Below are 69,578 nucleotides of genomic sequence, written 5' to 3'. Positions count from 1 at the left end.
ACATCAATAGATTACAGACAAAATGTAATGTTGTTGTTTAGTGTTACCTGTAATGTAGTATGCAACATTTGATCATTGATATATAGAGTATGCATGTATGTTACCAATGCCAAGCTCTCTGTGTTTTCCCTGTTAGATGAATGTGGTGGAAAAGGTTGGTTCCTCTGCTGCTCTTTTAAGGAGGGGACCAACGTCATTAGATGTCTGGGGCATGAGTTAACCATCAAGTGACTGTTATCTTTTGGAAACAAACAGCTGGAAGACATACTGCAAAAGGCAGGGGACTTAAATTTTGAAAATAGTAGGTATAAATTAATTAAATCTTTGTCTCGTTCTATCTTGTTATTGTTCAATGTGTAACGGATGTGAAACGCTAGCTTAGTTAGCGGTGGTTCACGCTAAATAGTGTTTCAATCAGTGACGTCACTTGCTCTGAGACCTTGAAGTAGTTGTTCCCCTTGCTCTGCAAGGGCCGCGGCTTTTGTGGAGCGATGGGTAACGATGCTTCGAGGGTGACTGTTGATGTGTGCAGAAGGTCCCTGGTTCGCGCCCGGGTATGGGCGAGGGGACGGTCTAAAGTTATACTGTTACATTGATGCTGTTGACCCGGATCACTGGTTGCTGCGGAAAAGGAGGAGGTCAAAAGGGGGGTGAGTGTAACGGATGTGAAACGCTAGCTTAGTTAACGGTGGTTCGCACTAAATAGTGTTTCAATCGGTGACGTCACTTGCTCTGAGATCTTGAAGTAGTGGTTCCCCTTGCTCTGCAAGGGCCGCGGATTTTGTGGAGCGATGGGTAACGATGCTTCGTGGGTGACTGTTGTTGATGTGTGCAGAGGGTCACTGGTTCGCACCCGGGTATGGGCGATGGGACGGTCTAAAGTTATACTGTTACAAATGTTCCAATTAAAATATTACTTGTGATAACTGAATAGATATTGTAGGCGCCCAGCCCCTGAAATTACTCTTAACAACTCTCTGCAAAAATAAGTTGTGTAAAAAATAAGTAAGAGAATGTCTGCACAATAATATATATTTGCAGATAGAAGTTGCTGGTTTGGTAAGGGGTTAATGTTTCCCTCTCTGATCATGTGTAGAATAATTAAGTGATAATGCCCTCGAAGCCGGTGTTCGGAGGATATATTGGCACGGGTGTTGTCAGGCCTGAGACGAAGTTGAAGGCTGGCAAACTGTGCCAATATATCCTCCAACAACTGGCTTCAAGGGCATTATCACTTTAATACAACGGATCACCAAGATATTCAAATAATGATTGATATATTTTTATAAAAAACATTATTTTGATTAATTTATTCATACTATTTCATCCTTCCACAAGATATAGTCCCGACACAAATCTAGGGTTGCTACCCAAGCTGGCTGGTTGTTCATTCTATCTGTTCATTGGCCGGAGACCTAGTTGTTCAGTCTTTTTGTTCTGTATCTATGGATGTAACCCAGTCGTTCTTTCTAAATGTTTCATTGCCATACTGGCTGGCAACGTTTTTATCCCTTGGTTGCTAGCTAGCCAACAACAGCTCACTTACAGTCAGGTCTAACAGTGCAGCCAGAATAACAACAGTAGCTGAATTTGCATTTGTTTACTCTGTTTTCTAGTGACATTCTTTTGCATATATTCATAACAATGAGCTAATAAGGCGCGATATCGCCTGGTATAGAAAATGTGCTCTTTCGACAGGGCACTGTTGTTCAGAGGAGCTATACAACAAAACAACAGCTAACACAATCACTTCAAACTGAAGATGGAAAGACTGCAAACTAGCTGTCTTTCAATCTACATTTCTTTGTATGTATCCATAAAAATTATGCCAGATGATTCATGATTTTGATTGGCTGAGAAACTCTGCCTGCCTGTCTGTCTTGTCTCGACTCCCAACAAATTCATTACTAGGGGACAGCTGGAGATTGAATTTGAATATTGAAACAATGTTGCAAATGTCGGAGAGACAGACAGCAAGGTTTACACAAATCTCTGCTGTTTATAACTAAATGTTAGTCTGAATGAAATGTGAGATAATGTCTAGATGCTTTTTATAGTGGGGATCAAGTTCATAATCTACATGGCTTGGCTGATGAGACAGTGGATTGCACAGTAAGATGGAACAGAGTAAATTGGCATTTTAACATCATAGATTTAGCCGGTTGGAACTTGTCGAATAGACACCACCTGGAATGCGGTTTTAAACAATCTGCATTCTGGATTAGAACCACCCATTGAACAAAGCCCTTTTTAAACCTGTTTCCCCCGGCAGCAGATGGGAGAGTCCGAGTTCAGATGGTCACACAGTACTCCCTTCTATCTCGGGTCCCTCAGGCACGGGGCAGTTAACTTCAAGTGAGGAAACACCTCACGGCACCATGCCTCTGACCTAAGACCTAAAACTCGTATGACCTACAACTTGTAGGCCTATGTGTCACGCCTGCTCCCGCTCCCCCTCCCTGGCGCTTGAGGGCGCCAGGCTACCAGTCTTTACATGCTCCTGTCACCATCATTACGTGCAGCAGCGCTCATTAGACTCACCTGGACTCCTTCACGTGGTAGATTGCCCCTGTATATCTGCCTGTTCCTCGGTGGTGTTCCCTGTGTCCTCATTAATTGTTGTTATGTGTTCCTGTCCAGACGTTGTTCCTGTTCTGTTTCATGTCCGTCAGCTATTAAAATGTCACTCCCTGTACATGCTTCTTATCTCCTGCGTCGATCCTTTCACTATGTATGCTGTATATGAATATGTGTAGCCTGGCCTATATGATGACTATATTCAACCCTAGCCAATGTAGTGATTCAGGCGTTCAGATAGTGAAAACTGATGCGTTTTAAGCTCTCGCTTGGCATTTGGACATAACCCCTTTGATCAATCAAACATGCTGATTCTTATCATACCCACACGCTTTTTCAGTTCTGCACACACATTTTCTATAGGATTGGGGTCAGGGCTTTGTGATGGCCACTCCGATACCTTTACTTTGTTGACCTTAAGCCATTTTGCCACAACTTTGGAAGTATGCTTGGGGTCATTGTTTATTTGGAAGACCCATTTGTGACAAAGCTTTAACTTTCTGACTGTCTTGAGATGTTGCTTCAATATATCCACATAATTTTTCTTCCTCATGAAGCCATCTATTTTGTGAAGTGCACCAGTCCCTCCTGCAGCAAAGCACCCACACAACAGGATGCTGCCACCCCCGTGCTTCACGGTTGGGATGGTGTTCTTCAGGTTGCAAGCCTCCCCCTTTTTCCTCCAAACATAACGATGGCCTGTATGGCCAAACAGTTCTATTTTTGTTTCATCAGACCAGAGGACATTTCTCCAAAAAGTAAGATCTTTTTCCCCATGTGCAGTTGCAAACTGTAGTCTGGCTTTTAATGGTGATTTTGGAGCAGTGGCTTCTTCCTTGATGAGCGGCCTTTCAGGTTATGTTGATTTTGGACTCGTTGGACTGTGGATATACATACTTTTGTACCTGTTTCCTCCAGCATCTTCACAAGGGCCTTTGCTGTTGTTCTGGGATTTACTTGCACTTTTCGCACCAAAGTACGTTCATCTCTTGGAGACAGAACGCGTCTCCTTCCTGAGCGGTATGCCAGCTGCATGGACCCATGGTGTTTATACTTTATATTGTTTGTACAGATGAACATGGTACCTTCAGGCGTTTGGAAATTGCTCCCAAGGATGAACCAGATTTGTGGGGGTCTACAATTTTTTTTCTGAGGCCTTGGCTGATTTATTTAGATTTTCCCATGATGTCAAGCAGAGGCACAGAATTTGAAGGTAGGCCTTGAAATACATCCACAGATACAATTTAATCAAATGATGTTAATTTGCCTATCAGAAGCTTCTAAAGCCATGACATCATTTTCTGGAATTTTCCAAGCTGCTTAAAGGCACAGGCAACTTAGTGTATGTACAATTCTGACCCACTTGAATTTGATACAGTGAATTATAAGAAAATAATCTGTCTGTAAACAATTGTTGAAAAAATGACTTGTGTCATGCAAAAAGTAGATGTCCTAACTGACTTGCCAAAACTATAGTTTGTTAATACAAAATTTGTGGAGTGGTTGAAAAATGAGTTTTAATGACTCCAATCTAAGGGTATGTAAACTTCCGACTTCAACTGTATATGTTACCTGCATATTTTCTCATCAGGCCACAGATAAACCTCCATTCTAGCACCAGACTGAAGGTTCCATCCAATCTGGTTTTCAATCTGTTACTCTGCAGTCTGTGGAGTGCAGTCTGGAAGCGACCGCTGGTGGGGAACCATCAATGGGGGATTCTGTTCTTCCTCTCCATCGTCTTGAGTTCTAAAGGTTCTAAACATACCAGGGAGATCAAGGATTTTCATTGATCTCCCAATTGTACTGTTAAAAACGAATTGAGGAAGTATCTCTCGATCTGCACAAGCTGACCAAAAGCTGTTCCATCTCCACTTTCCTGCTGTGCCCTGAAAAAAAATGGATTAGAGGGCATACAATAATGCATGCCAAAAAATAACAACTAGGTTTAGTAAATTTGAAATGTATTACATACACTTCAGTTGTATGTTGCTAGAGCATTGCAACATATTGCTTCTCCCAGCACAGAGCAGGTTTTTTCCTCTCAAGGATGACACTGACATTCCTGCCACAATCCCTAATGGTGTCCAGTGTTGTCCCTAAAACATAACAACAGATACAGATGTGACAACAAATTGGAATCAATTCTGAAATGCTATTCTTAGAGAATTGATTACAATGGCGTAGCTGTTAGAATTTCCCTTTCTGCCTCTGTTGCAACTTCTGTTGCTCAGGACAGCCTCTATGGCAGAGAGTCCACAAAAAAAAAAGGAAAAAAAAGAAGGAAATGTTAGGAACATCACTAGAGTCAACCAGAATCAAGTAAATATAATAGCGATTCCAAGTGTACTAAGGTTGCCTCTGGCGCATCTTTTTCCCATGGTGGAGAAAGGCATCAGTCAAGAGGTCAATACGATGGGACTCCGTCATCTCTTTGGTGGCCTTCAGCTTCTCCATCTGCTCCCCATCTGCCAGTCCAGTACCTTCGACATATCTTGATATTTTCATGTAACGTCAAACATGAAGATGAGTTTGATGTTCTTGCCTCTCGTCCTCTCCTTCATCTCTCACAGCAGGAACAACTGCATTTGACAAACTACAGAGGATATATATCATTATTTGCATACTAAATGAATCAAACACTGCAGAAAATACTAAAAACTTTTTCACGTTCAAGAAGTCAAGCGGGTCCTGTAAAGAGATGTAAAATATACTTTATACTAGAATCAGATTATAACAGTGATTACTTACTGTCCTATGAGGAAAATTGAATGACAGGCATATGGCCCTCAGTGAAACACCACTCTCAAGCTGCAGGCTGGTTATCTGCTCTTGTTGTAAAAAGACAACTGCAGTCTGAGGCTGGCGGGGTGTGCAAGACCAGAGCATATACCTGACCAATGACACTGCTTCCAGAGCATGTACCTGACCAATGACTGCTTCCGGCTTACACTGGCAGAGCTCTACTCGCACATCATGCACTCGGCCTGAAAGTGTGTCAACAACGTAGAAAATGTTGCATTTCACATAATAAAGATAATCAACAAGCTTAAGAAGTTTAGGTTTGGTGAAAAATGTGTGGGAAGTAACGTTACCTCTGGGTGCATTATAATATGCCTTGTCCCAGCCATAACAGCCCATAAGGCAAAAGCCTATTTCCTGTTTCAGTAGTGTGAAGCAACTTAATACACAAGTATACCCCCTGGACAGGAAGCTAGTCTATCACAGTGCCTTACCCCGAATCCATCTGCTTAATGCGGAGTTTCAAGCAGAGATGCATTTGGTTCCACTTTTGAGAATCTTTGGTATGAATAAACTGGGGATCGAACTCAAACTTCCAGTCTCATGGCCGACACTAACCCCAAGGCCACTGAGTGGATTGGTGCGTTATGCTTTAAATAAACAACATCCGTTGCAGATTGTCAGCTGCTGTAACTCAAAACTGAGGTTTTAGATTTTCTCTTTCAATGATTTCATCTTGAAATTAGTTGTTGGAGGACAATCTCTTACTGAAACTGTCTTGTTCACTTTTAAAGTCAGCAAAACCATGCCTTCCGAGTTGTAAAGAGGTGGCCAGCCACATAATTTGTTTTAAAAGCCTCCCATGACAACAAAAACTATCCCAACGACTATATCCAGTAATAGTTTCTTATTGCTTTAGTTATTCTAGTTATGATATCATAACACAGTGACGCTACAAGCCATAATCAAGGGGTTTACACGGAGTATACCAGACATTACACATGTGTATGGCACACATACACAATCCATGTCTCAATTGTCTCAAGGCTTAAAATTCCTTCTTTAACCTGTCTCCTCCCATTCATTGACTTTAAATGAAGTTGATTTATCAATGAGGGATCATGGATTTCACCTGATTGACCTGGTCAGTCTATGCCATGGGAAAAAGCAGGTGTTCTTAATGTTTTGTTCACTGTGTATATCATTTGAAAATGACAAAATTGCTTTGAACAGGTCACGTAATAACATTTTAAAAAACACTAAAAAGGTTATGTAGAGATCAAGTTGAAAGGTTTTTGTTTACTGTAAGATATTACAAACAAATGCCTAATTACTTCATCAAATACCCTCAGAAGTCTACTGTGGAGAGAACACTTATGGCCATCTCTCCACATCCAGTGTCATTTGAAAGCAAATGGAAGGCTCCTTTTAAATTGACCGTCCTAAAGAGGAAGATAATTGGTTTAGAGTTTGGCCTTGGTTTCAATGATTTAGTCAAGGTTAAAAAGTGTGACCTGGTGAAAATAAGTAAGTTGTGGGTGGGAATATGATTCAGAGAGACAGAGAGACAGAGAGAGAGAGAGACACCACACAGTCAGAGCAAAATATTATCTCAGCCCCACCATCTCTGGCTCGATCCCACACACGGAGCAGATTGATTTTACTGGGGAGGCCATGTTCTCCATATGGATGTTGTGTCGCTGCTCTCTAATTTTTTTCCATACGGCCACAAGCTTCAACAGGAAGAGGAACATAACATTTACTGACTCACACAGGAGAGAAACCATTTAGCTGTGGTGTCTGAGGGAAGGAAAAGCTTCGGACTCGAGGAGCCTTACGCACGTGCAGACGTACAAGTACTGGAGAGAAACCATTTAGCTGTGGTGTCTGAGGGAAGGAAAAGCTTCGGACTCGAGGAGCCTTACGCACGTGCAGACATACAAGTACTGGAGAGAAACCATTTAGCTGTGGTGACTGAGGGATATTTTCCAGACACAAATCGAACCTGCAGAGTCATATATTGAACATCCACAAATAAAGAAAACAGGATAAATTGGAAAAAAGAAGGAAAGAAAATGAAGACAGAGTTCTTCTGTCAGGAGGTTGGCATGAAAAGGCAGGATATGGACAACTCTTTTAAGAAAGCCAATGCAAATCCATGTTTGTAGATTTCAGGAAAAATAAGTGCGATTAGTTTACGTTTGTACAACGTTCTATGTAGATAAGGTTTGATTTTACGTAATGATCAAACAGTGCCGAGTATTGTTGGAGAAAACAAAAATCTACACTGTGACAACTCGCACGGCAGTTGTTCAAAGTATGTTGATGTTTTCATGTTATTTGAAACAAGAATTCCTGGTCGCTTGCATGTCTCTCAGGGCTATGAGAGAACGGTGTGAGTGGTCTTACTGCTACATTACACATTTTGTAATTTCCAGGGGGAAAAAATAAACAATCATTGATTCAAGTTCCTGATTAGAAAAAAGTTTTGTAGTGCTGGGCTTAAAACATAAATCTGCACTCCCTGGGGATCCCCCGGGAATGTATTGAGGAACACTGTTCTGTTATGTTCTCTAGAGTCCAGAGTCCTGATGGATTTGATAATGATGGAAACTCCAACCAGCCAATGCTTTCACCAACCCAATGCTTTGAAATCCATGATGGGGAGTATGCAAGTGCACACTTAGACACTGGGACAAGTGTGGCGAGTCGACACAAAGGCCTTTTCTCATCTAGAGAACTGTCCGTTATCCACCCTCTTCCTCCGTCCTATTTCCTCCTTGACCTGGAAACCGATGAGTGGTCGAGGAGATGTCAATTCGTTAGTAGGCGAAATTAAGAGTATACTCGACTCCTCGATATCCACCTTTCATTCAAGAGAGTCATTTGTACCCAACCTGAGTCCATCGCGGAAGAGTTTTGAATCAACTTTCCAGTGATTGCACTTCTTAACTTTGACCACTAAAGGGGAGGGACTATGATCAAATAATTCCCCATCAATCCACCAGTCTTTTATAACCTATTGTTTTCTACAGTATCTCTGTTGATGTTCAAATAAATAACCATGAAACAGAGCATATGATTTTAAAAAATCCTCATGCTGATGTGGTGAATTGGTGTAGTCTTTGCGTTCCCAATCTAATGAAATTGTGTTAAAAAAAAAAATGTGCATTCACTTGAGTGGGATTTTTATGCCATCGCAAGATAATCGACTCTAGTAGAGGAAGCTGGTAGGAGGAGCTAAAGGAGGACAGGGTCATTGTAATGGCTGGAATGGAATCAGTGGAATGTTACCAAATACATCAAACACATGGAAACAACATGTTTGACTCCATTCCATTGATTATTTTCCAGCCATTACATTGAGCCCATCCTTCTATATTTCATCCCACCAGCCTCCTCTGAACTCTAGTTATTATTATCTTAGTAAGTTCTCTCAGGGGATGTTAATTCTCCTTTGAACACTGAATAATAATCTGGTCTGAACTATATTTGAATTTATTTTTTTTTACCTTTATTTAACTAGGCAAGTCAGTTAAGAACAAATTATTATTTACAATGACGGCCTACCCCGGCCAAACCTGGACAATGCTGGGCCAATTGTGCCCAGAGGGTTGGGGTGGTGATGGTTTGGGTCGGGGGTCATAGTCTGCTTTCCCGGGGGGTTGGGTGGCTTTTTTTTATTTTTATATCCCTGTTTGTTGAAATATCCACGCTTTTATCTAATAATATCTGGGAATTGATTTGTAATAAAAAAAAACATAAAAAAAATAATTCCTGAAATAAAGTTAGATTTTTTTAAAGAAACCAGAATTATTCTTTGTTTTGGAATGTCTATCAGGGTGGTGAGATAATGGTGTGATTGATGTTATTTTTATATTAAAGATTGTATACTTCAGGCAAAAATAACTAAATAACCAATCATCAAGTCCTTGATTATAAACAGGTCTAGTGCTTGGCTAAAACAAAAATGTGCACTCATGTACCAGCTATCCACACTCCTTGCATATCTTTACCATAACCAGGGTGCTGTGACCAAAGGAATCTCCCAGCAATCCACCGGTCATTTTATGACTCGTGGTATCTGTTGATTTACAAAGAAATAACGATGAAAAGGCCGAGATCGATTACCTTTCCTCCTTATGATGGTGCTGTGGCAAATATGTGTAATCTTTGCGTTCATAATGTAATAAAATCATGTTTATAACATTTTTCATCAGCTTCACTTGTGTGCTTTCACAAGATGAATCTCTCGTAGACAGATCTACGTAAACAAAACTGGAAACATAGAATCTGTCGGGAAGGAATGGGATGCGTGGGATAACTAGCAACACCAGTTCCCGTGGTTGGGTTTGTCCTCACTGGTTATTTGGATAAATCACAATTTCGCGGGTGTTAGCATCTTTCGAATTTCAGCCCGTAACTTGCAAAAAAGAGAGGTTTGAAGCTCCTCTTTCCGGTTCCGCTCCTCATTCTAGAATCTTCTCATCTCTTCTCTTAACACGTATGGACCCAGAACTAAATCAAGCACAGCTGACCAATTACATTCGTCTTTAGTTCTGTGTTAAAAGAGATTATCACAACAAAATCAACTCTAGCTATTATTACCCCTAGTAAATTCTCCGAAAGGATGTTAATTATCCTCTGAACCCATCTTGTTTGTTTGATCTACAGAATGATACAGTAGCATCGTCTGTTATTACAAGTCTGTTAATGTTATGCCCAATCATTTTGCATTTGAATTGCAACTGCACTGCCTAAGAATTATTCATCTGAACTGTTACTGTATACGGGAATTATTATATTTTATTATACTGATTCCGTTAAACATTTTACACGGTCACACCCAATACCAGTGGTCACCAACCTTTTCTGAGTCAAGATCACTTTCTGAGTCAAAATACAAGCCGAGATATACCTCTCAGATTATTATTTTTTTAACACGACTTAAAAAATGTAAGCCTATGCAACATTAACCTATCAAAAACAGTACCGTAGCAATGAGGTTTGTGCAGTAGGCTATAGGACCAATACAATATCACCGCATATTGGCTTTGCTTGAATTGCCGTGCCAATACATTGTTGTTCGGACCATTTCAAAAAGATATATATACTGTATATAAAAATGGAGGTAAGCTACATGATCACACCGGTAATAAATCAGTTGTTGTACTACTTGTGAGGCACACTTGAGTGAGCATACATTTAAATCACTTGCTTTTTATTTTACTGGGCTGATTTTGCCTGCATCTGAGGGTCCGCCTCTCAACATCCCTCCACTCTCCTTTTCCCCTGCTGAGACGTTCTGCCTCATGCACAAATTCATGTCGTTACTCATATAAACATAAAAAGTGAACTATTGGCTCAATATAAAAAAAAGACACAAGCCACTAATAACACCAAGGTATTATACTTATTACACACTGTCCTACTCATTCCTTACAGCTGCAGTGCTGGTTGTAGCGTGAGGGTTGAATAAAACGTGTTGACGGTGCTGAGTACAAACTTAAACATGAACTCACTCATAGAAACAGCAGCTCTCTGCTGTATTCGTTGACAGTCTCTATCTAGTCATGGTTTTATACGTTTTGATATCTCACAGTATCAACTTTGCTTTAGATTTCTTTTACGCCTGCTATGTTACTGCAGACATGGTAATCTGAGCTGTCCGATTGGTCAGTGATAGGCCTATAGTGCATTTGATTTGCTCTCCGGACCTGCCGGGAAGGCAGAGTTTGTACCTTCAGACACATGAAATGGAAACACTTTTCCTACCCGGCGCACAGGGCAGCTGAATCGGGTGCACAGCCAACAGAGTGAGACTAATAAATAAAAATTGGAACGCAAGGCTTTATCGTTGTTGTTTTTTACAGAATGGTTTGGAGATCGACTAAGAGTGCCTTGGAGATCAACCAGTTGATTGCAATCGACCGGTTGGTGACCACTGCCCCATAGAGTACAGTATGAGTCATTGTACTCATAAAACCAAGCAGTCAAACAATGAAATAGTTTTTCCAACATACATTTTTCCCATAGTGGACTTTAGAAACACAAAATAAGGACTGTGTTTCGTGTCGGTTTACCCTGGTGTGACGTTTTGATAACTGTGTAAATCTTCCTAGGACAAGGAGACTTTTATCAATATATTCACTTGTATTTACCCCCTTAAAAATGTCATGCGAATTAGCTGAAAATGCGCTATCATAAAGAACTACAAATGCCATGATGATATGGACGAGACTGACAAATTGAGGCAAAGGTAAGAATCTCTGGATTAACTATCTAATGTTAGCTAAATTTAGTGATGAATAAATTGGCAACATTTCTTTAAATGGAATATTCTGTGAAATGTCTTGTGCAAGTTTTCAACTGACACAATAGCTGTTAGCAAAGATGTCAGCTACAGATGATGTGCAGGAGCTTGCAGGGATTTGTAGTCTTGCATAATGTCTACTTTGATGTTAATTAGGGTTTTTTCAAATCAGAGTAAATAAAGCCGAATATATTGTTAAAAGTATCCTTGTCCGAGAGAGATTTACACGGTTATCAAAACGTCACGCTAGGGTAAAGCCTACACAAAACACAGCCCTGATTTGAAGTGTTTCTAAAATTCCCTATGTGAAAAATGAATGATGGAAAACGATTAGAACCATTTCACTGTTTGATCGTTAGGTTTCATGGGTATTATAGACTTACACCGTGGGGCTCTATCCGGTTCTTGGTTCACACTCACCATATCACCTATTGCAGCTCAGAACTCCATCCAGCTGGTGGCGCTATTTTCCTTTTCTGGACTCGGCACCCACTGAAAGAATAAAAGAAGAAGAAAACACGGAAATCGATTTGGAAGCGAGTTTGTTTTGATATCGATCAGTCATTGTGTCGACCAAGGAAGACACGAAACTTAATACCGAATTCGCAGTCTTCTGAAAATGGCTAAACTCCAGTCTTTGAGTGTATTTGTTAATGAACGTTTAACAGTGGCTGCTGTGGAGATTTTTGACGTTGTAGAGAAAGTGGTAGCCAAGTACCAGGAGGAAATTTCCCGATCTAAAGAGGAGAATGACCAGCTACGGAGACTTCTGCGGATCACAACAGAGATAAAAGAGGAAGAAACCCCTGAGCAGCAGCACTGTGAGCAGGAGTGGAGCCCCAGTTTGAGTCAGGAGAAACCAGCGCTCACACAGATTAAAGAGGAACAGGAGGAAATCTGGACCAGTCAGGAGGTAGGACAGCTTCAAGGCCTGGAGACGGACACCATAGAGTTCATATTCACTCCTCCTTGTGTGAAAAGTGAATGTGATCTTCCCCAGACCGTGGAGGACAGGGGTAGTGACTTTAAACTGTTGGATCACGACCCTTTTGGCACTGTGGCTCACATAAAGGGTCTTGACAGTTCGTGTAACCCTCTAGATAATGAAGGAAATACCTCCAGCCACAGCTCGGCCATAAGCAGCGACCCATTAGGACTTGACAGCAGCCCACCATTGAGGAAACATACAAAAAGCAGCACCACGTCTAAAAAACCTCATTGCTGCCTTGACTGTGGCAAATGCTTCACTCAGGTTGGCCGACTGAAGATGCACTCGAGGATTCATTCAGAGGCGAAACCATTTAGCTGTGGAGACTGTGGGAACCGATTTCAGCTGAAGGGAGAACTAACCAAACATATAGTGATTCACACGGGAGAGAAACCATTTAACTGTGGTGACTGTGGAAAAAGTTTCAATCGCAAGCTTACTCTTAACAGGCATATACTGCTTGTCCACAAAGAAGGAACACAGTGCGAAAATGGAAAGACGAAAGGGGAGAAACCATTTTGTTGTGGTGACTGCGGGAAAAGTTTTACTCGCAGGCAGACCCTGAACAGACATAAAATGATTCACACAGGTGAAAAACCATTTCATTGTGGGTACTGTGGGAAAGGCTTCAATCGCAAGGAGACCCTCATTGACCATATCCAGAATCATACAGGAGAAAAACCATTTAGCTGTGGTGACTGTGGGAAAAGCTTCAACAGGAAAAGGAACCTAACTTCTCATTTACTGACTCACACGGAAGAGAAACCATTTACCTGTGGTGACTGTGGGAAAAGCTTCAAGCAAAAGAGTGACTTAACCAAACATATAATGATTCACATGGAAGAGAAACCATTTAAATGTGGAGAATGTGGAAAAAGCTTCAATTACAAGGTTAACCTCAACAGGCATATGCTGTTCATCCACAAAGAAAGAAAACAGGAAGATAGTGGAAAGAAGAAAGACAATTAAAACACCAAGATCTTCTGTCAGGAGATGAGAATAAGAAGCAGGATATGGACAAGACTGTTAAGAAAACAAAGCAGCTCTGGGTCATTCATCTTGTAGGTTTCAAATACATTGATATGTGATTCCATTTAATTTTGTAAAATGTTCTATGTAAATCATGTCTGCTTTTATTTGAATAATGATGAAACAGTACAGTACAGGCTGTTGTTCAAAGTATGGTGTGGATGTTTTCACGTTAGAAACAGGAGTTTCCCGGTCTCTTAAGGTGATTGAGAGAATGGTGAGACTGATGTTATTGATACGTTCAACATTTTGTACAACTTTTTTTTTTAACTACTAATGAACTAATAAAGCATTTTATTATGAACATGTATAATAGTGCTCCAATAAAACAAAAATGTGCACTCCCTGTGGGTCCCCCAGGAATGACTTTAGGACCACTGTTCTATTATGTTCTCGAGTCTAGATTTAAAGGCCCAATGTAGCCGTTTTGATCTCAATATCAAATCATTTCTGCGTAACAATTAAGTACCTTACTCTTGTTGTTTTCATTTAAAATGGTCAAAGATTAACAAAAATAGCTTAGCAAAGACCAATTTCTCAGGCAATAATTTTTGCTAAGACTGTGTGGGAGTGATCTGAGTGGGGAGGGGAAAACTGAAAACAAACTGTTAGCAGAAAGGTTTAGAAATATCTTTCTTATTGGTCTATTAACTAGTGATGTCACCAGGCAGGCCAAGACTTCATCCCACCAGCACAGGCTGAAATTTCAGCTGATGTTTTCAAACAGCTTTTATACTAAAAGGGCAATATCACTATTTTTATTTATTATTCGAACCTCATAGTGTGGCGATATATACAACACAGACAAATCACAGTTTTGACCGCACTAGGCCTTTAATAACAATGATGGAAACTCGAGACCTCGGAGTCTAGAGATGGAATCTGCAAGCAATCCACGGTATCTCTATTCACTTGAAATAACCACAAGACGTATCACTGTTAATTTGTCGCCTCATGGTGCTGTGAAGTAGCATTATCTCTGCAGCTGAGGGCTGTATGGAGTAGGATTAAATTATCCCCAGACGCTGATCTAACATATATATTTTTTAAGAGCATAAACCATTACAGACAAATGACAGCTGCTTCCCTCCCACTCCCATCAGAACACTTGTACTCCATTAACTTTGCCATTAGTAGCCAATCCTGAATTCACAAACACACACAACTGTTGCAGGTGAAATGGTTGGGGAAAGACCATTTTTTTTTAAACTGTGGCAGGAAGTGAAAGATCTGAAAACAAAACCCTTTATCTAAATTTCTCACAACGTTAAACATTTTTAAGAAGAAAAAAATAAGTTCAAGATTTTGAATTTGACCATCAGATATTAGGCTCAAAAGAAATTAAGTGTACCAAAGCCTGTTTTTATGACCTTGGCCTGGGGAGAAAGTACTAACATGATTTAATAACATTGGGAACAGGATTTTATGTAAATAAATGCTTAAGTTTGTGTATTAGAGGACCATGAACCTGTGGTTACCCTTCTACTAAAGCTCAATTAAAAATAACCTTGACACAGACACAATCTTTATATGATCCTTTTATTGCGAACGTTTCCTGATGGAAAAATATAAGAAATAAGACATATGATAAGAAATAGAGCGTCATCAACAAAGTGCAAAGGTACATAAATACAAATAATACATTGATGAATCCATCAATAAATACATAAACACCAAATAGATTAGATTAACAATTTTGTCTCGTCATTCCATTCACCTTATAACTATTATCATAATTGCTTCAAACCAAAACACAGAAAGAGTGGGAGAGTTGGTAGGTGTGTGACTGACATGCTTTTTAGTGCTCAATGCTTTGCCCTTTGCCCTCAACATCTTTAAAGGATTATATGTGAGGCTCCTTCTACGCTGATTAAGTAGCATCTGATAATTTAAGAAAAGTCTCTCTACGTGCACTGGGGTAGTGGGGAGGAACAGATGTATCGCCACAATGTGAGCTAAGGCGAGCATCCTGTCCTGCCTAGCTGCCCACTGCACTCACTTCCATAGCGTCTGCCTTGTCGATACCCATGTGTCTGTGCCACTCCTTTGCAGATACCTGGCTCAGAGCAGGGATGGCATGGACATAGTCCTTATTGTCCTTTCTTGCCCCTACCACCTGGGCTGGATATTGTGGATAGAGCTCTGGAAGGTACTCTGTGCGCAGATGGGATGGCGCTGGGATAGAACCTCCCTGCTTGCAGTGTTTCTTCAGAAATGTGTAGAACTTGGGCCTCTTCTCAAGAGGTATATCTGCTTTGATTAATGTTCCCGTGAAGTCGCAAGATGAACTCCTTTTCTGACAGCTGTGGAGGGGGTCTTTGCCAGACAGGAGGCCAGGGTCTGTGTTCTTGTTTGCACTGAAAATGTTTCTGAAAATAAAGGATGAAGTATTCTCAGGTTGAGTTCAATAGCAGCCCTACAGTGAATCTCAAGCTCTGAAGCTAAGCACTCTCTCTTGAAGCGACACACACAGACCATAAACCTGACAGTATGTCTCACACACGCAATTTAAAAACAATTATAGTTAACACATTTTTTAAACAAAAAATGTAACAAAAAATAATGTCTGCGGTTCTCAGACCCTAGTTCATTCAAACTGCCCACCTCTTAGTACGGTAAATCCTGGTCTGGGAGCAGTTAGCAACCTTAGACATCACCGTCCTCTATGTTATTGAAGAAGCGGTGGAAGCCAAACGCCTTTTGAGGTTTTGCGGCGTCACCATTTCACAGTTTTCAGTGAATTTGATGTATTACTGAAGAAAAATATAAATGCAACACGCAACAATTTCAAAGATTTTACTGAGTTACAGTTCATAGAAGGAAATCAGTCAATTGAAATAAATAAATGAGGCACTAATCTATGAATTTCACATGACTGGGAATTGGTCACAGACACCTTAAAAATAAAGTTTCTGGTGTGACCACCATTTGCCTCATGCAGAGCGACACATCTCTTTCGCATAGAGTTGATCAGGCTGTTGATTGTGGCTTTTGAAATGTTGTCCCACTCCTCTTCAATGGCTGTGTGAAGTTGCTGTATATTGGCGGGATTCGGAACACGCTGCCTACATGTCAATCCAGAGCATCCCAAACATGCTCAAATGGTGAAATGTCTGGTGAGTATGCAGGCCCTGGAAGAACTGGGATATTTTCAACTTCCAGGAATTATGTATAGATCTTTGTGACATGGGGCCGTGCATTATCATGCTGAAACATAAGGTGATGGCGGCGGATGAGTGGCACGACAGGATCTCGTCAAGGTATCTCTGTGCATTCAAATTTCCATCGATAAAATGCAATTGTGTTTGTTGTCCGTACTTTATGGCTGTCCATACCATAACCCCACTGTCACCACTTTTATTGTCCCCAGCACAAGGTGCACCTGTGTAATGATCATTCTGTTTAATCAGCTTCTTGATATGCTATACCTGTCAGATGGATTGATTATCTTGGCAAGTGAGAAATGCTCACTAACAGGGATGTTAACAAATTTGTGCACATCATTTTTGAGCAACAAGCTTTTTGTGCGTATTGGAACATTTCTGTGTTGTTTTATTTCAGCTCATGAAACATGGGACCAACACTTTACATGTTGCATTTATATTTTTGTTCACAGTAGTTGTGGGAGAACAAGTGAAGGAGATGAAGGCCGTGTCTGGGCCAGGGTCTACAGAAGCCAGATGACTGGAGGTATCCCATTTAGTTCAGTGTCTCCAGAGTTATGATTAACCCTGGAAAGGAGGGAAGGAAAGGAGGAAAAGGTGAAAAGAGGGAGAGCGAGAATGAGAGAGTGAGTTTGCTTGTCAAAAAGTAGGAGTTGAAATGCTCATACAGCAAAACGTGTATTTTTTTCTGGTCCAAGAGGAAGAGGATACACACATTTCTGTCTTTGTACCTTTATGGAGAGTTGTCTCTTACAGAGTGGTCCTCTTCTCAACACAACAAAAATACACACTAACTAAAGGTGGAATTCACCCTCATCCCTTTGGGGCGATAAAATGCCAGCGGTAGCGGGAAATATTTTGTGTATCAGATATTTCTGACAATTCTCATATAGAAACTTGAAGGGAAAAAAAGGGGGAATTTTAGGCCCCTTTTAGACCTACAGTGTACATGCCCCCTGTAAGACCTTATGATCCGTGAACCGTACATGATACAGACAACATCTTGGTGTCATCATTATACTCTTTATAGTGTGCTCTAACATATGGAATATGTACAGATTCTGAAATACAGATTTTCACATTAATTTTATTGTATTGGTCTACAAATAGCCCAAACATTTATACTTTCATCATGATTTAAAAAATAAATAAAAAAATGGTGATACAAAAATATACAGTGCCTTGCGAAAGTATTCGGCCCCCTTGAACTTTGCAACCTTTTGCCACATTTCAGGCTTCAAACATAAAGATATAAAACTGTATCTTTTTGTGAAGAATCAACAACAAGTGGGACACAATCATGAAGTGGAACGACATTTATTGGATATTTCAAACTTTTTTAACAAATCTAAAAACTGAAAAATTGGACGTGCAAAATTATTCAGCCCCCTTAAGTTAATACTTTGTAGCGCCACCTTTTGCTGCGATTACAGCTGTAAGTCGCTTGGGGTATGTCTCTATCAGTTTTGCAAATCGAGAGACTGAATTGTTTTCCCATTCCTCCTTGCAAAACAGCTCGAGCTCAGTGAGGTTGGATGGAGAGCATTTGTGAACAGCAGTTTTCAGTTCTTCCCACAGATTCTCGATTGGATTCAGGTTTGGACTTTGACTTGGCCATTCTAACACCTGGATATGTTTATTTTTGAACCATTCCATTGTAGATTTTGCTTTATGTTTTGGATCATTGTCTTGTTGGAAGACAAATCTCCGTCCCAGTCTCAGGTCTTTTGCAGACTCCATCAGGTTTTCTTCCAGAATGGTCCTGTATTTGGCTCCATCCATCTTCCCATCAATTTTAACCATCTTCCCTGTCCCTGCTGAAGAAAAGCAGGCCCAAACCATGATGCTGCCACCACCATGTTTGACAGTGGGGATGGTGTGTTCAGGGTGATGAGCTGTGTTGCTTTTACGCCAAACATAACGTTTTGCATTGTTGCCAAAAAGTTCAATTTTGGTTTCATCTGACCAGAGCACCTTCTTCCACATGTTTGGTGTGTCTCCCAGGTGGCTTGTGGCAAACTTTAAACAACACTTTTTATGGATATCTTTAAGAAATGGCTTTCTTCTTGCCACTCTTCCATAAAGGCCAGATTTGTGCAATATACGACTGGTTGTTGTCCTATGGACAGAGTCTCCCACCTCAGCTGTAGATCTCTGCAGTTCATCCAGAGTGATCATGGGCCTCTTGGCTGCATCTCTGATCAGTCTTCTCCTTGTATGAGCTGAAAGTTTAGAGGGACGGCCAGGTCTTGGTAGATTTGCAGTGGTCTCATACTCCTTCCATGTCAATATTATCGCTTGCACAGTGCTCCTTGGGATGTTTAAAGCTTGGGAAATCTTTTTGTATCCAAATCCGGCTTTAAACTTCTTCACAACAGTATCTCGGACCTGCCTGGTGTGTTCCTTGTTCTTCATGATGCTCTCTGCGCTTTTAACGGACCTCTGAGACTATCACAGTGCAGGTGCATTTATACGGAGACTTGATTACACACAGGTGGATTGTATTTATCATCATTAGTCATTTAGGTCAACATTGGATCATTCAGAGATCCTCACTGAACTTCTGGAGAGAGTTTGCTGCACTGAAAGTAAAGGGGCTGAATAATTTTGCACGCCCAATTTTTCAGTTTTTGATATGTTAAAAAAGTTTGAAATATCCAATAAATGTCGTTCCACTTCATGATTGTGTCCCACTTGTTGTTGATTCTTCACAAAAAAATACAGTTTTATATCTTTATGTTTGAAGCCTGAAATGTGGCAAAAGGTCGCAAAGTTCAAGGGGGCCGAATACTTTCGCAAGGCACTGTAATGCCTATCAAACATCCTTTCTTTCAATGAAGTTTCTATGTGAGAATTGCCAGAACAATCTGAGATACACAAAATATTTTCTGCTTCTGCTGGTGTGCAGCAATTGAGAAATGTAAGAGTATTTTCCTTTACAAAGGTTTCTAACGAGGACTCTTATTTATGTGTTTACACCCTTTGTTGTTCAGCCTCTCTGCCCTTCCATGGATGTCTTAACAATAAAAGGGCTGTAACCAAAGGTGCAGGCAATGGAAGGGCATGTAGGCAGAGCAACAAAGGGACCAGTCAAGGTGTGTCTGGACATAATACTTGAGTGGCAGCTGGTAAGCGGTGTCCTGTTTTCACTGGACGTGCTACCTTGTCCCGGACCTGCTGTTTCGACCCTGCCACTCACCCCCCACCTCGCTCTCTCTCTCCCGGACCTGATGTCTTGACCTCTGAATGCGTCTCTGAGGTGAGGTTGTGTGGCTTCCCCGGTGTGAGGGGCATCCAGGGCAGGTGGTGGACAGCAGGCCCACCGGTTCAGGGAATGGTGGGTACCCCAAGTCAGGTGGTTGGGACCCTAGTAGGACAGGAGGACTAGGGCCTGACAAGTCAGGGGACTCATAGCCAGCTACTACTAAGGCCACAAACTGCTGGAGACTTGATGCCTAACTGGGCATGAGACATACAGTAGGGCCTAGAACTAGAACAGGACACTACGGGGTCAACTGAAGCTGGCGCTGCTAACAGACTGTGGACCCATGGCACAGATAAGTGTGACAGGTCAAGATACAGGGTGAGATGTTTTTCATCACCAATAAAATCTCCGGATTGGGGTTATGGCAATCCGTAAAATTGTTTCCGTAAGGAATACACCCCCACCCACAGTGCTCCACCCAATGGCTGTATATGAAGGTTCCACCGGCGTTGAGAAATGTAAGTATTTTCCTTGACAAAGGTTTCTAACGAGGACTCTTATTTATGTGTTTACATTTTGAAGCGAAAGCACTTTGTCGTCTCTGGCGGCACACACAGGTGGTACCAGTGAGTGGGCTAGTTCGTTTTGCATGGACCGATGCCCGGTTGAGTGGATATTTCATTATAGACCAATGGAATGGTTTACAATGTGCACACCCCGCCCACGTAAAACGAACTTGCCCATCGATACAAGGTAGGTAGACATATTTGTAAAAAATAAAAAAAATAAAAAAGTAAACAAACTGAAATCAATTGTGTTCGTGACATTTAATGCTAAGGAGAAGACAACTTTGATTGGGAAAGGTTGTAGCTTGATAGCTACGTTGGCCATGTTACTTTCATTTTTTTAATGCAAAAATAAATGTCCAGTCTGATAGTCGGATGTTGAAGTTGTCAAGCCCAAGGAAATTGCGTCAGTTTTTCCTCGACATACTGATAAAGGTTGGTTGGTTGGATCATTGATTAGCTATCTATACGAGCATAATATACGTGTATTTTTATTGCAAAACTTGAGATGATTAGCTGCTCAAGGCATCGACTCTCGGTCGACGGTCGCTAGCGTCGATGTGGATCCGCCTGTCATTGTCGTGAGTCCGGTGTGTGATGCTGCACTTCAGCGCCAGGCTGTGCTGTGTTGTTAGGCCGCTAGCGAGTTTGTGTTGATTTTGCACTGACGATGCTAAATGTGTAAAGTGTACAGTCATTGCAAATTGTGTAGCTAGTATCCCTCTAGCTTTATGCCGACGTTTGGATGGTAACGTGATTGCTGTTATCGTCTTGCCCTCGACAAGACTGGTTATGCCGTTAACGTTAGCTAGCTACTATAACTAGCTTAACTACCTGCTTAGCCTATCTTATCTAGCCCGAGTTTTGTAGGCTAGCTAGCAAGCTAAGTCTTGTTAATTAACATCAGTAGCAGCAGTTGGTCTCCAACAACTTATCCAGTTTTAGCTAAGTTGCTGATATCACTTACTATATCAATTTACACAATATAAACTTAACCAAAGCGAGGTATTTGACAGATAGGCTAGTGTCACTGATGGGGAATCGGGTGTTGACTGCTGATTGGAGCCCAAAGGCCGGTAGATGGCGATGTCGAAACGACTCAATATCGCCGTCTACCGGCCTTTGGATTATGCTGATTGTAGAAACTGTTCTGACTTTACACTGACATTTTACGTGGTCTACTACTAGACCTCTACGTATCCCAAGTGTGTATGGATTAGTTAGCTGGTAAATTGTCCTGTAGATTTTCCACTGCAATTTTCAGGTTGTCTTACTGCTTTTCATGTCCCTAGGTCCCAATCTAATAGCCCACTGTGAAGGCTCAGGCTGTCATAATGTCGGAGCCCAAGGCACCCACCCCGACTCCGGCTGGAGACACATACAAAGGATGGCTATTCAAATGGACAAATTACATCAAGGGCTACCAGCGACGATGGTTCGTCTTGAGCAACGGTTTACTATCCTACTACAGGTAAGATTGGAGCGAGATGGAGTTGCATGACATAGTACCTCTTTGCACCTGCTGTAACAGATGAGACTAACAGTTACCAGAAATCTTTGCTGCCCGCAATTCAGGGCGTTCCTGCTTGTGGGCGTTCCTGCATCTGCCGGAACCCCTCTTTATACTTCTAATGGTCCATTATTAAGCTAGGACTCCGGTACATAGGCGGGAGGCAGGGTGCTCCTGTACAGTAGTTGGCGGTAATGCACCATAACGTTGGATGCCAAACTCTGATAAACCCCACACAAGAAGAGGCGGGGGGCAACAATGTCAGTAGCTAGCTAGGACAATGGTAGACGTTTTCCTTCGCCCCTGCCTGTCGGGCACTGTTTTCCTGCAGGGGAGGGCCGGTGTTCGGCAAGCGGGAGTGGAGGACACTGTTCTAGCTAGCTGGTTAGTTAGCTAGCTAGGACTCCGGTGCACAGCATGCAGGATAAGCAGCTAGCTAGCACACCAGCAGACAGTGTATTTCACCCCTGCCTGTTGGGCACTGCTTTCCAGCAATTCTGTTAACAACGGCAAGGGCAAGTGTTTGGCAGGTGGGAGTGAAGGAAACTGTGCTAGCTAGTTTGTTAGCTAGGAGAACTAACTAAACGGTTATATTATAGCTGTGATTTGCTCTGTGTCGTTCCCATTTCCCCTGCCCTACAAGATGAATACAACTTGCTCTCCTTTATATGCCTATCATGAGTTTTGACTATGGAACACGGTATCATAAAGAAATTGAAGCTAGAGGTCATTATGGATTCCCTGTGTAAGTCTTTGCCATTTAATGGTGTCACAATATTGCATGACTCCTCTCTGTTCTTCTTGCAACAAAGGGGTGTGTCTGAATACTTATTGTGTTTTCAGCCCTGTGGGAGAGTCATCGTGTCTTCACTGGGCTGTGTAATATGAGTTGTGTTTGTTTAGTGACGTAGCTGTGTACCATTCACCTCCCACTCCAAGCACGGTGTGTGTGTGTGTGTGTGTGTGTGTTAACAGTACTGTTTGCCTAACAATTTAGAGTCAGGTGATAAGCACGTCCAACAATTCACACACTTCATGTTCCTATCTCTGAGTCTTTTTCCAAGTAAGGTTGTTTTCTCTCGAAGAACTTGCCAAGAGTGCATTTAGCGAGACATTTGTACATGGTTTTTTGCAATCATGCAAAATTGCAAAACCAGAAATGGTGCAATATGAAATGTTTTTTTCAACACTAGGCTATATTGCCTCTTGAGATAGCATAACTGTATTAGACAGATTCCTTTGTTCCATATGAACAAAGAAGTTAGGCAACAATAGCCAATAGTCCACACTGGTCCATCAGTCAGCTGGTTTATATTGCCACGCTTCTGAGTATTGGGTCCATCCTCCTCTTTGCTTGTGTGATCATAATGGTTCCTGGTTAAAACTGGCTGTAATCAGAGACCTTTACTAAATGTAATGTATAATGTTTTATTGATGTGGAAGAGAGAACATTGTTGTCCAAAGTTAGGTTACTCAATTTTGCTCCAACTAGCCTAAAGCTGCCTCAGTCTGAACATATTCTCTAGCCTCTTTCCCTCTTTCTGGAGTTTGCAGAACAAAAGAAACCAGGTAGGCGTAGTTAAAGTGATGTCTATATCTTGGCTTCCAGTAGGCTTAGAGAGGCTTCTGCCATATTGCTTCCTATATGGTTCCTTCAGATGCGTAAACACTGAAGCGAACCGGGTTAGGGGGCTAGAAGTTGTTTTCGGACCAGCCGTACAAGCAGGAGTTGGAGCTGGTTACCGAGTTGACTTTTTCAGGAGTTGACCCTAGTTTAATCCACTCCACTTTCTCGCTCTGTTTCTCCCCAGGACCCAGGCGGAGATGGGCCACACGTGCCGGGGCACCATCAACCTGGCCACGGCCAACATCGCGGTGGAGGACTCGTGCAACTTTGTCATCTCCAACGGCGGGGCACAGACCTACCACCTGAAGGCCAGCTCTGAGGTGGAGCGGCAGCGCTGGATCACCGCCCTGGAGCTGGCCAAGGCCAAGGCTGTCCGTAATCAGGCCGAGTCTGGTGAGGGAGGGAAAAATGAGGCGGGAGAGGAAGGGATTTGTCTGTGTAGAACAGTCTTTAATGGGTACAGAGAGAGGGTAAGGGAAGGAGGGTGTCTGAGTGGAGTGTATACTGCATGTGTTCCTTTGAGAGAGAGAGAGAACATGTTTTAATTCTCAAGAATTACAGTTTACTGTATAACCCCCAATTAGTGAGGGGGTGGGGCTATCATTCTGACAGAATGTATATATTTTTTCTTCATATACAGTACCAGTCAAAAGTTTGGACACCTACTCATTCCAGGGTTTTTCTTTCTTTTTTTACTGTTTTCTACATTGTAGATAACACATGGGATCATGTATTAACCAAAAAAGTGTTAAACAAATCCAAATATATTTGAGATTCTTCTCCTCTTTTGCCTCTTCTCTTCTCCAGATGACTCTGGTGATGAGTGTCCGACGTCACCCCCTACCTCGGGACAGGGCGGAGGGGCACGTAACTCTAACTCAGAGGTACAGTCCACACTGCGCACGCTGGGCAGCAAGGTGGAAGACCTGAGCACCTGCAACGACCTCATCGCCAAGCACGGCTCCGCCCTCCAAAGGTCAGGGGTCAACCCATCACTCTCACAAACCTTACAATCAACAACTGGTTGATTCCCCCGTGTATAGACACACCAATATTAATAGAACAAGATAACTTTGCTCACATCCATAGAACACATCAATGGATGCAAAAAGCTATTGCTGGGTTCTATCCTTACAAGCACATAGTAACTGGTTGACCAGGTAAGGGCTAAGATTTTGTTATGGACCAGATATTTGTCTTGTTTGCAGAGTAGTCTGAGTGAATAAAGAAATTGCATGTACTACATACGAAAGGGATGGGCTGAGGGGGATGCGTTGATGGGACTGGCTGACTCTCCTTGGCTGTGCCCCATGTCCTAGGTCCCTGTCAGAGCTGGAGGGGGTGCGTCTGGGAGGCGACACGGATGGCAAGATCCGGCAGGTGACGGAGAGAGCCACGTTGTTCCGCATCACCTCCAACGCTATGATCAACGTACGTGTTGTTGTTGGTGTTATTGTTTTTACAGTGTGCAAAGGGAACTGGTTAATGAAGCGATTGTTCATAGAATACAGTGAAGGTCTAATAGTGCAGGTCTAACTGAAGCCCACAGTACGAGCCATCTGTTTCTTGAGTGTCACACAAACATTTACAAGGCTTTGTGGTGTTATATGAATGTTCTTAAAGCGGTTCTTTGAGATTTCCCTGACATTCCTCTGTTTCCCTAACATTTCTCTCCCCAGGCATGCAGAGACTTCTTAGCGCTGGCCCAGGCCCACAGTAAACGGTGGCAGAAAGCCCTGCATTCGGAGCGGGACCAGAGGATAAGGCTGGAGGAAACATTGGAGCAGCTTGCCAAGCAGCACAACCACCTGGAGAGGGCCTTCAGAGGGGCCACCGTACTGCCCCTCTCCCAGAGCAACCCTGCCCTGAACAGCAAGAGTAAGGCATCACCTCTGACCCCGAACAAACTGTTACATTAACTCCTTGACCCCCTGACCTTTAACCCCCTTTAACTCCAAACGGACTGTTAGCCTGCTAGTTAAGTCAACCAGTGAATCGACAACACACTGTCATTCATAATATTTCATTTTCTCCCTCAGGTTTGGGCTCAGCAAAGGGAGACGCAAGCGACGAGGATGATGAAAACGAGTTCTTTGACGCTATGGAGGACCCGGCAGGGTTCATCACTGTACCGGCCGACCCCAAGTATCATAGGTCAGCACGCCTCTACCTCTTTGTTTAAAATTTTTTTTTAAATTATTTTTTAAATTATTTTTTTCTTTTTCTTTTTTAAAATTCTATATATATATATAATTTTTATTATTTCCCTGTTCTCGCTCTCTTTCCTTCTCTCTCTCAACCTCATTTTTATCAATACAAATGGCATGGCATTTTATGAGGAATAAACTGAGTTTTTAGAAGGAAAACTGTAATTGGTAAATGCACTTCTTTCTTTCTATATCTGTTTCTTTCTCCTCCACTCAGAAGGTCAGGAAGTAACATCAGTGGTCTCAGTGCTGAGACTGGAATCGATGACCAATCGGTGAGTCTGTCACTGTGTTTTGAAATTTCAAATATTTGTTTAATACTGTTACTTAATACTGTTTAATACTTGCTTTACAGTACATAGGATGTCCCTTGAAATAAAACGTATGTGTTCTGCCCTCTTCATTGGCCACCCACAGCTTTGTGACGAGCAGTCGTTGGGGTCCAATCCGGAGTCGCCCCAGTCCCTGGAGGTGGAGCCAGTGAGGAAGAGGCGGACCAAAATCCCAGACAAGCCCAACTATTCGCTGAACCTCTGGAGCATCATGAAGAACTGCATTGGCAAAGAGCTCTCCAAGATCCCCATGCCTGTAAGAAACACACGTGTGTGTGTGTGTGTGTGTGTGTGTGTGACTATAGACTATTGCAGCACACCCTAACCATTGCTTTTAGCTCTGTGCATTGTATTGAAGAAGGGCAGAAGGGAGGGAACAACTTTCTGGAATGAAATGGATCTACAGGTAAGTGCCAAAATAAAGGAAACACTCTACTTGAGTAAGTGAGGAATAGAGTACATTGAAAGCAGGTGCTTCCACACAGGATGGTTCCTGAATATATTAAGCAATTAACATCCCATCATGCTTAGGGTCATGTATAAAAATGGCCAGTTTCCCAAGTATTTTGGCTACCACGGCTAGAAAAAGAGGTCTGTAACTTTGAAAGAGGGGTCTCAAAGGAGCATAGGGTTTTTTTAAAGTGTGTGTGTTTCAGACACCAGATCTCTACCCAAATGAACATTTATGAGAAATTCTGGAGAGGTGCCTGAGACGGCATTTTCCACCAAATTGTGGAACAATGGTGTCGCATCCCTCCAATAGAGTCCCAGACACTTTGTCAGTGTTTCCTTTATTTTGGCAGTTACACATATTTTTCCTCAACCCTTTCCATTTCTAAGTTTCCTTTCGTCCTCGCCCCCTTTTCTCCCCATTTATCTCAGGTGAACTTCAACGAGCCCATCTCCATGCTGCAGCGTCTGTCCGAGGACTTGGAGTACTACGAGCTCCTGGACAAGGCAGCTAAATGCCAGAGCTCTCTGGAGCAGCTGTGCTACGTGGCTGCCTTCACCGTATCATCCTACTCCACTACGGTCCACCGCACAGGGAAACCCTTCAACCCCCTACTGGGGGAGACCTACGAACTGGACCGACTGAGGGAGAGCGGCTACCGTTCACTGTGTGAACAGGTAAAGGTGGGGGGGAATGACTGGTTGGGAGAGAGGGGAATTGGAAAAACAGAAGGGGGGGGGGCTACAAATTAAAATAGTGAGGTGCTAAGTGCGGGAGGGGGCAGAGAGAGAGAGTAGGAGAGAATATTTGCATCTACAGTGGTTGTATGTGTTTAAAACCAATACACATTCATAACATTTGATACCTTCAGTTTTAACAGGTCAAAGGTAGAACATCAGTACTTGGTTACAACAGACAATTATAGACTTAACAAGTGACGACAACTTCATTAGATAAAACGTTACATGGTTGGCTCCTGTTTCCCTTCCCCAAGGGAATGCATCTGTCTGCGTCTCCCCCCGCACATACAGTCATGTTTATTACATATCAGTCCCATGTCGACAGGAAAATAATTTCCCATTACAATTCCCACAGTACGTTAACAGAGAGGGCATCTATGGGTAGTGGTACCTCTATAAACTGTCAGGCGTTCCAGCGCTGTCCATCACCTGTGGTGCTGTAACACGTTCCCTTCTGCTGTATCACGTTCCAATAGTCCGCCACGTAATACCTATAAAACCGCGGAAGTGGTTCCAGTGGTTTTTCCACCATTCATTTTTCACATTGTGAATTTTACAGATTTTTTTTACATTTATTAACTGTGTAGGCTTACCTTGGCCTGACGTTTTGATAGCCGTGCGTTTTATCAATAGATTTGCCTCAATTGACTCTCCAAATGCTATGCTTGTTATTGGTGACGTTACCGTGTCCGAGAGATTTGTGTGGTTATCAAAACGTCACGCCTACACAAAACACAACCCTTATATTAAGTAGTTCTAAAATCCCAGATTGAAAAAATTAATGGTGAAAAAAAAAAAAAAAAACGATTGGAACCATTTCTGGGTTTTATGACTCATACTGTGGTACTCAATTCTCTGGAGGATTACTGAGAGGGAAAACACCCCCTGGTGGCAGCTGTGGGAAACAACAGCTCTCTTTACTCCATCCGTATGAAACTAAGTTAGATAAATTGTTTAAATATGTTGTCTTATCCCTGCGCAACCATTTCACACTCACGAAATTGGCTAATCATCAAGCCATTGATTAGTGGATTTGGGTGTTTTAGTGCACAGTTAAAAAGAAACCTGTGGTTCCCTAGGACCGGGTTTGCAAAACACTGTGCTAAGTGACTCAATTGTAATATTGCCCTACCCAATCCTCCTTCATCCAGGTGAGTCACCACCCGCCTGCAGCTGCTCATCATGCCATCTCCGAGAGAGGCTGGACCCTCCGACAGGAGATCTCCCTCGCCAGCAAGTTCAGGGGAAAATACCTCTCCATCATGCCTCTGGGTAAGGCGGTGTGTGAGGGCTGCCAGCCAAATGTCTCCATCACGCAAATATTTTTGTTTGAATTTTCCAAGTTTTCTATGGTGTAATGGTCTTCCACAGGCTCTATCCAATGTGTGTTTGAGAAGAGCAACAATCACTACTCGTGGAAGAAAGTCACTACAACAGTACACAACATCATTGTGGGCAAATTGTGGATCGACCAGGTAAGAAATATTTCACACATGATGGCTATTTCTGTTATAGTGACATTATCACGCCACAATTTTTGGCATAGACGCACGCAGCACCTACTATGGACGTTAGGAGATTTTAGACCAATTCCAAGCATAAAAAAACAAACATTCAAGATTTATTTAGGTGAACGGACACATTTTTAAAGAATTCCATTCTCGCTCTCTCTGGTTTTCTCAGTCGGGAGAGATAGACGTGGTGAACCACCGGACCGGCGACTGCTGCCATCTCAAGTTCGCCCCGTACAGCTACTTCTCCAGAGACGTGGCCAGGAAGGTGACTGGTGTGGTGACCGACAAGGAGGGTAAGGCCCACTATGTGCTGTCAGGGACGTGGGATGAGAAGATGGAGTTCTCCAGGGTGATGCAGAGCAATAAGGGAGAGAACGGCACCGAGGGCAAACAGAAGACCGTCTACCAGACGCTCAAAGCCAAGGAGCTCTGGAAGAAGAACCCACTACCGTGAGTAGAGTGTGTGTGTGTCTGTGGGGCGGGCGGGCGGGGGGGTATCTCTCTCCATTGCTCTGTCCCTTCCACTTCCTCCTCCATTTTCTCTCTCTCTCCTCATTTCCCATCCGCTCTCTTTCTCCCATCTGCAGCGAGGGAGCGGAGACTATGTACTACTTCTCGTCACTGGCGCTGACGCTCAACGAGTCCGAGGAGGGCGTGGCGCCCACCGACAGCCGGCGACGGCCCGACCAGCAGCTGATGGAGGCGGGCCGGTGGGACGAGGCCAACGCCGAGAAGCAGCGGCTGGAGGAGAAGCAGAGGAGCGTCCGCCGCGAGAGGGAGAGAGAGGCCCAGCGTGCAGCCAACCTGCCCGAGGAGGGGGCAGAAGGGGTGGAGGTAGCGGAGGACGGTAAGGAAGAGGGGGCGACTTTCCTATACCACTTGTTGACTTTCCTATACTTATTTGAAAGGAAATGACTGGTATGAGAAACAAGGTGGAGACACCCACTAACCCATGCCTCACCAATCCAATATTTGAAGTACTTAACAAGTGCATACTTCAAATCAAACTTAATTTCACTTAACGTGAAATTAACCAACAGTCCTTAACCAACAGTGCAGTTCAAGAAGAGTTAAGAAAATATTTACCAAATAGACAAAAGTGAAAAATAATAATCAAATGTAATACAATAACGAGGCTATGTACAGGGTTTACCGGTACCGAGTCAGTGTGCAGGGGTACAGGTTGGTTGAGGTAATTTTTACATGTAGGCAGGGGTGAAATGACTATGCGTAGATAATAAACAGCGAGTCACTGCAGTGTACAAAGGGGAGGGGTCAATGTAAATAGTCTGGTGGTGATTTTATGAATTGTTCAGCTGTCTTATGGCTTGGGGGTAGAAGCTGTTGAGGAGCCTTTTGGTCCTAGACTTGGCGCTCCGGTACCGCTGAGGATATTATTGGGACATGCCCAAGATGGGAGCAAGATCCAATTCTTGTTCTTGTGAGTAAGGAAGTACTCCCCGTTAAGTTGAGCGAGGAGTCTGGTCTCTTTGGCTTCCTATTGTAGCTAGAGAGAGAGAGGACACAGAGATGGAGGCAGGTTTGAGGAAAGACCAAGTGAGTGTCGTCCCAGAGCTGTCTGTGTTCATAGTCTGTCCCTTTCTCCTCGTGTGTGTGTGTGTATATATATATATCTATCTGTCTGTCTGTCTTTCACACGTGTCTGTCTCTCTGTCCCCCAAGCTGTCATTGAGGACTCTTTCATCACTGACTCGCCTTTGAAAAGCAAGTACTCCTCCTCTTCCCCCTATTGTTTCACTTTACTCTCTCTCTCACACACACACACACACACACACACACACACACAATCCGTTCCACTTTTCACAAGGTAGGTGTATTTTAATACCTCTGACGATCCATCACCTCATCATATCCCGCTTTCTTTATTCATCCATCCATCCTTGGTTTGTGCTGTGTTCAGCCGATGCAGTGGAGATTGGTACGGAAGTGAGCCAGGCTTCGGACGAAAGCAAGTACCACTAACTTTAATCCCTCCATCGCTCTGTCCTTATAGCACTCCATCGCTTTCTCCACACTTTCACTCTTATTCCCTCTCCTTCTGACACGTGATCCTTCTAGCACTTTCCGTTTTAGTGTGTATATGTAGACAAATGGTAGCTAGCTTTCTTGTGATGCAAATATGCTAGTCAATCAATACCAGGGTCGTGTTCATTAGTGCACACTAGCAAAACGTTTTGCAACTTTAAACAAGTTTCTTATTTGACAAGTTCAGGTAGTCCCTTTCCTGTTTTCTGGACGTTTTTCTACCTAAGGTGTCTAGTGAATATGACCCAGATTTCCAGGCTATGCCTAGAAACGGCTTATTCTTGTGCTGTGAAATGCAAATTTAGAATTCTAGTATTAAACAGTGGACTGTTTGAAAACTATTTTTTGATATGCGGCAATGTCCTGTGGTAGGAAACCGCTCTGTAGCGCAGTAAAAGCAGGATAGCTTTAATTTTCCACACCAGTAAGTATCATTGTATATTAAATAGATTTAATTGGTTAGGTTGTAGGTCATTTTTTTCTTCTTTTTCCCCTTTTAATTTCTTTCCTTTCTGTCAATTATTCATGTTCCTCTCTCCCCCTTCAGCGGACCCCGACGATTCTCCACCTCACACTCCAAGCAAGTAGCCCTCTACTCTCTTCCTCTCTATATCACTGTCTATTTCTATCCACACCCTCACATACTCATCTGACAGTCTTCCCTTTTGCAGCCTCACGTGGTCCGCCCCTCTCAGAGTATCAAAGCAAGTATTCATCGTTCGGGACACACACACCATGATTTCATTCTCACACCTTTTTTTTTTTTTATATCATACCTCATATCTTTCCATCTTGCCCCCCCCCCCCCCCAGTGGATGACATGGGAGGTCATTATGGAGCTGCTGTCAAAAGCAAGTAACACCAGTGTTGTTCGCTCTCTCTCTCCTCTGTTATTTGTCTATAGTTTGTGTCTCCTTCCTCTTAGACGCTCTAGTAGTTGCAGTATAACTTGGTTGAGAAATACTACTTCCCAAAGTCTTACGGCGTTCGTATGTGTGAAGTCTTGTAGCACTAGACATGACAATTCTGGTAACTATTGTAGCTAGACGCCACCATACTGCTGCAATGTTGTCCTTGTCATCCTGACCTCATCCTTTTAATTGTTTTTGATGCAGAAGTCCCTTTCCCAAAGCTTCCAGGGCTGGTCCTCAACATACTATGATTCTTTCAATCGATTAAATGTCTTTATTTTTCTCTTGTTATTTTTGTCAGGCGTCCACCAGGACAACTATGAGGCGATGTGGTTCGAGCGGACTGAGGACGTCATCACGGGAGAGTCCATGCACGTCTACAAGGGGGGCTACTGGGAGGCGAAGGACCACGGCAACTGGGACATGTGCCCAGATATATATTGAGCTCCCCCCGATCAGCGAATTGTACTAACCCAGGCATTTGGAACAAGCCACCCTTTTTCCCCCAATTGAAGAAGGGACAAACTGGGTATCGACCCTGTTTAACCCCAACCCTCCCTCTTTCAGGATAGATTTTGGGTTGTAATGCCCCTTACCTCTCCCCTATCACTCTCTGTGGGGATGGTGTGTATAGGGGCGGTGAGATCCTGTAGGACAATGCAACCAGGCAGGGGGAAAGACCTGCCTTCACCTTCCGTGTAGGGCCAAGTTGCCTCTAGATGCTGATCTGGGGTCAGTTTTGCATTTCCCCCACTAATGTTTAAGGTCAGGATTGGGGGGGCCGAGCTGATCCTAGATCTGTAGCTAGGGAAAACGTCACCCCTGAAGCTTCATCTTCACTACAATGATTAGATATCTCCCTTTAGAGCCACTGCCACGACCTCTGTGTCTTCTGTTTCTTCCTTTGCTGCTCTCTTTCTCACCCACTCCATCTCTTGCTATGTTTGTCTGTGGAAAAGACTGGGGGCAGATAGATTCTAGCGATTTAACAATATCAAACACTAACTCTACCTTGCTCCTCTTCCAAAGGATATGGACTAAATGGACATGAACAGTTTGTGTGAGAGTATATGTCTGTGTGTATGAAGAGGGGGGTTATAATAGCAATGGGTTGGTGCTTATGTCTGCTTTGAGGCTGCCAGATTTTCAAAGCTTCACAAATGCTGTTTAAGAGGTGATTTTTTTTTGGAGAGAGAGAAAGGGGGTGAGCAACAAATGCAGGAGCCCACGTGTGTGAACCCGGTGACATCACATTAGCTCCTCTGCTGTGGCAATTTGGGCTTGGAGCCTGTTATCCCTCTCGAAGCAGCGGAATCGGCTAAATGAAGGATGTATCGTCATAAAATACTATTTAACAGTTCCTACGTCCTACATCCCAAAGATGACTTCCACCTCTTCAACAGCAAAACAATCTAGCGTAGCCTTATTTTTTTTTATTAGGGTTAGTGAATGAAGCAGACTCAACCATAACATATTGGAATAGTGGTCTAGTAAATAAGTGTCCAAAATGGCACCCTATTCCCTATAAAGGGCACTTCTTTTGACCAGGCCCTGGTCAAAAGTAGTGCACTATAAATGAATAGGGATGCATCAGTAGATTACTCGTAATCTACTCTAGTTGAAGTGTGTGTGCAACTAGTACAGAATGTGAGCTTGAGTGTGAGGTCCAAAAATAAGATAAATCACATTTTATTTTCAAGTGTACTTACAAAATGTTTTTGAGACCGAGGAAAAAACCGACACAGAACATTGCTAATATTTGTGTATATATCAAAGTAATAATTAATGCTATTAATAATATTGATTAGTTAGATCTAAGTATGGTGATTTGTATTTAAGGTCAGAGAGAACTCCCATTTGTTTCTGTAAAATAGAACATGACTGTTTCTCCTAGAACTGGATTGTCCTCCATTAATTGTAACTAGTTTCATTACTTTTTTCTCCTACTCCCTGGCCCCGTACACACACGTTGTACAATACATTTGATCCAGTTACACTGCTGTGAAGACACCACAATAGTTGAAAAAAAAAATATCTGCATCAAAACCATTGTCAGGTGTTGTACAACTAGTTTACTAGACCTGTCTTGAGTTGAATGTCCATTGTATTGTTCATATAGTCTTGAGTTCTTTCACTGTCTTTCCATTCATCTTCCCTCCATTTGTTGTAGTTCCCCATCTTTTTAAGCTCATTCATTCTCTTATGGATCTTGGTCAGGGCACCGAGTATAACAGCATCACAGGGTGATGTAATAAAGCCTGACTGGAGAAGTGCACACTTGCTTTAGTGTCATTATTCCTTTAATGCAACACACTTGTGGGCAAAAAGCTTGCAATGGTGATCTAGTGGACCATTAAGGAAAAAAAAGGTTGGGAGACCCACTGGTATAACAATTTGCTTTGTTTAATGGAACATTGCATTACACGACAGTAAATCTAGTAAGAGGTCAAGTAAAGAATTCTTCCAGCCCATGTTTGGATTTCCACAAAATAGAGGTAGGAGGCACTTTTTACATCTGCAATGCTCCAGACGGTTACTTGTTTTGAAAGGGTTTGCTGCTCATGCTCTCCAGTTCTAGCAGCCTCACACAGCGTTGGCCCTACCCCCTAGGCACTGTGTAGATCTGAAAAGGATTGGATATATTAAGCAATATGGAGAAAATTCCACCTAGCCTATTGAGGGAAAGATCGAACGCCTTCATCCTGGAGGAACTGCAATACCGGGTCGATGCGTGGAGCGGACGGAGCAAGCCCGTTTTCTGACTGGTTCTCTCATATCTACATGAAGTGCCTAGGGGGTGGTTCTCAACAGAGCTGTAGATCTGAACATTCCATCAGTCAACCAAGTGCACTCCCTCTACTTGTCCCCTTTCCGTGCAGCTTTTGGGTTCCTGGGCTGTGATTTCTGCAGCATGGCAAGTGTGTCCCTCTTCTCAATCTTCCTCAGCTGTTTCTTCTTCATCCTCTTGATCTTTGTTGTGTTCCGGATCTGGGATGGAAATATCGGGAGGGAGGGGGGAGTAGCGCTTAGCCTGGGGCCATATGTATCAAGTGGCAGTAAGAGGGCTGATTTAGGATCAGTATTGCCTTTTAGATCACAAATTAACAAGATAACATGGGAGCTCCTGATCATAGAACAGCACTTCTACTCCGAGACAATTGATACATACGGCCTCTGAAGTCAGCAATAGAGATCTGCCTGGCTCACGTAGGTTACAGTGAGAAAGACCCCCATCTCACTTGAGATCACGTGGGGATTTGTGTGTGTTTACTTACCACTTGCACAACCTCCCCCTTCCTCTCGTTCTCAGCTCGCCTTTTCAAATTCTCCTCATGCCTCTTCCTCTTTTCCTGTAAGGGACAAAAGATAGCCCCAAACAATGACATCATGAGGGGGGACACCTAAACAATCAGTTGTCCTGCCAACCTCTTATGTGTGGTCCATATACTAATGGTGTGTTCCAAGACATCTGCGAACTCTGAAAAATACGAGGTCAAATCCCGACGCCAGTGAGCATCCGGTTGGAAAGTCGAAGCTCTAGATAGAGGCCCAAGTTAAAAATGATTTCTCCCAGTCGGAGCTCATTTCCCAGTTGTCTTGAACGCAGTTTATGCACTACTTTTTAAGATGTTAGTGCACTCTGTAATATGAACAGGTGACGATACAGACCTCTTTCTCCCTGGCCTTGTCCTCCTTCAGTTGCAGGGAATATTTCTTCACCAGCTCCTTCTCTCGCTTGGCCACCATCTTCTTCTCCCAGGAGGTGCACAGTGGCTTATCTCTTACAAGAGCCGAGAACCTGAAAAACAAAAATGAGTTCTATAAAAAGGTACATTTTCATAAACAATTTCTAGGCAGTGTTTGCATGGGCTGGGCTGACTAGTAATAGTTTGCATATGCATGCACTTAGTTAATATATTGTAGGCTATTGCAACTACTGACCTTTGCTTATTGCGGTCTTTCCATACCCGTCCAGATTTCGGTTTACCCAAAGGTATCACGTCACGTTTCTCATTTGACTCTGAATGAGTCCTCTTTTTGGCCGTTTTATTTGGGCGGTGCGGAACAGTCTCCATTGGTACGGGACCAACCTTGTTTTCCTTCTCGTTGCAATGATGTGACACAGCTGGAATAACGGCACCTAATGATTTCCCTTCAGGTGTGTCTGACTTGACCAGTTTTGGACATGCCTCAGCTGTTGCCAATGCATTTGATTTGGACTCACTGCTTGGAAGTTTTTTCGCACGAGTCTCGTCGGCAACTGGTTCCACGACTACAACCTCTGGTTCGGGTTCCGCCTGGTTCTCATTCGGTAACTCTTGAATGACAGATTTCCTTGTTCGGCGTGTTGGAGTCTTCGGTACTTCGGAGTCGAGATACACAGCTGGGGTCCGTACTCTGCGCCCGCTACGAGTCCGAGTCACAACGGGAGGAGGCAACTCGTCCTCTTCGGCGCTCAGTCCTTCGTTTGGTGTTATTTTCTCACTTGTCGACATGTTGTCAAAATTATATGACGATGTGACCACAAATAATCAATACATATGTTATTTACAGACCGTAAGAAGCGACAACGTGAGCAGAGTTCGGAAGTCCACGTGTGTAAGCGATTTCAGGAAGTACGAGCATACAGTTTAGTTTGTGCCTTGAGCATTCTATAAGACTGCCGCCTACCGGTAAGGCGTTAATACTGTCATAACAGCCATCGTCACATGACAATATCCGACTTCCGCATTTCATCTGTTGAAGTTCAGTCAATCAGTCAGTGCATCACGACATTGAGACATGGCTTGCTCAAGGATTGGAGTTGTGCTACTGTGTTCCCTCTTTGCAAGTACAGTAAGTACTCTTACATGGTTCATTTCGTAGTAGCTTAGACTGAATTGGTTGGAAAAGAGAACACACGTGATATTGTTTCATACAGCTCACAGATAGCAAGCTAACTAGTCAGAATCCAAGCCTCCTTTTGGCATGCACTTTAAGGTTGAATGATGTTTGGATTAGCCTATAACTTGGAACTAATCGCAGGTTCCTTGAACCATTTACCCGCTAGTGTACTGATTTATCGTATCTTTGTTGATTGCTTTCGAAGTAGCTAGCTAGCAACATTCTAAACTCTGCTTAATTGACATGAACTATCACAGTTGATCTACTGCAAACCATAGAAATTAATAATTTAAATGAATATCAGAATGACCTATTTTGTCCTCTGTATTCATTTTAATCGAGAAGTAGGGCTTTTCAACTTTGGAAAAGCGTCAAGTCTATAAAACATCGTAGCAGATTGTAGTTTTGGCAACAGGAAAAGAAAGCAGAATATCGGCCCCCCCCCCCCCCCCCCCTGGACTTCCTCTCAGTACCATATATTTGGTGGTGAGAACGTTCTAAACGGATGCTTCAGCTTTATAGCCCCAGTGAGGTGTCTGGGTTAACCCTTCTGTCTGTGGTTGATCTACTGCAAGCCATATAAACTAATAACGTAAATGTGCATTACAATGGCCTCTTTTGCTCTCTGTATTCATTTTCATCGAGATGTAGGCCTTTTCATTTTATACATCCAGCAACGGCACTTAACTAGGGGGCAACGATTGGCAGTCACATTGTTGTTGCCAACCTTGTGCTGTCACCTGATAAATCATCCCTTCACCATAAAAAGCTGAACCTGTAACAGAACAGTTGCATGACTGCAATTAAATTCTATCAGTTGCTCTCAAGATGCGGCCACTCAGACAACTATCTCTCTAAAGTCAGTTTGCCGTAGCAATAAAAAAACAGCGCACTGACCGCATGGCTCCGCAAGATTTAAAATGACGGTATGTGACTCTTACTCTGTTGAAATCTCTTTCAGCTTGGTGTGCCGCAGACCTTCAGTGTGGACTACAAGAACGACTGCTTCCGTAAGGATGGGGAAGAGTTCCGCTACATCTCCGGTAGCATCCACTACAACAGGATCCCCAGGGCCTACTGGAAAGACAGGCTACTCAAGATGTATATGGCCGGACTGAACGCCATTCAGACGTATGTAGACTTAGCCTGACGACTTGTTGTAAAAAACAAACAAACAAAGGTTAGAGACGATCCAATCGCTGATGCCAATCAGAGTATCAAAGCCAATGACGACTTTGCAAACCGCCTCTTTACCCACGTGTGCTCTGGCCCAACCCATTGGTTTCTGAACCAATCTGGGTCGGGAGGGATGCTCAGATCCAGACTCGTTGTGGAGAAGAAACTTATGTCCATAGGCTTGGCGTAGCGTTTAGTCTGGGTATCCAGGCAAATGTAGACTGGCCACTATGTCATAAATAAACTGAATGCCAACCAGTTAGATGAGTGTCTTCAATGTTCCTTCTAGTTTTCAGGTAGTCATTTCAGTGGCCCGTTGGTACATAGGATTAACGCTGATCAAAGTAATTCAAAGAGCCATTTAATCACATAACCTCCAAATGTTGATAACATGACAGAATTCCTTCGTCGGGCCTTGAACCTCAGAAAGAGCTATGATTTACCATTCGGTGGTATGGACTTAAATAGTACATCATTGTCCATTTGACATTCCAGGTACGTCCCCTGGAATTTCCACGAGCCCTCCCCGGATCGGTACAACTTCAGTGGGGACAGGGATCTAGAACACTTCCTGCAGTTGGCCCAAGACATTGGTCTGCTGGTTGTACTGAGGCCTGGGCCCTACATCTGTGGAGAGTGGGATATGGTGAGAAAATGACTAAACAATTGTTTAATGATAAATATACCTGTTGATGATATGATGTGTAATAATGTTGTTTTCGGAAGACGATCAATCACAATGTAGTAACGGCACTTTGACATCCGCAGTGTAGTTCTTGACAGACTGTGTGATAATTTTCCCATTTCATGACCTGGTCTTTAGGGGGGTTTGCCTGCCTGGCTGCTCCACAAGAAAGACATTGTCCTGCGTTCCTCAGACCCAGGTGTGTATTGACCGTCAGATGAGACTGCAATGGATTCTATTAATATTACAATAAAGAATTGTGTTTTTATGACACCCAAATCACCCAAATCGTTTGTTTCAGATTACATTGCGGCTGTTGACAAGTGGATGGGCACGCTACTGCCAATGTTGAAGCCGTTCCTTTATCAGAACGGTGGCCCAATCATCACTGTTCAGGTGAGCCATGTTGATATTCAATGATTAATCAAACATTTATTGGGGAATTAAAGTTTGGATAACTTCATATTGTGCCTTAAAATGCTACAATTCAATAGAAGACGGTTTGTCAAACATTGTCTCATCTCCTCAACAAGAGCCCATCTCTCTCTCTCCCTCCCCTCTCCTCCCCTTCTCTCTCTTAGGTGGAGAATGAGTACGGCAGCTACTTTGCCTGTGACTACAACTACCTGCGTCACCTGACCAGTCTGTTCCGCTCCCACCTGGGGAACGACGTGGTGCTGTTCACCACAGATGGGGCCGGGGCCGGGTACCTCAAGTGTGGAACTCTGCAGGGCGTCTACGCCACTGTGGACTTTGGCCCAGGTAGTCTTCTGGGGCACAGATCTAGAATATAATTATATTCCCAAAATCACTACCATACTGATAATAGGGAAATGGCAAAACTGACATTAGATCAGTGTCAAGAGGGAACTGATGCAGGTCAAAATATACACAACAAATGTCAAAGGTGATACATTTTCTGTGAAATGCCTGGGATCGTTACTTACTAAATGGAACGGGTATTTTTTGAAGAAGAATAGAAGTGTTCAGTTGGTATGGTATCTATCTCTTAGATCTGGGTGGTTGATTCATGTGACGTCTAACCTGGCCGATTTCCTTTTGTTTGCCAAAACAGACATGTTGACTCATTGCGCCTTAGGAATCTATGACGGATGTGTTATACCATCGTATGCAGCATTGTTCAACAACTGTGTCTGTCTTTGCGTGTGTCTGCCTGTGCGTTTGTATTTGTTTAACAGGTGGGAATGTGTCTGCTGCATTTGATGCACAGAGACAGGCAGAGCCCCATGGACCCTTGGTAAGCATGTTTGTCATTTAGATGTTTTTATATGTGTGTGTATTTATTTTTTATTATTATTATTATATATATATATATATATATATATATATATATATATAAAATGATCCTATCCAGATACAAACTGATACATACGAACAACAACTTACAGATGCACACAAACCATAACTACATGTCATTAGATGTTAGTGGTAAAAGTCCAACACACTTCTGTCCTCTCTAGCATGGCCAGATAGTGCTGACTGTTTCCTGTGTTGCAGGTGAACTCTGAGTTCTACACCGGCTGGCTGGACCACTGGGGAGAGCATCACTCTACAGTGTCCACCGCCATCGTGGCCAAGTCCCTCAACGAGATCCTCGCCATCGGCGCCAGTGTTAATCTGTGAGTTTGGGTGGATGGATATTGGATATAGACTGAGAGATGAATTGATTGGATAATAGTCATAATTCTATCACCAATCAACAATGATTGATAGGAATATGTTGACATCACACATGAAACATTTAACATCAAAAAGGCACAGAGGATTTTTCAACTAGTGACAAGTTCTGAACCTCTCTGTGCAGATACATGTTTATTGGAGGAACCAATTTTGGATACTGGAATGGTGAGTAAAATTGTTCAATGATCCCATATTCTCTATTGCTCTATTGCAGAACCCAATCTAGTTCACTTTATTTGGGTTTAGCCATGATGTGAAGATTAGTTTATTTAAGTGATAATGCCCGAGAAGCCGGTGTTTGAAGGATGTATTGGCATGGGTGTCATTAGGCCAGAGACGAAGTCAAGTCAGATGGAACAGAGTCAATAGGCATTTTAACATCAGATTTAGCCGGTGGTAACTTGTCGAATAGACACCGGCTGGAATGCGGTTTTAACCAATCAGCATTCAGGATTAGACCCACTCGTTGTATAAAATCAAATGTTTTTCTCTTAATATTCTCAGGTGCCAATACCCCCTATGCCCCCCAGCCTACTAGTTATGACTATGATGCCCCACTCACTGAGGCAGGAGACCTCACTGACAAATATTTTGCCATCCAGGATGTCATCAAACTGGTTGGTAACAGAGATATCACGCAACATGTCGTACATGCAACATGTTTGATTAGATGATGCTTTCTTGTGACTTTTATAGCAAAAGTTTATACGGTCAGCATTTTAGTACCCTGACTTCTTATAAGTTTGTAATTAAAGGTAAATCGATCAGTTTTATCACCTAATGATGTCATATCCACCTGTATTTTCCCCCAACAGTATCGGAAGATACCAGAGGGACCCGTGCTTCCATCAACGCCTAAATATGCCTACGGAGCTGTGCCAATGAAGAAGGTCGATCATCTTCAGACATTTAAACATTTGAGTTAGCACTTTTATCAACGTTTATTCGTCATATGCACAGATTAAAGAGAAGTGTACACAGTACAATGAAATGCTAAAAAAGGCACTGCTGAGATTTGAACTCAGGATCTCCTGTTTACTAGACAGGCGCTTTAACCAACTAAGCCACAGCACCAGGTAGAAATGACTTTACCTTTACCTGACCTTGTTGACACATGGCACACAGTGCGGAGAAGTGTTGCAATATTTACATTTTAACATTTGGGTCATTAAGCAGATGATCTTATCCAGAGAGACTTACAGTTAGTGCGTTCGTCTTAAGATAGCTAGGTGGGACAACCACATATACCAGGCATAGGAAGTACATTTTTCTGTAGAGTCAGAGCTTGTGGAGTGGAGGGTGGGGGGGTCAAGTGCAAGTGCTGGTTAAGTGTTGTTTTTTATATATATATTACATTGTATCATAGGCATGTCATAATGCACTAAAAGCAAATGGATATTTTCTCTTGTGTTGATTGAACACCGGAGTGTACACAGTGTAGAATTGAATCCATCTTTCTGCCTCTTCAGCTCCACACAATAGTCGATGCTCTAGATATACTATCCTTCTCCGGTCCTGTCAAAAGCATCTACCCGTTGACCTTCATTGAGATGAACCAAGTACGTCCACAAGCTCGATGTCTGTCTGTCCTTTTCTACACTAAGTATAAGCAGCTATGGTTGTTATGATCCAAAATGGCTGAGAGGCTTTACTCCGTTTATTTGTTTTCTCTCCAAAAGCCGTTTGGGTTCGTCCTCTATCAGACCAAGCTGCCTGTGGACTGCAGTAAGCCCACCCCTCTGTCCTCACCACTGAATGGAGTCCACGACCGGGCATATGTATCAGTCGATGGGGTGAGTTAGTCACTGAAACTTCCCCGGCAACTCATTTGGTTTGCTGCAAGTTAACATGTTGGTGCTCAACATTGGTCACAGGTCACAAATCCTTGTCCAAGGAGGACAGGTTATTGTCCCATCTGCACTAAAACACCCAATTTAGACCTTGTTTAATGAAATATGTGTTGTAGTGGTGGACTGGAACTGTGATCTGCACACCATGTAGTTTTCCAGAACCAGGGTTGGGGATCACTGTCATTCATACAAAGTCAGACTGGATTAGATTATTATCTCAAAAGAGGAAGAGAGAAAAGTCTTCAGGTTCTTCCAAAAAAGGAAAATGTCTGTTGCTATTCAATACGGTCTGTCATTAGGTTGCTGCTGGGATCCTAGAGAGGGACAAGGCCCTGACCATCAACGTGACTGGGAAGGCTGGGAGTCAGGTGGACATACTGGTGGAGAATATGGGCAGAGTCAACTATGGGAAAGACATCAATGACTTTAAGGCAAGAGGTTATTTAAAGCTGGCTCCCGGAGTAAACATTTCACTTCCATTAGCTACTTAATTCTACATAACATTATTCGGTCCCACTGAACATTATGGGCTGGTTTCCTGGAAATAGACTAAGTAAAGTTCTAGACTAAGCATTTTGTAGAATTTTAATTGAACCTGCTTTTTAGTCCACCATTAGTATTAATTTAAGTCTGGGAAGCCAACCCTGAGTGTCCTATGTACACATACACAACTATGATGTTTTGACTCCCTCCTCTCTCCCACTCTGTCTCTACACAGGGCCTGGTGTCTAACCTGACATTGGGGGCCGACATCCTCACCGGCTGGGAAGTCTACAGCCTCAGCATCGACCAGGCTGTTAGCCAGGGTCTTCTCTGGGAGATGGGCTCCAGGGTAGCTGGCACCCCACCACCTTCTCCCCTCTCCGTCCCCTCCTTCTATGGGGGCACCTTTGTCATCCCGGACGGCATCCCAGACCTGCCCCAGGACACCTACATCCAGTTCCCTGATTGGAGAAAGGTGAGGTTTTACCTTTTTTTTTTTTTAAGGAGATTGTAATTGTTTGTTGAACTGTACTGTACGTTGTTCCTGAGCAGGCACCCCAACTGCAAATTACCTTTATAGATAATGTAACTGATCTGCGTCTTCTGTGCGATGACGAGACTGGTGTGTTAGCTCTCTGAGCTAAAGCCTAGGCATCAACCTTAAACACACCTCTTCAGATCTCAGGCAAGATCTCACTCATCACATAAGCACTGTTTACTGAACCACATTAGTTTCATATACCCTAGTGCAACATACTTGTTCATGGTCCCTGAAACTGCTGAATCCTGAACACATGTGTTATTTCTAGACTTAACATATATATTTTTGTTTGTTTTTATCACTAGGGCCAGGTGTGGATCAACGGTTTCAACCTGGGCCGCTACTGGCCCGCTCGCGGCCCACAAATCACCTTGTACGTGCCTGCTAGCATCCTGAGCACGGCCGTGCCCAACAACGTGACCGTCCTGGAGCTGGAGGGGGACCCATGCACCCCTGGGCCCTGTACCGTGGAGTTCACAAACACCCCGGTCCTGAATGCCACGGTTAAGTCTGACCACAAACACCAGAGGGCGCTGTTCCATAAAGAGGATCTCTTATGATGAGCACTGATTAAAAATGCACTTACTGTATTTATCTGGAAGTGATCTTTATAAAATCGAAGAGTAATGTTTGTAATTTAATCACGGGTGGCTGTACCTCTCACATTACCTCTATTTGACCTCAGTGTCTTAAGCCTACATGATTTTGTTTACACAAGGATCTGTATTCAAGGGGAATTAAGTATGGATAATTTTGAACAGTATGTATATATTTAGGGAAATTGAATGAAGTTCACTAAGGAAAATTAGTCATTCAGAAGTGCTATGAACTTGAGTAGTACTCTAAATATAAGTTGAGGTCAGTGGTGCTCAAAGCATGAGCCTGGAGGTTTTCTTTTTATGTCCGGGCACGATGCAACCAACAATGCCCCTTTTTAAAGGCATTTTCCCCGATGTTCACGGATCACATTCATGGTAAACACTGGCATGTCTGCTCAAGTGTAAATTACCTTTAAAAGTATCTTATAGAGCGTCTTGAGTTCAATGCTGCCCTATATTGTGAATTGGGGGAACATGGTTGAGAAGGATGTGCCAAATGATCTGTGCCTTATTGTGTGCCACCTAACTGCAGGGATATTATGCTCTCATTGATTTCTGTAATGAACCATTTGGTGGGTCTTGTAAATGAACAGTTATTGTGTTCAACTGGAATCCTGATCTGCTTCTTTTAACAATTAGATTATTTCAAATATTTTGGGATTTCCTTGTATCTTAACATTTTTGTTAATGTTGTTTAATGTGCAGGCACAAACCATGCTGTACTTTTTGATTTATAAATGTTTTAATAAAATTGTGAATGCAATATGATAATGTCATAGTACCGCACAGATCTCAAGTTAGGATTTGAAATACAACCCTACATTAAAACAGTCCAAATCTTAAACCCAACTATGGAACAATGAAAAGATGAACAGAGGAGAGGACTATACACAGCAGCAACACTATACACCCATTATTCATTCTTGAAGCCTCTGTTGTGGCCAACAGCTTCTATAAGCCTGCTCTGTAGTGTCTCTTTGGAGGAGTAGATGGGCAGCTGCAACAGAGAGTGACAGGTCAGCGCCTCTGGGAAATGCTGTTGGGAGGAGTTGAGAAGGGTTTGGACCCTCATCCTGATCTGGTTCATACCCAGGATGGGCACACGATCACAGCCAGTCAGGAACACTGAAGGGGCAAAGGTGGTAAAAGGGAGAGGGCAGTGAATGACAGAATATAACTTTATTCTCAGTAGCCTACGTTATTGGTTCATCTGTTACAATGAAAACATTCCATACTTACACAGGAACGCTTTCTTTTGATCCTCTGTCAGTTCCTCAAACACCTCCCAGAATGTGACGATGTTGGGATGCCCAGCATGGTACTCTCCTTCATACACAGTGTTCTCGGGGGGAAATGCCCTCAATTAATAAATGGTGAAGCAATAGACACTTGACACCATTCAAACTACTTTTCAAATCAATGCATCAAAACATTTTAGCCAGGTTGCAGAACATGTTCACCATGAATCCCAAATCAACCCCAGGACACTTGTCTAATAGGCTCCATCTTGCCCTTTGATAGGTGACATTTCTGCCATATATAGTGTTATGAAGCGGGTGGTTTGGAATTCCCATTGTTAACCAGACGAAAGCTATCCAACGACAACGTTGTGGTATACCACAGAGCCAATGGGACTCAACATCCTTTCATCAATGCTGCCCTGTCTGTGCAAGGTATAACATTTTGTTCAAATAGCTAGGCTGCTATAGTCATATGAATAGAATAAACATTAATAGAATCATTGTCATATTGCTATTATTAATTGCTCGCTCTCTCTCTCTAGGAGGCCGGCACATCCCGTAGGTATACCAACCACTGCATCAAGACGACTAACATCCAGCAGCTCTCTGATGCAGGTCTGGAGGCTAGAGAGATCAAGGCTGTGAGCAGCCACAGAGCCTAAAGCTCTCTTAGGAGCTATTGGAATCCATCCACGGAAAAGAGGAGATGGAGTAACATCCTAACAGCTAGCTGCGTGCGACTATAAGGCAGTTGTTCCTGTGAAATGGCGCCCAGCTTCACTTGAGACCCCGGGGTTAGACAGCTACTTCATTAATTGCACACTGAATGGAAATGTGCAATTAAATGTGTATCATAAATAAATGGCTGTCCATGTTGTGAACATCGGGGGGAAAAATTGTGTGGTGTTTGATCCTTGGGTCACAGGTGCGTAGAATATGTTTCCTTGTCAAAATCACAGACAGGGCCTTCTTCCACACCCCAATGTGCTTGGTCATGAGAGAGGGCTTCAATGCGGACCAGCAGTCACCTACAGGACATGGTAACACACAGATGACTTTCTCAAACTATTTTGTGGGGGTAGATAATTTGGTCTACTTCACAATCATTCCAGGGGCAACACGACAGTGTACACATTTAGTTTTAGCCCAGAAATACCACACTCAATAAAAATAATCACTGGTTTTGCCTAGTCTAAATCTGCCAGACAGCGAATGAACAAGGACAAAAGAAGTTGGCAACAGCACAAACAGATTTACGACTACGTTATTGTTGATAAGTTGAATTTGGGGTGACACACTTTAAACATTTTAAATGGAGGGCAACATTACCGAGGACCTGCAGCTTGTTGGGGTGCAGTCTGAGGATAGCAGCAAATCAAATCAAAGTTTATTTGTCACGTGCGCCGAAAACAACAGGTGTAGGTAGACCTTACAGTGAAATGCATACTTACAGGCTCTAACCAATAGTGCGAGAAAAAAAGAAGTATGTGTGTGTGTGTGTGTGTGTGTGTGTGTAGGTAAGTAAAGAAATAAAACAACAGTAAAAATACATTTGAAAATAACAGTAGCAAGGCTATATACAGACACTGGTTAGTCAGGATTATTGAGGTAGCATGTACAGTACATGAATGTATAGTTAAAGTGACTATGCATATATGATGAACAGAGAGTAGCAGCAGCGTAAAAGAGGGGTACGGTGAGATCTGTCCATCTGTGCTGTTTGTGAAGGACCCTCGGAGCTCGGGGAGAACCAGGCACCAAGCCCTCCACTCCAATGGGCTCCTGATACAGGGAGGGAAGCAGTGTGTGCTGGTCAACAGCTTCAACCTAGTTCAATGATAGAGGTGTGTGAATCGTCCCTCGTTCAAATGATAATGACAACAATTTAGAAGTATTTCAGCAATTCAATGTGCAATCAACGATACATGTCAGAATACGGTTACATATCAATTTATATATTTATTCAGAAAATACCTCAAAACGTTGTCTTTTTTTGCCAGCTTCCGGTGAGACAAATCCAGGCCACTGTTTAGGTGAGGTTTGGAAATGTTTGTCACAACTAATAAAACCAGTAAATAATTGTCAATATCTAGGCCATATTTAAATCAGTGTTCTTTGATAATGTAATATTTCAAACATAAGACAATCATGTATTTGAACCAATATTAAATACTGTTACCTTTTATCAAGAAAGCTCCCATTTAAACACGATGTGATTTCCCTGCAATTACAAGTTTGAGTAATCTTTCAGTTCAGTATGTGACCGTACATAAACAAAATAAGGAAATAACAACAACGGTAAATTATTTAAGTAACTATCATACTAACTTCTGTAAATTTTCCATGATTCTGAATCACATTCTGAGATCCATTTGTCAATGATTTCTTAATCTAATGCTTGTTGTGTCACTTGACCTGAGATTGACCTTTCTTCAGACTCCTGGGAAGATGACAATGTGATGCAACGTATCACAGAATGTTAAGTACAAAGGACAAACTATGTCCTCTTTTGCTAACTAAATGTTTCAAACCCAAATTGTGTCCATACCTGACCAAGAGTGCACAATGCAAAGGAATGGTTTCCTCCAGCAAAAATGTGTTCAATTTTCTGGTCATCAATCTGGTCTGAAATGTTGACAAAAATAGTTGATGATCAAGTTAATATTATTCCATGCTTTACTTCCTGTTATTTTAGTTGAGTATTGAAATAAGCATTTTGTTGAGTTGACGTTTATTCAAGATCGATCTGTTCTGAAAATGCGTGTACTCTGGCTAATGTTATACCATAAATGAATGTTTTACCTGGCAGTTGTACTGGAAGGGGCACAGACTGATCAATCTTTACTCCATTTCCCAGCTGCCCTTGCTCTCCACGCCCAAATGAGTAGATCTTATTGGAGGGCCCCACAAATGCTAATGTATGGTGTCTAATGTGGCAAACAGACAGAGAAAACATTTCTCAAATCAACATTGAATTCTAAAAAGGTCTTATGCTAAAATGAAAACAGACCTACATACATTTTTGTTGTGTCACAACATTTTGTCAATTCCAGATCATGTCTAATAAGTGTAACCTACCTTCCACAGGCTATCTGGGTCACCTTTAATCCACAAAGTTGCCCCACCACTCAAGGTCGTAGTTAATCTCAGAGAGAGTTGTGTCCAAGCTGTCCATAGTGGCCTGAACCAAATGTGAACACCACACCTCCCTAGAACAAAATCAACCCAGACTGTTATCATACAGTGTTCTCCTCTAGTTAATTAGGACGTTTCAATACGAATTTCCAGGGAACTAAAAACTACAACATTGAGACACCAATATAAATAAATACACATAAAATGTAGACATATTGTATGGTCCAAACAACATTTAGTTCAAATGATAGGGAAAAGTGTAATTATGTCAGACAGATATACAACCTTTGTCAGAACGGCAGTATGTTCTCCTCCACATGAAATCAAAACAGTCTTCTTCAGATTCAGGCAATCAACAGGAGCTGGATCACATCTGTCTACAGAAAATTGGGTTCATTTAATTATAATTTTTTATTTACAAAACAACACATACCTCATATCACACACATGACACAATTTTGTTCTCTCATCCTGGTCAAAATAGTTTTTCAACTACAAAGAAATGTGGTTGATAATAGATAAATCAGGGGTCTCCAGCTACAGCCTGAGAGAACTACTGAGTGGGAGGACTTTTGTTTAAACCCAACACTAACACACCTGTTTCAAATAATGTACTGTTCATGGTCTTCGGTCTGGACCTTGATTATTTAAATATATTTAACAAGAGTCAACACATATGCTATTGTGTAATGTATACTGTACTTGTTGTGTCCCCTAGTCCCAGTTGCCCGGCGGTGTTCTTGCCCCAGCCGAACACAGCTCCAGAAAGGGACAGAGCGAAGCTGTGGTCTCCCCCTGCAGTGATCTGAACCAGGGGGATCCCTGATAGAGACTTCAGGGGCTTGGGAAACATGTCGCTGGGCTTGCCCCACCCCAAACCCAGCTGACCGCTGGTGTTCTGACCCCATGTGAACACCTGACCATCTGAACAGAAATCAGAAGTAAGCAACCATACAATGAGAACATTGTACAGAATTACAGTTTTGAAAGGTTAGACTGTTTTGGTTAAGTTGCATTGTGAAACAGCGATTAGAGGTGTGTTAATGGTCATTCACCCTGTGTTAGTGAAATGTAATGCTGGTCTCCACATGCAACCTGAGTTACCTGTCGGTTACATAGGTTATCCAATGGTCTGATAGAAAAAATATATATAAAATGAACAGATTAATACGATTAGAGTTGGCCCATTTGAATTAGATGACAAATAAATTGTTTTTATACTTTCGCTATTTGAATGTGAGGGTGACTACAACGTCAATCAAAACATTGACACTGAATTACTATAAGGCATTGCTCCCATTTTTGAGGGTAGACTACATATAAATGTATCATTATGGAATGGAACCCACCTGAGAGAGAATATTGGCCTTGTCCAAGCAGAACCTTTCCCTGTGAATCTTCTCCCATCTTGGTCCTCTTGGTCCTCTTGAATCCGTGCGACAGACCCCCATTATTTCTGATAAACGTGACCACACTGTTACCTGCGGACAGACCCTGAATTTTAGATTTAAGGTGTATCAAATGAACTCAACTAATATCCGTTTTGGTCGTATCTAAACCATTCGGCTTCACTAAACCAAAGCCATTATGACTATCCTCTTCCCATGAAATTATTGTTGTGTTATATTCTTAAACTAGTCCATACAGATTCTTGAAGAAGAGGCACCTACCGATGTGTCCGACTCAATGAAGGGTTTATATGACCGCAACCAACCATATGACATACAGAAAGTCTAATCATCATCATCATCATCAACAAATCAGGAAACGAAAAGGAACCTTGAATGAATTTCACAAACAGAAATCTAGGCCGTCATAGGGAGGTTTATAAAGTAGCCCTGTGGGCCTAATACATAAACTGCAAGGGTATTTATTGAGGGCATAAAAGAAAACAGCCTAAAAACATAATTTACAGTTTGGATTAGGCTACTTGTTGACGCAAGGCCGAATATTAAACATCTACTGACAAAAGCAGCCCAGTTATCTAGGAAATAGCCTACAATATACTGACTAATTTGACACACATGCTAATTCTTGAAACATTACCACCCAGTCGATACATTGTAGGTTTCTAACATTTATGGTTGAGATTGAATTAATGTAAATATAAACTATGCACATTATGACTTTCATTAACACGTGATTCAGACGTCACGCAGACGTTAGTAAGTCGTTGGTAATCATGTCATGTAAGTCAGACACGTAACGCAGGAGTCACGCAGATGTTAGTAGGGTGCTGGTGTCATGTCATGTCAGGTGGTACGGTTACCTAGACGTATAAATGTCCCTTATCACCCCCATAGATATCTAACTTGCAGCAGCAACAATGTTATTTATTATCATCCCATACAACAGTGCCTGTCTTGACTGGAGTAAACTATTCTATTGGATTCGACAACACTTCCTGTAGCTACTCACCCCAACGCTAGAATCCAATGGGCTGCTATAGCATTAGCTGTAACATGCTGACGAAAAAACTAGTCATTAAAAACTAGCAGTATTTAAATATTCTAGATGTGTCAGTTGGGATAATTAGGAGTACACCGCAGTATCCCATCACTGGATTGAGCTACGTTTCCCGAGCCATATGTCTCGTCGACTCCGCGCTGTCCTGATCGTTGCGTAGCCGCGTTCCGATTAGAGAGAGAACGTATTGAACTTCTAGTCGGATTCAGGCTAGGCTTCAATGCCTTCAGAAAGTATTCATACTTATTCCACATTTTGTTGTGTTATTGCCTGAATCTAAAAGAAAACTTAAATATGTGTTTATTTCACCCATCTACACACAATACCCCATAATGACAAAGTGAAAACATGTTTTTACATTTTTATTGCAAATGTATAGAAAATGAAATACAGAAATGTTTATTTTACATAAATATTCACACCCCTGACTCTATACTTTATAGAATCACCTCTGGCAGCGATTACACCTGTGAGTCTTTCTGGGTAAGTCTCTAAGTCTCTATTATTTTCGAACTCTGTCAAACTGATTGATGATCATTGCTAGACAACCATTTTAAGGTCTTGTCTTACATTTTCAAGTAGATTTAAGTCAAAACTGTAACTCAGCCACTCAGGAATATTCACTGTCTTCTTGGCAAGCAACTCCAGGCCTTGTGTTTTAGCTTATTGTTCTGCTGAAATGTGAATTCATCTCCCAGTGTCTGGTGGAAAGCAGACGGAACCAGGTTTACCTCTAGGATTTTGCCTGTGCTAAGCTCCAGTCCGTTCATTTTTCATTAAAAACACAATTCAACTTTGATGTTAGGGTTATTGTGTGTAGGCCAGTGACCAAAAATCTAAATTTAATGCATTTTAAATTCAGGCTGTAACACAACAACATTTGGAAAAAGTCAAAGGGTGTGAACAATTCTGAAGGTACCGTACTGTAATTGAGGCCACAGGATCTGCTTTCTCTCCAAACCAATTCAGATAAAACAACAGCCTTGGTTGCTCGTTGTAGCCTACTCCTTCTCATTTCATTAACTTTTATTTCCACCCGAAGGCTTCTGGTTGGCTACTGGTCTTTTTATGGGGCGCACGTGCACTTCATAGAAACTACATAAAAGAGTCAAACTTTTATTAAATGAATCATTTGAAATGTCATGGCATAACTGGATATGTAACAATGTCACATGGATATTTACATTTAATTCAGAAAAAGCCTTTTCAGGGTTAAAATAGTATTTTTTTGTCTTAAAAAATGTATATTAAAACAAGTAATCGAATACTAACGTCCATTCGGATATGCGATAACCGTGCACATCCCGAGCAGAAAAATATAGATATTTATGACATAGAATTAGGCATAATGATTATGGATCTAGATTGCAAGAAAAAGTGTGTGTGTGTGTGTGTGAGAGAGAGAGAGAGAGAGAGAGAGAGAGAGAGAGAGAGAGTATGTACAGTATCTAGAGAGTAACAGGAAGAGAGAGAGAGAGAGAGAGAGAGAGAGAGAGAGAGAGAGAGTATGTACAGTATCTAGAGAGTAACAGGAAGTGTTTACTCTGAAACTACAGACCTCTGAGGGAGTGAGACAATTCAAAGGACTGTTAAACAAGTTCACAAGGTGAGATTGAAAATCTAACAAATTATTTGGATATTCAATTTCTTATGGTTATTTCGAAAATCGATGCAATTACGCAAGGTTCTCTGTATCGAGCACAGCAAAAACTATTTCATACAAGGAAATTAAATAGGCTAGAGGCAAGAAACAATACTAATGTGTCATGCAATCAAGATATGCACTTAAGGAAATATACTGATATTCTTATCTGTATTTTTTTTAAACTGCACTATCGGTTAGGGGCTCGTAAGCATTTCACTGTAAGGTGAACTTTTTGTATTTGGCGAATTTGACTAATACAATTTGACTTGATTAGATTTCCTAAAGTGTCTTCTGACAAATGAACAATATGTTTGGAGTGTATATGATTATAGCATTAATAACCTTACAGCAACATGATCATTTAGCAACCTTTGACCAGAAATGAGAAGCAGGAAGTCAACCTCTAGATGGTGGGAAACTACAGTAAACAGGAACTATAATGTTTCAGGAACTTGGGTGGTTTTCATAACCTGATTTGAGATGATTCTAGTGACTAACTGTGACCTTAAACAGGCATAATGTAAAGGTAACATTGCAATATAGATTAATCTGTGATGTTTTTCTCCACAGGGGCACAGCATGGTGACTCTGTCCCTCTTGTCCCTCTGTCTGCTCTCCTTGTTGGGGGCCAGAGGGGAAGTGGCTCCAAATTTCAACAACTGCAAAGATTCTTTCTTCAGAAATACGCCAGTGTCCGGTCTGAATATAGCTCTCCCCACTCCACCCGAGCCCAACCCAGAGGACTTAAAGAATCCCGAGAAATGTCTCTCTGCTTACAATGCTGCCTCTCCTGCATACATTTGTCAGAGAAACGGTAACCACAATTACTTTGCCACTCTGTATGACCGTGGCAGGAGGATCCCTCTGTACTCTGCCTATAAAATGGATATCAAAGGGGTTCCTGGCAGAGAGGGGTCCATAGTCTATTATGAACCACAGGTTTGCATATTTAATTTTCATTATCACCTTTTCAATGTCCTATAAATTCAGTGCAGCAGACATTTAATTTGACTGGCACAACTACATAATGATGCAACACATTAGTGTAGTTCAAGTATTTACAGTAGAAAAGGACATTAGCTGTGGAGCAGGTAAGAAAGTGATTGTAATTATGCAATAAACACTAGAAGGTAGTATTTCGTACACTGTAACTTCAGACTAAATACCAGTAGCCTAGAATACCAGTAATATAATAATGAGTTGTATTTGACTGCTACCACAAAGCTTGAAGTGGAGTGGCTTATTTGTAAACGTTTGTATTTTTCAGCTTGTGCATCCTGACCTACCACCACAGCAAATGGATAAGAAAGGATCATTGCTTGAGATCAAGAAATACAACCAAAACATTGGCTGCAGTGAACGCTCTCCACAATACCGACAGAACTACAAGCTGGGCTGGAGTCAGGCTCTCGATGACAACTTTGGCTCATATGACCGCGGGCACCTAAACCCCGCAGGACACCATAAAGAAGATGCCTCCAAAGCCACCATGACCCATACCAACGTAGCTCCGCAAAATCCGAAGATGAACAAAGTGCCGTGGAACCAGTACGAGAAGAAGCTGAAGGATGTTTTGAGTGCAGGCTGTAGTAAGATGTATGTGGTGACTGGGGTGGTCCCAAGCAGCACGTGGGTAGACCAGAACAAGCGAGTCAATGTTCCGAGTCACTACTGGAATGCCTACTGCTGCACCGACAACAACGACAAACCTCTCAAGTCTGGAGGTGCCTTGGGTCCTAACACAGATCACAATGTTACAGAGTATAACTCTGTTACAGTCCTTGAGACTGAGCTTAGAGGGCTACTGAATGTTGACAACAATTTCAACATTTTTAATGGTTGTTAGTCCAATATAGATGTGGACCTGTCTAATATATCTGGTATGATTGTTTTGGATTTTGAATTAATGCTTAGGCTCTTACGTTTGTTGTTACTATTTAGTATAGGCCTGCTGTATAATGACATTTTTGAACCGTTAGATTATATTGATGTAGGCCAGTGGCCAGATGTTTCAAAATTTAGCTCACCTGATTCACCTATTCAACGGCTTGATTATTAGTTGAGTCAGGTGTGCTAACTGTGGAATAGTTCAAATACAAGAAATGCCTGGGGGTCCCTGAGAAGAGGGAAAACCCCTGACTTAGGCTACATCAATATTTTAAACAAATCCCTGACCATAAATATTATCCTATTGATCAAATTTGTGGTTAAAATATATTACAATTTCAAAACGTATCCTTTGTGGTAATTATTCGTAAAGCGTATGTTTGTTTGTTTGGTCACACAAGAGTTGTGCAACCACGTCTTTGTGAATGCTTGTTGCTATGAATCTATAATCCAATAAAGCTTGTTTTGTGAACATAGGAAATGTGTACATCGACATATTACAGAACCATTTTTTACATGCTGTTGATGAACCTGTTGGTATTTTATGTCAAAAGAGATCTGATAAAGGCAGCAATACTGTCGGTGGAGAGTTCTTTGGTCGCGGTACCCTCTAGTCGTCTATGAAGTGCATAAACTGGGAAGGAGACAAAGGGGCCACGGTCAGTTGCAGACATAAATGTCATAGATAGAGATGTAGTGATTCATGACTCAGTCGAACGACTCAGTCGATTCTATTTCATTCACATCGACTCTGATAAAAAAACAAATCGGATTAGTAAAATATGTCATGCATATTGTTGCTCTATGCAGTTCATTACATTTTGATTTATTGTTACATGATAAAACACCAAAACCATTGTAAGGTTTGGTGAATCTGCACTTGGCCCAATGCCAACCCAAACTTTTATTATATTTTTATTTTTGTACCTTTATTTTAACAGGGAAGACATATTGAGACCTAGGCCTCTTTTGCAAATGTGCCCTGTATATACAACAAATTTATACTTTATACCCAAACTAATATATATATATATATAGACATTAACCTTTTGATACAGGATGCAGTGATGAGTATCAAAACTGTCATCTGTAACCAAACGAAGGGCACTATGGTAGATGGCATCCAAAGGTTTAAGAGTAGCAGCATCTGGTAACTAATATCACCATAATCAATAACAGATAAAAAGGTTGACTGAATAATCTGCTTCTCACTGCTTAGAGAAAGGAACGATCTGTTTCTGTAGAACAATCTTAGCTTCTTAACCAGCTCATCTATTACTGAACAAAAATATAAACGCAACATAGGAGGTTGGTGACACCATGATTGAGGAGGACGGGCCCATGTTCATGTCTGGAGCGGAGTTAGTGGAGTCGTATCAAATACATCAAACACATGGTTTCCATGTGTTTGATGCCATTCCATTCCATTGTTTTGAGCTGTCCTCCCCTCAGCAGCCTCCACTGAAACGCAACATGCAAAGTGTTGGTCCCATGTTTCATGAGCTGACATAAATGATCCCAGAAATGTTCCATACGCACAAAAAGCTAATTTCTCTCAAATGTTGTGCACAAATTTGTTTACATCACTGTTTGTGAGCATTTCTTCTTTGCCAAGATAATCCATCCACCTGACAGGTGTGGCATATCAAGAAGCTGATTGAACAGCATGATCGTTACACAGGTGCATGCACCTTGTGCTGGGACACTAAAATGTGCAGTTTTGTCACACAACACAATGCCACAGATGTCTCAAATTTTGAAGGAGCATACAATTGGCATGCTGACTGCTGGATAGTCCACCAAAGCTGTTGCCAGATAATTGAATGTTCATATTTCTACCATAAGCCTCCTCCAACGTCGTTTTAGAGAATCTGGCAGTATGTCCAACCTGCCTCACAACTGCAGATCACATGTATGGTGTCGTGTGGGCGATCGGTTTGCTGATGTCAAAGTTGTGAACATGAGGCAAATGGTGGTCACACTAGATAATGTCTGGTTTTCTGATCCACGTCCATACTTTTTTACCAACAGATGTATATCTTTATTCCCAGTCATCTGAAATACATAGATTAGTGCCTAATGAATTAAAAAAACATATTTCCTTATATGAACTGTATCTCAGTAAAATCGTTGAAATTGTTGCATGTTGCCTTTATAGTTTTGGTCAGTATAACTGACCTGTGACTTCTGTGTGATGACAGGACTGATGTGTTAGCCCTCCGAGCTAAAGCCGAGGCATTTGCCTTAGACACACCTCTTCAGATCTCAGACAAGGTTACTCATCACATAAGCACTGTTTACTGAACCACGTTAGTTTCATATACCCTAGTGCAGCATATTTGTTCATGGTCCCTGACACTTCTGAATACTGAACACGTACGTTATTTCTAGCCTTTTTGTGAATGATTTTCCTTTGTTTTGTTTTAATCACTAGAGCCAGGTGTGGATCAACGGTTTCAACCTGGGCCGCTACTGGCCCGCTCAATGGCCCACAGTTCACCTTGTACGTGCCCGCAAGCATCCTGAGCACGGCCGCGCCCAACAATGTGACCGCTGGAGCTGGAGGGGGACCCATGCTCCCCCGGGCCCTGTATCGTGGAGTTCACCAACAACTCGTTCCTGAACGCCACGGTTAAGTCTGATCACAAACACCAGAGGGCGCTGTTACATAAAGATCTCATGATGATCGCTGATCAAAAATTTACTTACTGTATTTATCTGGAACACAGATCGGTGGCACCTTAATTGGGGAGGATGGGCTTGTGGTAATTGGTGGAGCGGAATCAGTGGAATGGTATGAAATACATCAAACACTCCGTTCCACCCATTATTATGAGCCGTCCTCCCCCCAGCAGCCTCCACTGATCTGGAAGTGATCTATTTTTCACTAATCTTTTAAAAATCAAAGAGTAATGTTTGTAATTTAATCACGGGTGACTGTACCTTTAACATGACCTCTATAGAGTGTCTTAAAACCCCATACGACTTTGTTCACATGAGCATCTCTATTCAAAGGGAATTAAGTATTCGTCATTTGAACAGTATGTATGTCTTTTTGGAAATGGAATCATGTTCACAAAGGAAAATTACTCATTTAGAAGTGCTATGAACTTGAGTAGTACTCTAAATATAAGTTGAGGTCAGTGGTGCTCAAATCATGAGCCTGGAGTTGTTTTTTATGCCTTGTCCCCGATGTTCACTGAGATCACATTCATGGTAAATGCTGGCATGTCTGCTCAAGTGTAAATTACCTTTAAAAGTATCTTATAGAGCGTCTTGAGTTCAATGGGGTATGTATGTCTTTTGGAAATGGAATCAAGGGGCGGCAGGGTAGCCTAGTGGTTAGAGCGTTGGACTAGTAACTGGAAGGTTGCAAGTTCGTTCTGCCCCTGAACAGGCAGTTAACCCACTATTCCTAGGCTGTCATTGGAAATAATAATTTGTTCTTAACTGACTTGCCTAGTTAAATAAATGTAAAAAAATTAAAATATTGTGAATTGTGGGAACATGGTTGAGAAGGATGTGCCAAATGATCTGTGCCTTATCGTGTGCCACCTAACTGCAGGGATATTATGCTCTTATTGATTTCTGTAATGAACCATTTGGTGGGTCTTGTAAATTAATAGTTCTTGTGTTCAACTCAAAACCGGATATGCTTCCTTTTAACATTTAGATTATTTCAAATACTTTGGGATTTCTTTGTATCTTGGTTGTTATCATTTTTGTTAATGTGTTGTTTAATGTCCAGGCACAAACCATGCTGTACTTTGATTTATAAATGTTTTAATAAAATTAGGTGAATGCAATATGATAATGTCATAGTACTGTACAGATCTCAAGTTTGGATTTGAAATACAACCCTACATTAAAACAATCCAAATCTTAAACCCAACTATGGAACAATGAAAATATTAACACAGGAGAGGACTATACACAGCAGCAACACAAAACCCTCATTATTCATTCCAGAAGCCTCTGTTGTGGCCAACAGCTTCTATAAGCCTGCTGTGTAGTGTCTCTTTGGAGGGGTAGATGGGCAGCTGCAACAGAGAGTGACAGGTCAGCGCCTCTGGGAAATGCTGTTGGGAGGAGTTGAGAAGGGTTTGGACCCTCATCCTGATCTGGTTCATACCCAGGATGGGCACACGATCACAGCCAGTCAGGAACACTGAAGGGGCAAAGGTGGTAAAAGGGAGAGGGCAGTGAATGACAGAATATAAATGTATTCTCAGTAGCCTACGTTATTGGTTCATCTGTTACAATGAAAATGTTCCATACTTACACAGGAACGCTTTCTTTTGATCCTCTGTCAGTTCCTCAAACACCTCCCAGAATGTGACGATGTTGGGATGCCCAGCATGGTACTCTCCTTCATACACAGTGTTCTAGGGGGGAAATGCCCTCAATTAATATGGTGAAGCAATAGACACTTGACACCATTCAAACTACTTGTCAAATCAATGCATCAAAACATTTTAGCCAGGTTGCAGAACATGTTCACCATGAATCCCAAATCAACCCCAGGACACTTGTTTTTAAGGCTCCATCTTGCCCTCTGATAGGCTAGGTGACATTTCTGCATATATTATATGTTTTTACTTTTCTAATGCTCTCAGATGTAGACAATTGACTCGGGGTAGATTTGGGATTGAACTTCAGTTATGTAGTAACAAAACATGGTTCTGACCTGTTTCAGCGTTTCCCAGTCGAAATTCTCCTTCCCCACCATCACTCCCCTCAGTTCCTCTGGCTGGAAGAACTCCACCACGTCCTTGTCACACACCTTGAAGAAGCCTTTCCTGAACTCTTCGAACACCACCTCTACTGACTGGTTGAAGATGTAGTTCACATAGGTGTCAACAAACTCCTTCCTGTCAAAAGAATGACACACCGAGTCAGATATCCATTGAGTTGTAGCTAGTATAGGTTGCTGTCAATTCCAGTTGATGTCAATTCAAGGAATGAGAAGCGTCATTTACTTTCCATTATGATTTCTCCATTCATACAAATATATTTCAATGTGTGATGACATTGCCGAAATGGAATTGACCCCAATCCTGGTAGCTGTAGCAATGGAGTGTCATACTGTAAACCTTATATTTTGTCAGTTGTAAATATTGCTATAATCTTACTTGTTGGCACTTGTGACGAGTTTTCCAGTTTCTTTGGGATCAAGTTCCACCGCTACATCACCCCACATCACCTATAAAAGTGAGTAATGAAAAAAGTGAGGTAAATGAACAATGATAACACTGAGGGTATGGACAAATAGATGGGAGTGATATGCGAGAGACATACACACTGAAATAATATAATATATCTTATGTTCAGTAATTCATACCACTTCACTTCAATTAACTACAGATGTAGGAACTTAATTTGAGCCAATTTGATACAGCAGGAAAAAAATCCTGAAGCAACAGAAAATGTGAATTATTTAGTGAATTATAATTTTTTATTTAACTAAGTCAGTTAAGAACTAATTCTTATTTATCCTGCCGATCCTTGACTTCGGCGATGTCATTTACAAAATAGCCTCCAACACTCACCTCAGCCAATTGGATGCAGTCTATCACAGTGCCATCCGTTTTGTCACCAAAGCCCCATATACTACCCACCATTGTGACCTGTATGCTCTCGTTGGCTGGTTCTCGCTACATAATCGTCACCAAACCCACTGGCTCCAGGTCATCTATAAGTCTTTGCAAGGTAAAGCTCCGCCTTATCTCAGCTTACTGATCACCATAAAAACACCCACCCGTAGCACGTTCTACAGCAGGTATATTTCACTGGTCATCCCCAAAGCCAAAACCTCCTTTGGATGCCTTTCCTTCCAGTTCTCTGCTGCCAATGACTGGTACGAAATGCAAAAATCACTGGAAGTTGATCTCCCTCACTAACTTCAAGCATCAGCTGTCAGAGAAGTTTACGATCGCTTCAGCTGTACACAGCCCATCTGTAAATAGCCCATCCAACCAACTACCTACCTCATCCCCATATATGTTTTTTGTATTTTTCTGCTCTTTTGCACACCAGTATTTAAAAATTGCACATCCTCATCTGCACATCTATCACTCCAGTGTTAATTGCTAAATTGTAATTACTTTGCCAATATGGCCCATTTATTGCCTTAGCTCCTTACTTCATTTGCACACAGTGTATAAAGATTTTCTATTGTGTTATTGACTGTACGATTGTTTATCCCATGTGTAACTCTGTGTTGTTGTTTTTGTCGCACTGATTTGCTTTATCTTGGCCAGGTTGCAGTTGTAAATGAGAACTTGTTTTCAACTGGCCTACCTGGTTAAATAAAAGGTGAAATAAAATAACAAATATTTTTTTACAAAGGCCTACCCCGGCCAAAGCCGGACAATGCTGGGCCAATTGTGCGCCGCCCTATGGAACTCCCAATCACGGCCTGATGTGATACAGCATCATTTTAAAGTGGAAATGACTAACTTTAGAAGTCTTTAAAATACACTACAAGTTTGCATTTATTGCAGTGTGGGAAAATTGTCAGCAACAAAAGAGTGATCAAATTAAAATCCTGCATCTGTATTATGTTACATTGTATTTGTTCATCGATCAAACTGTTTGAATGCAATACATACTGAGAAAGTCATGTCCATGTTTTCAACATCATCATCAGGGTAATCCAAGATGTACTGCAAACTCCTTCAAAATCATTGAAAATAATATGTGACAATAAATGTGACAATTATAAATCGGCAATCAATAAATCATGATGCTTTCATAAATGAAAAACTATTTATCCAAATAATTGAATAATTGCTTATCCTCACAGAGCAAGTGCCCTGCCCCTAAGATGCAATAAAATGCCTTGAGATGCAATTTCTTAATCTGTCCTTGGTGTCCTTATAACAAATACAACTGCCTGTACTGTAATACATTACTGACTAAGGGATAACAATATATTATGGTCTGAACTTACCCTGCTTCAATGGGGCTAAACTCTCTCAGGTCCTCTAAAGAGGGCTTGATGTTCACCAGCTTCTTGAAGAAGGCCATGGGGAAGGGGAGGTGCACCATGTTGTTGTTGTACAGGGCCATCCCACACAGAACCCCAAACAGGAAATAACGCTTCTCCTCCACTCTAGGCTGTTAGTGAGGATGTGTTGGACAAGAGACAAGAAATAAACCATGAGTGAAAGTATAGGACATATTGTTGTTAACATGCGGAAAATTATAGCTTAATATACAGTAAAGGGAAGGTAGTGTGGTTTCTAGAATACAGTAGTAGGCTAGTAATACAGTATTAATACAGTAGTAATACAGTAGTAGATCCTCTCTAGGAACATATTATTACAGTGTTTCACTACCAGCATATTTGAAGCTATTTGAAAGTACAATGATTATCGATATAGAAATAAAATAATGTGTTTAGGAGCAGAAAACCTCATAATCCATGTGCGATTTCCCTAAACGTGCCTCACCATTGCAGGGAACCAGGCCAGCGTATTGGTGTCGTTGTACATGAACATCCCAGACTCGGGTACCAACAGCTTATCAAACAAATGGAGGAAGAAGTCCCTTTTGTAGACATCTGTCAGCTTCGCATCCTCGTCGAAATACACCTGAGAGATGTAAGCAGCACATTTTGGAATAGCCCTTCTCTGTTCAAAACATTGTCTCATCATATTAAAAAAGATGGACTTACCACAAGGGACCTCTTGAAGGTACTGTGATATGCTACACTCAGTTGATGGAAAGTGTCTTCTATGAGTGATGCTCTATTCAGTCTCAGCTCAAAGACCGGAGCAGGCGCCGCCACGAGGAACATGTCAAAAAGCCACATACCAGTCCTTTGGCGATTGTTAGGGGGATTCTGCAATGCATACAGTACAATATTAAGTATTCACTTAGTGCTTATCTAGTATACAATACAGGTGTTATTTCAACCAGTTTCTTCCATCAAAAAGGTTAAGAAATATGTCTGGTTTCTTCAGTAGTGATGGTCAACACCCCAGAGCTACTTGGAATGCAGGCGTTTGCTCCAGCCCTGTTCTAACACACCTGATTCAGCTAATCAAGATCCTGGTGAGCAGCTGATTAGTAGAACCAGGTGTGTTAGAGCAGGGCAAGAGCAAAAGCCTGCATACACAGTCAGTTGGTCTCTAGTAGGGGGTTAGCCACCTTGATTTATAGTATCTGCTGTATATTATAATACTATATATTGAGAAGCAAGTTTCATTACCTTTGTGAGTGCGGCGTTGATGTTAAAAACGTTTATCTTGCTCTGCAGATTCATCAAGAATGGGTAACGACAAAAGATGGCAGGTGTCTGATCCACATCCTGAAAGTGATGTAAAAGAAAACATACAAGGCATCTCAATTAAGGAGCTTCTTTGTCTAATTATGTTCATCTGCAGTGATAAGAAGGAACTTTAGTAGGTGAGAAAGATTCTCCAGTAGGGAAACAAAATGTTTCCTTCACGCTCTCTTTCCAGACCATTTCAGGTAGAGGAAATCTCAAGCCTCTACTGAGATGAAGCCAGGACACTTTCTAAGACCCAAACAACGAACATCAATACACTTCAAGACTGACAGCAACTAGCATTGTTAGCAATCAGTGACTGAGACAAAAAAAACGTTTCTTACCTGCTTTGACCATAAACGCCAAAGCTTTATATCCTCCTCTAGAAATATGGGATTGAAGTGAACCTCCTCCATACAAAAGGTACTGTCTGGAACAGTCTGGGTCTCTACAGATGTCTGGTTTGCCTTTGAAATAATATAGAAAAGTAAAATACATTGATAATAAATAAACAATTATTAGAAAGTATTAGCTAAATGTTTGTCAGAAAAATATTATTTCATCAAATCTCAGTTACGGTCTCATTGATTCTAAATAGGTTGCATTGAAATAACTGCCACCCTGGCACCAGATCGGTCCTCGAAGTTGACTGGTCAAAATGGAAAAACAGCATTATAAATGGATTGACAGTACGAGCAGTGAAGCATGGACACTGACTCTGTGGAGATGGCCGAGGACCTGGAGCAGGTGCTTGATCCCAGTATCACGAGTGGGTAGAATATGTTCACTCCTCAGAATCCCCGACAGGGCCTTCTTCCACACCCCAATGTGCTTGGTCATGACAGACGGCTTCAATGAGGACCAGCAGTCACCTACAGGACATGGTAACACACAGATTACTTTCTCAAACCATTTCGTGGGGTTATAGAATTTGCTCGACTTCACAATCATTCCAGGGGCACCCCCAATGTGCACACGTTTTGTTTTAGCCCAGCACTACCACACTCGATTCAAATTATCAACGATTTTGTAAATTTAGCCTAGTCTAAATCTGCCAGACATCGAATGAACAAGGACAAAATAAGTTGTCTACAGCACAAACAGATTTACGACTACGTTATTTTTGATAAGTTGAATTTGGGGTGACACACTTTAAACATTTTAAATGGAGGGCAACATTACCGAGGACCTGCAGCTTGTTGGGGTGCAGTCTGAGGATAGCAGCAGCAACGGCTTCGGTGAGATCTGTCCTTCTGTGCTGTTTGTGAAGGACCCTCAGGAGCTCAGGGAGAACCAGGTAGACCCTCAAGCTCTCCACTCCAATGGACTCCTCATACAGGGAGGGAAGTAGTGTGTGCTGGACAACAGCTTCAACCTAGTGCAATGAAAGAGGTGTGTGAATCGTCCCTTGTTCAAGATACATGTCAGACTAAATGTCAGAATAGGATCGATTACATATCAATTTATAAATATATTCACAAAATACCTCAGTCAAAACTTTGCCCTTTTTCGCCAGCTTCCGGAATGCGCCTTGGACGAGTGAATAATCCAGGCCAGACTGTTTTGGTGAGGTTTGGTAATGTTTGTCACAACTAATAAAAGCAAGAAATAATTGTCAATACTTTTGCCATATTTAAATCAGTATTCTTTGATAATGTAATATTTCAAACATAAGACAATCATGTATTTGAACCAATATTAAATACTGTTACCTTTTATCAAGAAAGCTCCCATTTAAACACGATGCAGAAGAAAACATTTTTCTGATTTCCCTGCAATTACAAGTTTGAGTAATCTTTCAGTTCAGTATGTGACCGTACATAAACAAAATAAGGAAACAACAACAACGGTAAATTATAGCTACTTATATCATACTTACTTCTGTCCTTTTTTCCAAGACTTTGAATCACATTCCGAGATCCATTTGTCAATGATTTCTTCATCTATAGCTTGTTGTGTCACTTTGCCCACACTTGACCTGAGATTGTTAGGCCTTTCTTCAGACTCCTGGGAAGATGACAATGTGATGCAACGTATCACAGAAATGTTAAGTACAAAGGACAAACTATGTCCTGTTTTGCTAACTCATTGTTTCAAACCAAATTGTGTCCATACCTGACCAAGAGTGCACAATGCAAAGGAATGGTTTCCTCCAGCAAAAATGTGTTCAATTTTCTGGTCATCAATCTGGTCTGAAATGTTGACAAAAATAGTTGATGATCAAGTTAATGTTATTTCACGTTTTACCTCATGTTATTTTAGTTGAGTATTGAAATAAGCATTTTGTTGAGTTGACTTTTATTCAAGTTTGATCTGTTCTGAAAATGTGTGTACTCTGGCTAATGTTATACCATAAATGAATGTTTTACCTGGCAGTTGTACTGGAAGGGGCACAGACTGATCAATCTTTACTCCATTTCCCAGCTGCCCTTGCTCTCCACGCCCAAATGAGTAGATCTTATTGGAGGGCCCCACAAATGCTAATGTGTGGTGTCTAATGTGGCAAACAGACAGAGAAAACATTTCTCAAATCAACAATGAATTCTAAAAAGGTCTTATGCTAAAATGAAAACAGTCCTACATACATTTTTGTTGTGTCACAACATTTTGTCAATTCCAGATCATGTCTAATAAGTGTAACCTACCTTCCACAGGCTATCTGGGTCACCTTTAATCCACAAAGATGCCCCACCACTCGAGGTCGTAGTTCATCTCGGAGAGAGTTGTGTCCAAGCGGTCCATAGCGGCCTGAGCCAAATGTGAACACCACACCTCCCTAGAACAAAATCAACCCAGACAGTTATCATAGTGTTTTCCTCTACGTTAATGAGGATGTTTCAATGCAAATTTCCAGGGAACTAAAAACTAAAACATTTCAATTGTTTTGTTTATTTTTTATTTCAACATTATTTAACTAGTCAAGTCAGTTAAGAATAAATTCTTGCTGACAATGACGCCCTACCAAAAGGCCTCCTGTGGGGACGGGGTCTGGGATTAAAAATATAAATGAATTAAATAAAATATAGGACAAAACACATCACGACAATAGAGACAACACAACACTACATAAAGAGAGACCTAAGACAACAACATAGCATGGCAGCAACACAGCACGGTAGCAACACAACAACAGCATGGTAGCAGCACAACATGGTAGCAGCACAAAAAATGGCACAAACATTATTGGGCACAGACAACATCACAAAGGGCAAGAAGGTAGAGGCAACAATACATCATGCAACGCAGCCACAACTGTCAGCAAGAGTGTCCATGATTGAGTCTTTGAATGAAGAGATAAAACTGTCCAGTTTGAGTGTTTGTTGCAGCTCATTCCAGTCGCTGGCTGCAGCGAACATTGAGACACCAATATAAATAAAAGCACATAAAATGTAGACATATTGTATGGTCCAAACAACATTTAGTTCAAATGATAGGGAAAAGTGTAATTATGTCAGACAGATATACAACCTTTGTCAGAACGGCAGTATGTTCTCCTCCACATGAAATCAAAACAGTCTTCTTCAGATTCAGGCAATCAACAGGAGCTGGATCACATCTGTCTACAGAAAATTGGGTTAAATTTATTGTTATTATTATATATCATTTTTATAATTATTTATTTACAACACATAACCCTCAAACACACGACACATTGTGCTCTCTCATCCTGGTTAAAATTGTTTTTAGACAGATAAAGGCACATTTCTGTACTTTTCTTAATTTTTAAAAATATAATTTCAACCACCACAAAAAATGTGGTTGATAATAGATAAATCAGGGGTCTCCAGCTGCAGCCTGAGAGAACTACTCAGTGGGAAGACTTTTGTTTAAACCCAACACTAACACACCTGTTCAAATAATGTACTGTTCATGGTCTTCGGTCTGGACCTTGATTATTTAAATATATTTAACAAGAGTCAACACATATGCTATTGTGTAATGTATACTGTACTTGTTGTGTCCCCTAGTCCCAGTTGCCCGGCGGTGTTCTTGCCCCAGCCGAACACAGCTCCAGAAAGGGACAGAGCGAAGCTGTGTTCTCCCCCTGCAGTGATCTGAACCAGGGGGATCCCTGATAGAGACTTCAGGGGCTTGGGGGACATGGAAATGTTGCGTGGCTCGCCCCACCCCAAACCCAGCTGACCGCTGGTGTTCTGACCCCATGTGAAAACCTGACCATCTGAACAGAAATCAGAAGTAAGCAACCATACAATGAGAACATTGTACAGAATTACAGTTTTGAAAGGTTAGACTGTTTTGGTTAAGTTGCATTGTGAAACAGCGATTAGAGGTGTGTTAATGGTCATTTACCCCGAGTTAGTAAAATTGAATGCTGGTCTCCACATGCAACCTGAGTTATCTGTCGGTTACATAGGTTACCCAATGGGCTGGGGGGAAAAGAAGAAAGATGACTAAAATTAGCTTGCCCATTTGAATTAAATGACAAATTGTTTTTATACTTTAACTATTTGAATGGGGGGGTGACAATTCCTTAGGGTAAACTACATATAATGTATCATTATGGAATGGAACCCACCTGAGAATATTGGCTTTGTCCAAGCAGAGAACCCGACCCTCTTCAGACAGTAAAACAGCATGAGAATCTCCACAACTCAGAGCCCGAATCGTCTCCTTACATTTCACAGTCTCTAAAGTACATAAAACATATGATTGGGCAACTCAAGAAAATATATAATAAAAATATATTGTTAAGGAGATTAGACCTACTCAGTTTCCCTGTGAATCTTCTCCCATCTTGGTCCTCTTGAATCCGTGCGACAGACACTAGTCTCCCATTATTTCTGATAAACGCGACCACACTGTTACCTGCGGACAGAGCCTGAATTTTAGATTTAAGGTGTATCAAATTAATATCCGCTTTGGTCGTATCTAAACCATTCGGCTTCACTAAACCAAAGCCATTACGACAATCCTCTCCCCATGAAATCATTGTTGTGTATTACTCTTAAACTAGTCCATACAGATTCTTGAAGGAGAGGCACCTGCCGATGTTTCCGACTCAATGAGTTTATATGACCGCAACCAACCATATGACATACAGAAAGACTCATCATCAACAAAGCAGGAAACGAAAATGAATCTTAAATGAAACTGTATTTATAGAGGGCATAAAAGAAAACACGTCTACAAACAAATATAAATGCAGTTTCGAATAGTTACTTATGACGCAAGGCCGAAAACGAAAGTGAACGTCTATTGACAATAGCAGCCCAGTTATCTTGGAAATAGCCTACAATAAACTGACGCATTTGACACACACGATAATGCTTGAAACAATTACCACCCAGTCGATACCTCCCTAGATGCATTTCAGTGGAACTGGCTGAAACGTCCACTTTATGCTGTGTCATGCATGACGGCTAAATGCTGAACTGAAAATGGTTTCGGAGTTTGAAAAGACCCATCCCTCAGAGACGTCCCTGATATTTGCCCTGTTTTTTTTCAGATGTTAAAGTAATTACCAAACTTCATTTTTAAGCTCACGTTTATCATAATTATTTCAAAAAATAACTGTCAGCAGTATTTTGTGGAGGGTGCACACTGACTTGACCAGGCAAAGAGTAAAGAAAATACTAAAATTGCTTTAATTATTGGGTTATGATACTATACACCCGTGTGGCAGTTGTACTAAACTCCTACGGCATAAAAGTTCTAAAATAATCAATGTCCCTCATTAATTAAGATGACAATTGAACAGGTAAATGGGTACATAATAACCTATGCAGAAAGTAGGGATGGGAGTTTGAAATAATTTTACCATTCGAATAGTAACAATCATTTTTGTCTGATATCCGGATATTTGAAATACATGTGGTTTTTAAAAATCTACGTTTTTAACCTGAACACAGCTATGCGAGGGAGAAGATGGTACTTTATTGTTGCAGCAGCGGAAGAACATGAAAGAGAGATGGGAGCGAGCAGACGGAGAGAGAGAGACACCAAGGCAACCCCGCTACAGCCAACACTATCTAGCTAACTTGCAGCAGCGACGATGTTATTTATTATCATCCCATATAACAGTGTCTATATTGACTGGAGTAGCCTATTTGATTCGATGACACTTCCTGTAGCTACTCACCCCAACGCTAGGCATCGCCTTTTCATGGAATCCAATGGGCTGCTATCGGATTGCCTAGCCTAGCATGCTGACTAAAAATTAACATTCATTAACAATTGGAAGTATTTCAATCTTCTCGATTTGTCAGTTGGGATAATTAGGAGTACACGGCTGTATTCCATTCCTGGATTGAGGTACATTTTCCGAGCCATATCTCTCGCCGGCTCCGCGCAGTCTTGATCGTGGCATTGCAGCATTCCCGACTAGAGAGAGAACGTAATGAAGAGTTTGAGTTGATTTATTCTTGCTCACAGATGAAACTGAAAAAATTATGAATTTACATTAGTAATCATTGCAAAACACTAATTTCCAATACATAACACATAATACGTGACATACATAGAATATTGAACAATTTAAGACATTACAGGACATTTTTCATTATGGAAATTTAAATATGAAAATGTGATTTAAAAATATATAAAATTTTTGGGAGAACCTTTTAAGAGCTAGCGTTATTGTACAGTCTGATAGCAGTGGGTAGAGTGGCGTTACGCAGGAGGTTCATACGGGCAGGTATACAGGACAGTTGATGGCTGTTTCTCAGGAGCATGGTGGTGCAGTTACCTCTTTTTGGAGGGAGAATATCATTCAGTGGATGGTCAAGAGTGTGCATGTCCTTCACCAGATGCGCTGCAGCCTGCTCTGCAGTGAGGGGAGCTGTGGTTGGACTGCTCCAACAATGGAGATGATCCTCAAGGCCCTCCTCTGCACCCTGTCTAGTTGGGCCTGCTGCTTTTTACTGCATCCAACTAACAGCACTCCACCATATTCCAGACAAGGTCTGACCAGTATAGTATAGACTGTGACCAGATCTTCAGTGGGTAGGCCATTTCTGGCAAGACCATTAAAAAAGTGCAGGCATTTTGAGGCCTTCCTCACTGACTGCTCTACATGTGTGTCACCACTGAGGTTAGAGTCTAGATGAAAACCAATATACTTGGTTATT

The 69,578-nt window shown here is 41.8% G+C and overlaps 6 protein-coding genes, 1 non-coding gene and 1 pseudogene across 22 annotated transcripts; 4 read left to right on the top strand and 4 right to left on the bottom strand.

Moving 5' to 3' along the window:
* The first annotated feature begins 12,165 nt into the window (after positions 1 to 12,165).
* Positions 12,166 to 15,048, top strand: LOC139418844 (gastrula zinc finger protein XlCGF57.1-like). Its single transcript, XM_071168593.1, has one exon. It carries the CDS (start codon positions 12,252 to 12,254, stop codon positions 13,587 to 13,589), a length of 1,338 nt encoding a protein of 445 aa, XP_071024694.1. The 5' UTR covers positions 12,166 to 12,251; the 3' UTR covers positions 13,590 to 15,048.
* A 5,665-nt stretch (positions 15,049 to 20,713) lies between these two features.
* On the top strand, positions 20,714 to 34,197 carry LOC139418839 (oxysterol binding protein). Of its 14 annotated transcripts, none has more exons than XM_071168577.1 (20): positions 20,714 to 20,771; positions 21,877 to 22,055; positions 23,906 to 24,114; positions 24,529 to 24,697; positions 25,041 to 25,152; positions 25,401 to 25,599; positions 25,761 to 25,875; positions 26,146 to 26,203; positions 26,346 to 26,516; positions 27,143 to 27,388; positions 28,603 to 28,723; positions 28,823 to 28,926; positions 29,135 to 29,415; positions 29,553 to 29,812; positions 30,649 to 30,690; positions 30,887 to 30,934; positions 31,559 to 31,591; positions 31,683 to 31,715; positions 31,824 to 31,862; positions 32,224 to 34,197. In XM_071168577.1, exons 2-20 carry the CDS (start codon positions 21,919 to 21,921, stop codon positions 32,364 to 32,366), a joined length of 2,520 nt encoding a protein of 839 aa, XP_071024678.1. In that variant the 5' UTR covers positions 20,714 to 20,771; positions 21,877 to 21,918; the 3' UTR covers positions 32,367 to 34,197. The 14 variants fall into 14 exon arrangements, with proteins under 14 accessions (XP_071024678.1, XP_071024688.1, XP_071024680.1 ...); XM_071168579.1 differs by lacking the exon at positions 20,714 to 20,771 and adding an exon at positions 20,797 to 21,019 and having other exon boundaries at positions 26,149 to 26,203; XM_071168575.1 differs by lacking the exon at positions 20,714 to 20,771 and adding an exon at positions 20,797 to 21,019.
* A 107-nt stretch (positions 34,198 to 34,304) lies between these two features.
* LOC139418843 (coiled-coil domain containing 86) lies at positions 34,305 to 36,573 on the bottom strand. Its single transcript, XM_071168592.1, has 4 exons — positions 35,865 to 36,573; positions 35,592 to 35,721; positions 35,198 to 35,272; positions 34,305 to 34,910 (listed from the first exon to the last, which is right to left on the bottom strand). Exons 1-4 carry the CDS (start codon positions 36,416 to 36,418, stop codon positions 34,779 to 34,781), a joined length of 891 nt encoding a protein of 296 aa, XP_071024693.1. The 5' UTR covers positions 36,419 to 36,573; the 3' UTR covers positions 34,305 to 34,778.
* Positions 36,574 to 36,620: 47 nt separating this feature from the next.
* LOC139418841 (galactosidase, beta 1) lies at positions 36,621 to 44,683 on the top strand. Its single transcript, XM_071168590.1, has 16 exons — positions 36,621 to 36,758; positions 37,768 to 37,937; positions 38,478 to 38,628; positions 38,806 to 38,866; positions 38,969 to 39,063; positions 39,249 to 39,429; positions 39,867 to 39,925; positions 40,186 to 40,307; positions 40,493 to 40,533; positions 40,873 to 40,985; positions 41,184 to 41,258; positions 41,838 to 41,927; positions 42,048 to 42,161; positions 42,518 to 42,649; positions 42,937 to 43,176; positions 43,548 to 44,683. The coding sequence occupies exons 1-16, from the start codon at positions 36,705 to 36,707 to the stop codon at positions 43,800 to 43,802; spliced, it is 1,953 nt and encodes a 650-aa protein (XP_071024691.1). The 5' UTR covers positions 36,621 to 36,704; the 3' UTR covers positions 43,803 to 44,683.
* On the bottom strand, positions 41,369 to 41,442 carry trnat-agu (transfer RNA threonine (anticodon AGU)). The gene has a single exon. It is a non-coding gene; the product is annotated as a tRNA-Thr (tRNA).
* A 2,722-nt stretch (positions 44,684 to 47,405) lies between the features above and the next one.
* On the bottom strand, positions 47,406 to 49,644 carry LOC139419302 (probable E3 ubiquitin-protein ligase HERC3; annotated as a pseudogene).
* A 2,501-nt stretch (positions 49,645 to 52,145) lies between these two features.
* LOC139418842 (endonuclease domain-containing 1 protein-like) lies at positions 52,146 to 54,696 on the top strand. The gene is made up of 3 exons (XM_071168591.1): positions 52,146 to 52,289; positions 52,899 to 53,267; positions 53,596 to 54,696. Exons 2-3 carry the CDS (start codon positions 52,908 to 52,910, stop codon positions 54,172 to 54,174), a joined length of 939 nt encoding a protein of 312 aa, XP_071024692.1. The 5' UTR covers positions 52,146 to 52,289; positions 52,899 to 52,907; the 3' UTR covers positions 54,175 to 54,696.
* Positions 54,697 to 57,981: 3,285 nt separating this feature from the next.
* LOC139418838 (probable E3 ubiquitin-protein ligase HERC3) lies at positions 57,982 to 67,841 on the bottom strand. 3 transcript variants are annotated; one of them, XM_071168573.1, is made up of 24 exons: positions 67,473 to 67,841; positions 67,219 to 67,317; positions 67,028 to 67,139; positions 66,802 to 66,878; positions 66,443 to 66,670; positions 65,959 to 66,050; positions 65,136 to 65,266; positions 64,860 to 64,984; positions 64,606 to 64,682; positions 64,370 to 64,497; positions 64,203 to 64,262; positions 63,977 to 64,082; positions 63,673 to 63,865; positions 63,208 to 63,362; positions 62,835 to 62,957; positions 62,431 to 62,529; positions 61,894 to 62,061; positions 61,670 to 61,810; positions 61,168 to 61,334; positions 60,827 to 60,890; positions 59,348 to 59,418; positions 58,903 to 59,086; positions 58,498 to 58,600; positions 57,982 to 58,383 (listed from the first exon to the last, which is right to left on the bottom strand). In XM_071168573.1, exons 1-24 carry the CDS (start codon positions 67,546 to 67,548, stop codon positions 58,172 to 58,174), a joined length of 2,991 nt encoding a protein of 996 aa, XP_071024674.1. In that variant the 5' UTR covers positions 67,549 to 67,841; the 3' UTR covers positions 57,982 to 58,171. The 3 variants fall into 3 exon arrangements, with proteins under 3 accessions (XP_071024674.1, XP_071024673.1, XP_071024675.1); XM_071168572.1 differs by having other exon boundaries at positions 67,219 to 67,841; XM_071168574.1 differs by lacking the exons at positions 66,802 to 66,878; positions 67,473 to 67,841 and having other exon boundaries at positions 67,219 to 67,439.
* Between the last annotated feature and the right edge of the window lie 1,737 nt (positions 67,842 to 69,578).

The sequence above is a fragment of the Oncorhynchus clarkii genome, chromosome 10 (assembly GCF_045791955.1).
Source record: "Oncorhynchus clarkii lewisi isolate Uvic-CL-2024 chromosome 10, UVic_Ocla_1.0, whole genome shotgun sequence".
Classification (NCBI taxonomy): Eukaryota; Metazoa; Chordata; class Actinopteri; order Salmoniformes; family Salmonidae; genus Oncorhynchus; species Oncorhynchus clarkii.
This window is presented reverse-complemented; position numbering and strand designations above follow the sequence as displayed.

Bases quoted from the DNA above. Each gene is read 5' to 3' on its own strand.
- LOC139418841 (XM_071168590.1), top strand. From the start codon at position 36,705: ATGGCTTGCTCAAGGATTGGAGTTGTGCTACTGTGTTCCCTCTTTGCA. The intron at 40,308-40,492 runs GTGAGTTTGGGT...CTCTCTGTGCAG, and splicing joins ATCGGCGCCAGTGTTAATCT to ATACATGTTTATTGGAGGAA. The intron at 40,534-40,872 runs GTGAGTAAAATT...TAATATTCTCAG, and splicing joins CAATTTTGGATACTGGAATG to GTGCCAATACCCCCTATGCC.
- LOC139418844 (XM_071168593.1), top strand. From the start codon at position 12,252: ATGGCTAAACTCCAGTCTTTGAGTGTATTTGTTAATGAACGTTTAACA.
- LOC139418839 (XM_071168577.1), top strand. From the start codon at position 21,919: ATGTCGGAGCCCAAGGCACCCACCCCGACTCCGGCTGGAGACACATAC. The intron at 28,724-28,822 runs GTAAGGCGGTGT...GGTCTTCCACAG, and splicing joins CCTCTCCATCATGCCTCTGG to GCTCTATCCAATGTGTGTTT. The intron at 30,935-31,558 runs GCAAGTACCACT...CTCCCCCTTCAG, and splicing joins GAGCCAGGCTTCGGACGAAA to CGGACCCCGACGATTCTCCA.
- LOC139418842 (XM_071168591.1), top strand. From the start codon at position 52,908: ATGGTGACTCTGTCCCTCTTGTCCCTCTGTCTGCTCTCCTTGTTGGGG. The intron at 53,268-53,595 runs GTTTGCATATTT...TGTATTTTTCAG, and splicing joins TAGTCTATTATGAACCACAG to CTTGTGCATCCTGACCTACC.
- LOC139418838 (XM_071168572.1), bottom strand. From the start codon at position 67,441: ATGATTTCATGGGGAGAGGATTGTCGTAATGGCTTTGGTTTAGTGAAG. The intron at 62,958-63,207 runs GTCAGTGTCCAT...ATTATTTCAAAG, and splicing joins TCCTCGGCCATCTCCACAGA to GCAAACCAGACATCTGTAGA. The intron at 61,811-61,893 runs GTAAGTCCATCT...TACATCTCTCAG, and splicing joins CCTTCAAGAGGTCCCTTGTG to GTGTATTTCGACGAGGATGC.
- LOC139418843 (XM_071168592.1), bottom strand. From the start codon at position 36,418: ATGTCGACAAGTGAGAAAATAACACCAAACGAAGGACTGAGCGCCGAA. The intron at 35,722-35,864 runs GTCAGTAGTTGC...TTTGTTTTTCAG, and splicing joins AAAGACCGCAATAAGCAAAG to GTTCTCGGCTCTTGTAAGAG. The intron at 35,273-35,591 runs GTCTGTATCGTC...TGTCCCTTACAG, and splicing joins ACAAGGCCAGGGAGAAAGAG to GAAAAGAGGAAGAGGCATGA.